Raw genomic sequence first — 62,250 nt, forward strand, 5'->3', positions numbered from 1 at the left:
TTCCTGATCGCACGGGAAGTGCCCTACATTTGGCTACAGCAGAAGACATGTAGGATCTGTTCACAGTTAAAGTTGAGTGCATGGCTGTCAGAACAAGAACGCTGGACCAAAGTTATTAGCAGTGTTCTTTACTTCCCTGCCCACCAAATTTTCAGTGGATGGAACACGGTGCTCTAGCCAGAACGGGCAGCTCTGAATTGGTTCTGTTCAGCGTTTCAGCTCAGCGTTTCAGCTCAGTGATTCAGCTCAGTGATTCAGCTCGGTGAGTTGCTCTTGCTCCAAGAATGGCTGTGTCTGTCTGTGTTCTGATGTCCATCATCCCATCCTCGTCGCCAGTGTTAAGTTGTGGGTGGACACAGCAGACGACACAGTGATTTCCAAACAGCTCTTGTTTATTCTCAGGCTGGAACAGAAGTGAGCTGAAGGGCTCAGCAACCTGCTTATATAGAACTCAGCTACAAAGCAACAGTAACAACTTTCAGTAGTTACCCAATCCCTGAACGTCAGTTTACAATCCTTCATTTGCATATGCAGACCTGAGTGAAAACTGCAGCAGAATGAACTATATACACACACCCCTAGTGGCCTAGGGTGAGAACTTCAATACATAACAGTAAGCAAGCCTGTTTATTGCTGCTTTGGCATCCTTGTGGTCTTTGGGGTACTAGGAAGCCAGCACAACTCTGCACTAGGTCCCTTCCACAAGGTATGTTTAAAGCACTATGGCACCACTCTAAAACAGCCATGCTTATGACTTCCCCCATAGAATTCTGGGAGCTGTAGCTTGTTAAGGGTGCTGTGAGGTCTTGGGAGACCTCTAGGGAATTGTCACTTCATGAAGGTAATCAGAGTCTCCTAACAACTGTCTGCACCCTTAACATGCCACAGCTCCCAGAATTCTTATATGGAAGCCATGGCATCATAGTGCTCTAAATGTATGGTGCGAATGTGGCCCTAGTCTCAACTGAAAACGAAGGTGGAGGCATGAGAGAGATGTGTTGCAGGGAGGAGAAATGTCTCTATTTCCCTTCCAAAGCAGTTCTGCAGTACTGTACAATGTAGAGTGTGTCAGGCAACAGGCTAGATTTCTACCCCTCGGAAATGAGCGAAGGTAAGCAGATTTCCATTACCACTTGTGGATCCATATATAGAATGCAGGTAGAAACTACAACTCTTTGTTATTCTATGGCTCTAAAATAAGGAAGCTAAACTGTGTGTGTGTGTGTGTGTGTGTGTGTAGCAAAGAATTTCACACAACTGTAATTCTATTTAGATTGCTGTCAGTGACAGACAGAATTTACTTACAGATATTTGTGTGCTTTCCAGTGACTCATTCATGCAAAAAAAGATAGCCCTTGAAGCAGTGCCCTTGCAATCATCCACCTTGCCCTTTGTAGCTGTGGAGCGAATGCTAAATTAAAATCGGCCGCACTAGCAGAGGTGGGCTTTTTTATATAAAGCCAGAATAATTATTTAGGCATATGTTTACAGCTGCAAGGTTATATACTTCTGAGGACTTTTAAAAGTGGAAAATGCAAACCCATGGCTAATAAGTTTTCTGCATGTTTCGCTGGAGAGAATGGCCATGTTCCCCGCTGCGTCCACCATCTTAGCGCCATGTCTTCCTCTAGGTCTGCTTTCATAAGAAGCAATAAAAGCTCTAGGTGCAGAAGCAACAACAGTGTCCCTCTGGTATGGTTTGAAGGGACCTGAGGCCATCACCTTACTGAAGCTAAGCAGTAGCTGGTCAGTTCCTGGATGGGTGACATGTAAAGCATCTTAGGTTCCATGGTAGAAGAAAAGTGGGATATAAATGTAAGAAAATGAGTAAATGAAAATTAATTGCCTAATAGTTTATTCTGTATTAGTTGTAGTTGAATGGAGATGGCTCATCCTAATTCTTTATATTGCCTAGATATTATGTGATGTGTTGACATGTGTGTTTCCTGTTGTAAACCACCCTGTGGCCTTTTGATAAAGGGTAGTATATAAATTTAAATAAGAATAACAACAACTCTTTATAATCCCATACAGGTTGGCAACCTAATGACAACAGACTGTATCTGATCTACCTAAGCTTTTCCTGCAGACAAGTTATCCAGATTTTTTTTTCTTGGAACGATGTTCACATGAGGCTGCACAACCACATAGGGAAGCCTTGGAAGGCTAGATACGACCCACAGTATGATGGCATTTAAAGGAAAATAGGCTACTGCTAAGAATAAAGTGGGGGAAATAGCTGTTAGACAACACCAGTGAAATTAAGAAAACTTCAATGGAGGCCTTCAAACTCAGATTTAATAAGCTGAGCTTCAAGGGTAACAAATGCAAATAGGACTTAAGAAATGCCTTGCAAGAATTCACAGATCTGCTTGCATAATAGGGAGGAGAACTTTAATTTCTGAAGTGTGAAGCACCTTGAAGCAATCAGAAGCGGAGAGAAAAATTACGCTGGGGAAAAAAAAGAAATTGTCATTTGGTATTTTGATCCTGTGTGCTCCTCGCAGCGATAGGTAGCAGCACAGCATCCGGCACGGGGAAGGATTCTGCTCTCAGCATCAAACTCTTGAGCAGCGATGCATCCAGAGATATCACAATAACGAGTCGCGTTGATGAGGCACTTGAAAGGTCTCCAAACATTGTCCCATTTTTCATTTAGTCACCCTTTAGCCTCCAATAAAGACTGCTCTGAAAGAGACATGTCTGTAAGTATGGGCAAATTATTCACTTCCACTCAAGCAGCCAAAAGATAAGAGCGGCAAAGAAGATCAGTACCGCACCGGCTCTCTAAATGCAATAACTAGTAAACCTACCAAGAAAATGAATGAGATAAGGACTGTGATGCAGTTTGCCATTCCTGTAGCACTTTTAGTATGCAAACTGTCATAATCGATAATTTTAAAAATAAGATAGGTGGGGGGCGGGTTGCTGACAACCTTTTATGTTTGCTGACATGGTAGAACTAAGGCAAACTAAGCAGTAGATTTGTTTCTAAATTGAGAGCTCTCAGAGCTCAAGTCTGCCTTGAAGCAGTGTTCTCTTTTTCAGAACCCTTTCCTGAAATTGCGACTGCATCAGGACTTAGGGTGGCTACACGGCGGCAAAGCAAATGCACTCTGCAAATGCTCTAGGGTACTGCCTTGCATTCTTTACTAATCACAGTTGCATCCTGCTCCTCTAAAGGAGTTCAGGGTTGAGTAAATGGGCCCTCACATTTTACCCACCCAACACCACCACCACAACAAAAAAGGCTTGGAGAATTGTGATTGTCCCAAGGCTGAGTTTCATGATGGAAGAAGATTTCAATCCAAGACTCCACAGTCCAACTCTGTTCAATGTGTCTGCACCTCTAGAGTCTTCCCATGGCTGAGTCTTGACATTGAAAGCACATGCTGATGCTGATGTTAAGTGTTGCGTGTCAAGGTCCCCAAGCCACCCCTCAAATAGCACACACTTCACACAGAAATTTAAGTTTAAGGTTTGGGGCATAATTTTGGCCACAACTTTATTAAAATACAAAATGTGAGTGGTTGCTTAGGCATTGGTTCCGACTATCTGTCCCCTCCCGGGGACAGACTGACATCTGCCCGCCTTGCAGAAGTCAGTAAAGGGAAAACACTTTGGGGAGAGGATGAGGGTCGGGGGTCTAGCCCTCGCCTCTCCCCTAATGTTCCCAGGGGCTCTTGCGTGGCCCTAGCCCCTGACCAGGGGGTACAGAAAAAGCATGGTGAGCCCCTGGATTCCTTTAATGGAATTCCCCGTGCAGCAGCAACATTGGAGGGGCAGGCACAGCCAGTCCTTACTCCTCCACCAACCAATTTAATAACAAATGCCTAACCGCAACCTTACAAGTTGTGACTAATTGCTACGCAGTAGGCGAAAACCAAGTGGCACCAGCCAATTAGCCAAATGGAAAAATTCCTACCAGGCCCCTGCCCCAAAAGCAGACGACCCCATGACAGGCATAGCAAGGTCAATGCACAAGCCTAAGTTATAGGGAGGGAGGGCGGGTGATCCAATGCACGCAGCGAAGAGGGGCTCACACTGCATGCACGTTGAATATATAGCCTCTGGGCTGTCCATCAAACATTGCAACATAAAAATCTCCCCAACATCCCGCAGAACCCATTCACATGCCTTGGCCATCCATCCAATCCCACCCAGCAACAGAGGGGGGTCTTGTTAGCCCCTACCACAACACATGCTCTCCATGAAGGAGAACTCGCTCTGCTGGACTCTGACTAAAATTGGGCTTGGCATACACATGAAGCAGAATGATGTGGAGAAGTTATGGGGAGGTAGAGTAGGCTGCACCTTCTACATACATTTTTACAAAAACACCTTGAAAGTGGAAATCTACCACAACAGGGAGCATGCTGGGCTAGAACTTTGTCTCTGATCACAGTTTTAGGGGGTTTAAATTGCAATGAGGTTTTTTTATCAAGCAAAGCATTCTAAAATGCATCATCTTCCCTCTCAAGTTGTCATCTCTACCCCCTCTTTCAACTGCATGTGTGGGCCAGGTATTTAGCTTGACCAAAATGCTTGAAGATACCAAAGGAAGTGTTGTCCTGGGCTCCTCGATCCTGAGCACAGTCACCAACTTCTGAAAGGAAGAGGAAGAGGAAGAGGAAGAGGAAGAGGAAGAAGAAGAAGAAGAAGAAGAAGAAGAAGAAGAAGAAGAAGAAGAAGAAGAGTTTGGATTTGATATCCCGCTTTATCACTACCTGAAGGAGTCTCAAAGCAGCTAACATTCTCCTTTCCCTTCCTCCCCCACAACAAACACTCTGTGGGGTGAGTGGAGCTGAGATACTTCAGAGCAGTGTGACTAGCCCAAGGTCACCCAGCAGCTGCATGCGGAGGAGCAGAGACACGAACCCGGTTCACCAGATTATGAGTCTACCACTCTTAACCACTACACCACACTGGCTTCAGGCTGTGAGAAACTCTTAAGAGGGATGATGAAAGGAGCTTCACAAACCCCAGAGCTTCAGTCTGAAACTGATCTACAGAAAAGGCAACCTTTCTGGGACCAAAGATTTTTTAAATGCAGGTGGTGGATCATGTGACCACACAGTCAAAGATTCTCTGTTTGTATAAAGCAGGTGTGGGGCACTTTTGGCCCTCCAGATGTTGCTGGAATACAACTCCCATCATCCTCAGCAAGCATAGCCAATGACCAGTGATATCAACCCCAGATATTAAGCAACCTTGTCAGGAAGAAGAGGCACAGTTTAGATTTCTCCCTGGCATGGTAGGGAGCCTTTTAATGCAGGAGAGAATTCAACATGTGTACTCTCACCTGTAGTCTGAAGCAGTATCATCCCCCAAAACGTTTCCATGTGACTTCTTTTAATGTGTAGGTCAGCTCTTATTTTTTTATTGTGACTCAGTAAGAAGCATGGCTCCATTGTGTCACCTATGCTCAACCCAGTTGAATCCACAGATGGGGTCTAATGCTCAGAAAAATGCCAAATGCTCAGAAAAAAGCAGCGTTCTTGCACAGATTTACAATATGGGACCCAAGCCATGATGCAAAATTACATAGCAAAGTTTTGTTTAATATGGGTTGAGCAACCTCAGCTTACGCAATTTATGTCATAGACTGAAATACACAGTCAAACCATAAACTTTTCAACTCAAAACTCACTAAGTTTGTTAAATTTTAATCACTTCATGATGATCTCAAGAGGTAGACATAAAGGTCGCCTTGGAAGGGGTAGATCAAGTAATAGAGTTTTCATACTTGGGGCTAAGCTACGTACAGTGGTACCTCTGGTTACAAACGTAATTCGTTCCGGAGGTCCGTTCTTAACCTGAAACCGTTCTTAACCTGAGCTAATGGGGCCTCCTGCTGCCACCACGCCACTGGTGCATAATATCTGTTCCCATCTTGAGGTAAAGTTCTTAACCTGAGGTACTACTTCTGGGTTAGCAGAGCCTGAAACCCGAAGTGTTTGTAACCTGAGGTGTTTGTAACCTGAGGTACCACTGTACTATTCAAATATGGCCATATGAAGTATATCATATATTTGCAAAAAAAAAAATTGGTACAGATTTACTACTGTTTGCATCTACCTGTTGCATCTGTACTAACTTGAATCTGAACATTTTATTTAAAAAAAAATCATAGCAGGCCTGGAATTTGAGAACAGAAAGTTCTTCTACATTAGGTGGAAGTGAATAATTCCTAACAGGACAGCACAATTTTGCCTACCAGAATATTTGTACACCCTGCTATGATACCTTGCACCTATCTGGCAAAGCCCAAGGAAGAAACTAGTTGCAACGCATCCCAATGAAGACTATTGGGCTTAAGTTTGTTGCTCCTAACTCCTATTCCGTGGCTTTTGCAATGGAACTAAAAATTGCGAATAACATTTTTGCCAGCGTGCGCTGGTCCTCTTCTTTGTTCCATTTCTCCCACCTTCTCCAAAGTGGAGGGAGGATGGCTTTCTCCATCCTCTCTTTCATACATCCCGACACCATTGCTCAGGTTGCTTTCAGAATCCGAAAATCCAAGAAATATATTCACAGATGTTCCCTTGTTTATTTGTTGACTCTGTGTAATTTGTTTGCCCTAATTTGTTTTTGTCTGTCAAGGGACTTCCCTTTTTAATTTCCCTTTCTCTGTTTACCACTCTTTGTGGAGCAGCGGTCTGTTAAGCTGTGAGAGGCACATGCCAAATTAAAAAAAAAAAAGGCATTGCAGATTGTTTTAAGCATAGGCTGCCCCTTTGGGCCTGCAGGCCTTGCTTGAAGCCTGCACCTGCTCCTCCTCCAGAGACCCAGGGCTCCTGATCTTTATCCCCTGCCTTTAAGCTGCCTGATTCCTATTATCCAAAGTCAAACAGCGTTCTCTACATTCACGCCTCCAGCACTTGGCATGAAATTAATAAGCCTGGCTGATATATTTCCCTGGAAGCCTGCCACTCTTTAACAGTGGTGTTAGATTAAAAATTTTGGCATGGTTAATGAACAGGGAAAAGCCGAAGCCAAAAGTTTCATGCAGCAATGCAAAGATTGGGGGGGGGGGGTGTTATGAAAAGAATACCAACTTTGTTCACATTTTCTGAATGCCATCCTAATTACAGAGCTAGACAACACATACAAGAGAATAGACAGAGCTGGAAGAAAGGGCATGTTCTTATCCTGCCCTCGCATTTAGATTTTTATCGCCAGTCTTTTCAATTGTGCACTATTCTGCTAGATTATCTCAAAAAGCAATAATAGCTGTTTGTGCTTATAATAAAGTGGGGAAGGGGGCTGTCTTGCTATTAACTGCAGTTACTGAAAGACTCACACCAGAAAGCTGAGATTCACATTTGAACGTCAAGCAGGAACCTCACAAATGTTGGGAGTATTAAGACATCAGAGCTTCTGAACCAAAGGCAGGAGTCGGGCTTGGGGGTGATGAGAAGCAGGCAGGAATAAATGTATTTAAACTGGAGACTGAGGAAAGTGACTATCAAAGGAATACATTTAGGGCTGGAGACCAGATTTGGATACCAATTGTCATAGGATGCAAGGTATTTTGAGTCCCTTTTATTCAGCATTTAATTTGAGGTGTACCTGTGCTGTATTTAGGGACAGCGAATTAACTGTGCACCATCTTCTTAAGGTCAGCCTAGGCTCCAGATACTCACCTCCCTCTTTACCATTAGTCTAAGCCCAAGAGAAAATTTTCTGCAGGTCTGTATTTCAGAGCTATGCTAGAGAGCCATATATAATCTTGTCAATAAATCAGTTAAGTTACCAACCCCTATACGAGCTTGGATCCAATAATCTGAAAGATCTGACCCTGTTGATGTCACCTCAGACACCTTTTGCTGGAGTCGTTTGGTTGCCTGTCAAGTACAAATGATGTTCATACTTGTGCAACTTATTCCTCTGTTAAGCAGGACAGCTCCTGCTTTTTCTCAAAGCTCCTTCTCTAGGCTCAATTCTTCATTCAAATTTTCCATTCAATTCTAATGCCCCTCCTCCACCACCCCATTTCCCTCCTTATCCTGTTCTTATTCCTCATATATCAAATAGGCATCTCTTCTCCCTCTGTTTTAGATTGTGTCACTAAAACCAGTGTGGTGTAGTGGTTAAGAGTGGTAGACTCATAATCTGGTGAACCGGGTTCGTGTCTCTGCTCCTCCACATGCAGCTGCTGGGTGACCTTGGGCTAGTCACACTTCTTTGAAGTCTCTCAGCCCCACTCACCTCACAGAGTGTTTGTTGTTGGGGGAGGAAGGGAAAGGAGAATGTTAGCCGCTTCGAGACTCCTTCAGGTAGTGATAAAGTGGGATATCAAATCCAAACTCTTCTTCTTCGTCTTCTTCTTCTTGATATTGCACAGCACTCACCACTACCACCAGTACTGTGCCTGGATAGAACTTGCACACCCAACCATTTCTTAGTTTATTCAATATGCTTCCAAGGCATGCCAGGAACTACTGGTGCAAATACTGTATTTAATCCTGGTCTATGACCCTGATTTGGTACATATCTATACAATGGCATACACATTTTTACACTGCCACATACCTCTGGTTTCCCCCAGTCTCACTCACTAACATACCCCACTCAAAATACATACCCAAAAAATCCAGGAAATTTATCTCACTCTGAAGGTTCCGCTGATCACTAAGAACTGCCAGCACACCCTAAGGCAATTGGCAAAGCCTTGAACCATTATCATCAGTAGGATATCTGCCATACCAGACAACTGGACCAGTTCTGTGACCCTCCTCCTATAACAATCATCTCAGTAAAGCTGCGGAGTGCTTTGGCTTATGGGTAGTAAGAAACAAGGACATTCTTTTAAAGGGGTTGATTGCTTTTGAGATCATGAATAAAGTCGTGGTTCTTAGTGCCACAAAAAATAAAAGCAAAAGCATCCCATGGCCCAGGAGTCTGTCCCTCCACTAGCAGAGAATGAGTTTGGTGTCACAGATTACGGGGAAGGCTGGGCGCATGAATTCCAAAGAGTGTCAGAAACCCTGCTTCACCAGATGAACCCCACACCCTGGAGGGGAGCCTCTGGAGCCAGTGATGCCTTCATCTGACTGTATCTATGAAGAAGTAGGCCTGGCTTCTCCTCTTGAGAACCCTCAACAGTACAGGAGGACACACTTCAGGTGCCACACCACGCACAGTGACAGTAGGAGTCTCTCCACCTCAACTGAGGCAGGACTCTGAGGAGTAGGGCCTGGGCTCCTTTAAGCCCCAACTGGTTCCTCAGATGTAACCTTGAAACACCAGTCTGATGTGAGGCCTCCATAACCTCTCATTTGACTCCAGACCACTTATTAGGAGGTTGCACCTCTTGAGAGCCTTGTATCCAATTTCAACATGTACCTGTATTTGGTTCCACAGTGAGCTGACCATGGTCCTGATCTCCTGCAAACTAGTTCTAGGCTTCAGCTGAGCTTTGACCTCCCACTAGGCCCCAGACTGGAACAGTCAATATGGGTGGGGTGCAAATAATAATAAATTATTTTATTATTATTATTATTATTATTATTATTATTATTATTATTATTATTATTATCAATAATCATTCCTGCATAACTGAATCTCTATAATTAGTCTACATGAAACTGTTAGTGGAATGTGGTTGCATGATGCAGGCAGAAATAACTGGGCAGGTTCCGTTCGGAGCTTCAGTTATTTGCCTGAACATTTAAGTTTTCCTGGTCCAGTCCCATAATGAAAACCTCATAGGTGGAGTCAGGTCTGCCTATATGGGAAAGTATTATCAACCAGCAAGACTTTTCCCTTTTCCCTCGAAAGATACCCCAAAGTTAAAACTAAAGGTTCTTAGCTTTTGGCACTCAATTGATAATTTTTAATCAAAATGCAAAAGTAAAGATAAATTTAAAAACATATCCTAGATTTCCTATATAATGGAGTTTTTTGTTTTCATCCAGATAAGAAATCCTTAACTTACTTAAACAGGAATCTGGGGAAATTGTGTATCTGGGCAAACAAGCACAACACTACTCTTCTAAGAAATAATTTATCTAATGGCTATTGACACATAGAACAAGTAAGACCTGCAACAAAATGTTGTAGTGTGAAGTGCTCCTGTTCAAGGTTCAAGCCAACCAACTACCCAGCCATGCTTTCTTCCAAGATACTGCATTCCATTCCACCCATGGTTTTCTGCCCACCTTTCCAACAATCAATCAGCATTCAGTCTTCATAGATGTTCAGTCTTCTTTGAATTCTTTTGGGAGCCCCCTCTTTTTTCCTAATTTTTTGTATTTCTGAAACCTTTGGGTTCACCCAGCCCTTCCAATATTTTCATCCTGCGCACCATAATTCCATTTGTGTTGCATAAGGATCCACACTCACCCATGATCATCTGAAATAGAGAGAACTAGTGAGAAGTGCCTGGAAATGTTACCGTGTGGAATACTCCTGTTCAGGGCTGCTGCCAGCCAGCTATTGTCTCTTCCACTCCCCTGTTTCTCCAGTTCTTTCTCCCCACAACAGACAATCAAAATTCAATGGCCACTGAGCATGCTGTCTTCATTGGGCTGCTTTTACACACACACACACACACACACACACACACACACACACACCCCTTAAGGTTTTTTACATAAGGATTTTTTGTTTTGTACTTTTGCAAACTGCAGGATAACCCGAAATTTGTCAGTACCATCCTGCTTGTGCACAAACGGGGCCAGTTGGACAATATAAGGACTCGCCTTCAGGAAATGAGTTTGCTATTAGTATTTCAAATGTTAGGAATTTAAAGCCCATTCTTCCCTGAAGGCCATATTTGTATTAAAGAGAAAACAGACATCCTAATTCATTCCACCAAATAAAACTGTAACAAATGACTCAGGGGAACTAGCAACATCCCATCTACTTTTTTGGGGGGGGGGCGGGTGCCACCCAGGTTCACGCCACCTGCGGCTTTGCTATCTTTTATTGTTGCCTTTGAGGAGGCAGGCTCATTCTGGGCTCAATTGCTGAGTGTTGACCTTTTGGTAACAAAATGATTAATCTTCTCGGAGCCTAAGAGTATAATTCAACATCTATCTTCAGTTCCAAAGGAGAAAATAAAATAAAATAAAAATCTATTTGCACACAGACAGAGAGACACACACGAAACACCTGATTCAAACACCCTCTCACCTTCTCACTTTCCCTTTGCTGGAACACTAAAGGGATAGGCACACAGAGAGATGGAAGGCATTGTGTTCTATCCCTTGGGCCTTCCTGACACCCTGCCAGGATTCCAATTGGCTTCGGCTCCCAGGGCAGACGCTTGGCTGTATCTCTCAACAGGAACCGTGAAGCTGAGTGGTGTCTGCCTATCACTGAGAGAAGGAAGGGCACAGATCACACTGTGCTGCAAACAAAAAACAAACCTGCTTAGGACTGGGTGCCAAATGCTCAGCTCTTCACGAGCTCAACGTGACCATTTCCAAGTAATTTAACATCATCCGTGTTCCCTGACTTTGAAGCCACCGGTGGTGAGATTTCTCTGATGCTTTCATTTTTAGACTACTTCTACGAGCATTTCTTAGATAAAGGGAAAGAAGTTTCAAATTCCCAATGTGGGAGTAGCTGCGGTGATGAAAACAACCACAGAGTTTTGCGGCACCCTAAAGGCGAACCAATTTCTTATGGCATAAGCATCATCTCTAGAAAGCGGAAGTCAATTCATGTGGCTTCGGTATATCAAATCAATTCACCAAATCCTGCTTCCCCTGGTAGCTTTCAAGATAAATGCAAATAAGCACTAAGTTGAAGTTGATTTAACCAGTGGCTGGCTCTGTGGCGTCTGTTCTGTAAACACCTTGGAATCTGTAATGTCTCGTTGTTTGCTGGTGTATGAGTTGTGGTGATAAGAACTAGCTCTGCTCACCTGTGGCACAAACTCACTTAACAGCCTTAGTCAAACCATTCTCCCTCTGATTTTGTCCACTCTCTGCCACACAATCTGCAATACAGAGGATAATAGCACAGTGGTGTTGTAATCCTTACAAATAAATATGTAATGTAAGCAGGGTGTTTGGAACACAACATGCAAATGCTAGGTATTATTCTTATTATTTATTATGACCTTTTAATGCCATATTTGTGGGAGAAGGGTGGCTTGCATCACACATATGTTGAAATCTTCACTTTATTCCCATATGAGTTACTACTGAAACAGTCATGTTCTAGCTCAGAACAGGGAAGAATAAACAAGAAAAGGGTGTGAAACGCTAAATGTGAATTTAATGTGGCAATCCCCCTTTGCAAACACACGCATGACAATCCTCTACAAAGAATGCTGCAGAGAGATCATCACCTCAAATAGAATTGTTTTTAATAAGAGTTCTAAACAGAAGCCTACCAGAATCTCGTCTCTCTCAGGCGACTGCAGCCAGGAAAGCCACATTTTTCAGAGCCCTGCCCAGCAGAAAACACCCTACCTTCCGGTCCTCCTGATTTTCTGGAAGCATTTGAGAAGTGAATTGCTGCATGGGGGAGAACAGGATGAATATGTTTTCTGGTTGTATTTTGCTGGCAGTGATTGGTGCATAACTTCATAAAACTTCATAAGCAATAAATACATCATACAATAGACCACACACAAATCTCAAAAAGTGAGTGAGCTGGTGATTGAGGGTCTGCTGATGCATGAGCAAACAATGTTGTCTTCAGTTGTCAGCAGAAGCACATCACAGAAGGTGCTTGCTAGAGCTCAGAGGAGAGACTGTTTGATAAAATAGGTGTCACCAAAAATAAAGCTCTTTCCCTGGTTGCCCCTTAGCAACCGTCTAATAATAATTGTCATATGCTCTTCCAATATGAGTCTCAGGGCACTTAAAAAATTTTTTGAGTGAGGCTCAGTTTCATACCAGCAAATTAAGGCTGCACTTCCACACACAAAATGTACTGTTTGCAGTAAGGAAAGTGAGGGACATATAGGAAGTTGCCTTATACTGAGTCAGACCATTGGTCCATCTACGACAGTAATTGTTCACACTGACTGGCAAAGGTTCTCCAGGTGTTCAGGCACTGTCTGCCTCCCAGCCCTACCTGGAAACACCATAGTTTGAGCTTGGGAAAATTGATACTCTACCACTGAGCTACAGCCCTTCCCCCAAAATGCATTGGGAAAATGTTCCTGCAAGAATGGGATAGCAACTGCTTTTCATGACATAGCATAATCTTCCCGCAAAGAAATCAAAACATATGCTCAATTGACAGCCAATAATGTATAGCCTGCCCACAAACTGCACAATCAAATAAGAATGAATGGTCATTAAATCTGGAAGCAACAACAAAAAGCTTTGTTTGGAACATTTGCCCCACTGCTCTTAGGAAAAATAATTTGGGTGATGGCGTGTGGAGATCCCTGAAGGAAGCAAAGGTGGTTGGCAGATTTTAGCTCATAATCATATGTTAAATGCATTTGCCTTCTGTCAGCTGTTATTGCTTGATGCCGAGGCAGAGGCTCCTTGCCCTCCGTGGGCCAAATCTTTCTAGTGTTGCTGTTGCTAGCTGAAATGGATGAGCCTTCTAGCGATACCAGTGGCACAGAGGGCAGGAGGAAAAGGCATTTTGGTGCAAGTCCACTTTGTGTTCCTAGCCCCAAGCACTGCCTCCAGCCACTTGCACTCGCTTAAGAGGATCATTTGTCACTGATGTTTGCTCCGAGCATCAGCACAAGGCGATGGTGTTGGAAAATAAACAAAGTTAATGGCCAGGCATGGAGCCAGCAGAGATTATGGGTAGTATTAATTCTTCACTTGCTCGTAGCTTTTTCAAAAGTCTGACCTTAATTGCAGACATCCTTCTTATCAACAGCAATCCTGAATCCACATAGACTATCGTAATCCTGTTGAGCTCAACAGGATCTCTTTGGGAATTGTAAGTTCACGCATAATATTAGGAACCCAGGCAGAAGCTGTAACTGGTCACTGTAGCCTTTGCTCACGATACTATCAGCCAGACTTTCCACTTTTTTTTACATCTTACCAAACAACACACACATTTAAACTTATCTTAAATCATGTTTGCTTTGGGGTTCTTGTAGCAGGGTGTTGTTTCATGGAGGCTTCTTGAAATGCATATGAAGGGCCAGTCCTATCATTTGCCACAGCTCAGCAACTGCCTCAGACAGCAGATGAAGCTCCTCTCCAGAGCCCAACAACCAAGCATCTCTGTTGGGTGACACAGCAGTGTCTGCCACCAAGCCTGTCCTGAACCTCCTAAGCTAGTCTCCTTCCCTCAGGTATGAGTGGAGGATGCTAACCCATTGTCAGAGTTGAAACAAAGTTCAAATGCCAGCCCTGTTTACGGGATGCAGGGGCACCATTTTGTCCTTCCCCTCAGACAGCAAATATCTTGGGCCAGCCATGCTCAGATGTAAAGAAGAGAAGCCCTGCACAACCTGAGCATATAATCTGCCTTCCACTTAGTGGGAATGGATGCGTCTGTCTACACCTGCTCCATTTGGCATGGATCCATTTCCATTCCATCCTAGTTCTGCATTGGTTGCATTTTTTTAAATTTGCGTTGAAGTTCAAAGTTAAGTGTGTATTTTACCACAAAACACATATTTGAAAACATATTTTATCACAATGAATGCATTTCTAAAAGCATTTTTATTTTGGGGTGTTCTTTTCAGCTGAAAACTGCACTGCAAAATTCAGAGAACTGCAACTCTGAAAGACAATTATGTTCCAAGCCTTACAATCAGTCCAAGAGGTACACATCAGGAAAGTTTGCACTGGCCTCACAGAAACTTAGTTCCTCAAGCATCACTAGCCTTGAGATCACACCTTGGGCCATCTTGTTTACTGACACAAGCAGAACTCTCCAGGGTCCCAGGGTGAGGTCATTCAAATTATGAGAGTTATGAGCTAGAACCCTTTCCCTTGTTCACTGCTACACCAAATTCAGTCCACCAGCTAGTTAGGGTGGCCTGCTTGTGGTTTGAGAAACCTCCCTTTTTTTGGCAGGATTCATGAGCTGGTGAAGCAACGGCACATGACAGGTGGGCTGTGCTCAGCTTGTTGGGTCACAAGCTGTACATTCCCAAGTTAGGGGTAAAACTATGTTGTGATGGTTGGCAAGGTAATGGCAGCTTTGCAGAATATTATCTAAATTTGATTTTGAAGCAGCTACCATCTCTCCCCCACTATGTCCCAGGGTGGTGCTAGGCCTAGTTTATGGAAGGATGCTAAAGGGGGGGGGAGAGACTGCCAACACAGTTACTGCTACTGTCTCTTCTTACAACCTTGGAGGTGGGGGGAGAAGCTGTACTGTTTCTTGCACTGCTAACAGCGAGGCCCATCCCCTATGATACTATTGGGGAATTTGGGTTTGCATTGAGCTCAGCTGTCCCTGAGTAAAGGTAAAGGTAAAGGACCCCTGACCGTTAGGTCCAGTCATGAACGACTCTGGGATTGCGGTGCTCATCTCGCTTTCCCTGGCTGAGGGAGCCGGTGTACAGCTTCCAGGTCCATGTGGCCAGCATTACTAAGCCGCTTCTGGCAAACCAGAGCAGCGCACGGGAAACGCCGTTTACCTTCCCGCCGGAGTGGTACCTATTTATCTACTCGCAATTCGTGCTTTTGAACTGCTAGGTTGGCAGGAGCCGGGACTGAGCAACGGGAGCTCACCCCGTCACGGGGATTTGAACACCAACCTTCTGATCGCAAGCCTAGGTTCTGTGGTTTAACCCACAGTGCCACCCGCGTCATCTTAAAAAGAAACGAGTGTAACAGGCCACTAGAAGGAAATAGATACATATATATATATATGATTAGTGTAAAATGCTTTATAGCCATTTGTATTCCTGAGAAGACTCAAGCCCTGAACTTGGACACCATGTAGCAATTGTTTCTATGCCCAGCTTTCTGCTTTAGCCCAGTGAATAGTACGAAGCCACGCACTACAGTATTGATAAGTTAAGCCAACAAATGTATGAAGAAAATGCATGAAGTACCACACAGAACTGAAAATCAATCCCCTTTCTGCATCAGTGTCAAATTTTTACTTCCTGACATGATAAGAGTTCAGTGGGAGAGATGCCAGCTGATTAAAATACAGAGATAAGCGACCACTGGAATGTCATTCAGCTAAACCGGGGGTCAGCAAACCTGCGGCTCCGGAGCCGCATGCGGCTCTCTGACAGGTCTCCCGTGGCTCCGGCATGCCCCCTTTCAATGCCCTTTCAATAATAATTAAATGGTTATCGGCAAAAAAAAGGGGCCAAAAAAACCATGAATAATCCGCATCAACATTGAACAGCTGGGCGGTCTTTCTCAGCCCTCTCGGGGTTCCCGAGACAGACCCAAGATTGATGTCCACCTTGACCACTCCCAGAGAGAGGGAAGCGACTTCTTCACACCAATAAGCGTGTGGGGAGGGCTGAGCTTTTACCACCTCGGCGTGCCGATTGGCAGGACAGATCGCCCGCCTTGGCGCATAGGCTCGGAGCCGGGGCCTTACCGCCAAGGTAGCCACTGAGGATGAAGGCGGGAGGCGGGCACGGAGAGCGATGCTTCATCCGGGCCAATGAGCCGCCGGATGCCTGTTCCTGTTTGAGGGGAACATGCCAATGAGGGTGGCGTTAGGGCGGGGAGAAGAAGGAGCTGGGCTTTGCGAGTTATCGAGAGAGAGAGAGAGAGAGAGAGAGAGAGAGAGAAGAGTCGGATAATAAAGGCGGCGGGATGTGGCGGCGGGCGATTGGAGCGGCCCCTGTTCTGAGCGGCCCTGTCGGGCGGAATCCTTTCAAAGCGGCCGCGCGGAGGGCGGAGGCAGGCGGGCCAGGCGTCGCCGTGACGGGAGGGCGGTGATGGTCGCCGACAGGATGAAGTAGAGCTGCTTTGGGGCGGCGGCGGCGAAAACGTCCGGGCTGCTTCTGAAACCTCGCCAAACCGGTGCTTCGCCAGCTGTCGCTGCGGGCAGTGTACATGCTCAAGACGGCCCCAAGGGCGTCTCGGGGGCCCGGAGCCCCGAGGTCGGCGCGCTGCAGTGCCTGGCGTGATTTCCTCCCCCCCAAACCTGTTTTTTTGCTTTTTGGCTTTTTGCCTTGCTCTCCCCCCCCCCTCTTTTTCTTCCTCCCCTCCTTTTTTAATCCAAGGGGAGAAATCCCATTTTTAAAACAAACAAACAAACAAACGAAAAACAAACAAACACCCCCCACAGCTGCTGCAGCCACTCTATTTGAATTTTTATTATTACCCTTTTCTCCCTCTATCCCCCCTTTTTCTTTTCTCTTCCCCTTTTGTTTTTGTTTTCAAAAATAGGAAAAGAAGAAAAGATTTTCCCCCTTTATTTTTATTTTTTAAACTACTACATATTTTTAATAGATATTCTCCCCACCCCACCCCACCCCCAATTTATATTTTCCACCCCACTTTTCCATTTCCACCCCCCCTTTTTCTTTCTTTATTAGTTCGCTTGCCAACCTATCTTAGAGGGGGAAGCCCTCTCTCCCACCCACCACCCCCCAAAAAAAACAACTTTGAGCTGAACCCCAAAAAACGGGGGTAGATCACTGCTGAAAGTAGATCACAGTTTCTTGGGAGTTGGCCACCCCTGGTATAAGACATGTAACTAGAATAAAAAAAATTAAAAACCAAGCAAATAATTGTAATAACTACTGTAATAAAGCACTGCTATAATTATATATAATTTCCCTAAAATTTTGGTTTCATTCGCCTTTCCGTGCTGAAATGTCACAACCTGAACCGACCATGACTTGGGTACGCCCCTGAGTCAATGCAAAAAAGTAATAACTTATTCTTGTTGTTTTTACTAATTATACTTTGCATGGCTCCTATACGTTATTTATTATATTGCATTAAGGTAAGAAACAATATATCAGCGTTATATTTTGTTTTAAATGTCGCAATGGTTTTGCGGCTCCCAGTTGTTGTTTTTCCCTTTGGAAACGGGTCCAAGTGGCTCTTTGTGTCTTAAAGGTTGCAGACCCCTGAGCTAAACCAAATCTTCTACTGCCCTCCTGTGGTTTTTTTTCAGAGTAGCATAGAGCAGTTTCTGGCAATGAAATTCTGCATCCAGGTAATGCTATGAATTAACAGCTGTACTAATGAGGGTTGTTTTTTTTGGGGGGGGGTTAATCCTAATGTTCACTGTCTCTAGAATTCCTGAGCCAGTCCACATGGAAAAAGCAGTGGACAATACAGTGTGGTGGTTATCCCTAAATCATTGAACGCCATTTTGGGAAAACATGGCATAAAGTAAAAAAAGGGGGAAATCTAAATGGTCAAAATAACATCTCAAAGCATTTATAACTTGCACTATTTTGCCAGAAGCAAGGTTGGGGAACCTGTGGCCCCCCAAATGTTCTAGGACTACAGATGCTATTATCCCTGACCATCAACCATGCTGGCTGGTGCTGATGTAAGCTGGAGTTCAGCAACATCTGGAAGGACAAAGGTTCTTCATCCCTGGTCTAAAAGAACATTCAAAGTTTGCCTTATGCTGAGATGCACATCTTTTGATCATCTGGGTCACTGGCCCACAACTGGTGGCTCATGATCCACAAGTGGGCGACAGCAGTTCACCAACCAAACAATGCATACAAAACTTTGTGTATTTAAGGGGATAGGTTCACAAAATGCACATACAACATAGAAGAGTTTGGATTTGATATCCCGCTTTTCACTACCCGAAGGAGTCTCAAAGCGGCTAACATTCTCCTTTCCCTTCCTCCCCCACAACAAACACTCTGTGAGGTGAGTGGGGCTGAGAGACTTCAGAGAAGTGTGACTAGCCCAAGGTCACCCAGCAGCTGCATGTGGAGGAGTGGAGACGCGAACCCGGTGTCGCGGGCCCTTCGCCCTGTACAGCCCACCCCGGACGTTTTACGGTCTATGAGTGCTGCACCAACGACAAACAGTCCCCAGCTGCAGCTCTTCAGACTACTGGCTGGATCCTGCTTACTTCATTCACCACAGACGAGGATATTGTGAACTAAAAAGATGTTTATTGCGTACAAAGCTTGTGGTTGCTGATAAATAAAAGGTTGTTCAATAAGCTTATAACAGTTGTCCTATACCGGCCTAATACCTCTAATAGTAAACTAAATATCAATAACAACGCGTTTCACAATCTCTTTATCCTCTCTGCTAACATCCACCTAAGACTCTAAACTCCCAGCTCTATCTCTTGACTCACACTGCTCAACTCCAACTCTAACTCCCCGCACTTAACTGCTCCTGCCCTACTTCAACTGCCTTACTGTCCACTGGGAGGGGTGTTTTATACTCAGGCTAAGCCCGCCCCTGAGGGTTCTAACTGTCAGAGAAGTTAACCCCTACCTGGCCTTGGGCTAGTTCTCCACATACCTCCCTCCTTTTTAGGTTTGTATCAGAGGAGTTACTCGCCAAAGTATCCCTCTGATACAAACAACAGTTTAACACATCAATATAAACATTTTATAACTCTTACCTATTTTCTAACTATAGCATAAACAGTTACATCTCCAGTAAAAGTACATATAGTTGTGAACATTATATACAATAGTTCATGCAGCATTAGGCCTTTATTGCAAGAAAAACCGTAACTGTCCATTTTAACCTTTGTCTTTGGGTCTTAGTGATAAGGCGTCTGCGATGATGTTTAGGATCCTTTCACGCTCCTTATCGTCCTTATCCGTCGCAAGAAGTATCTTTCTCTGGGCACCAGTCTTTTCTCTGCCATACGTGATGGGATGTAAGCTGTCTTTCTCGGCCAGATGAAACAGTCCCATGCCGATCCCTGCACTCGAGGCGTCTGTAACGATTGTGGATCCCAAGCTGGGTAGAGTCCTTGTTTCTCAGGGCCAAAAGCTCTCTTAGTTCAACCTCCCTCCTTCAGGATCTCTGTTAAATGTTTAAGCTCGCAGACTTGTACACACATCTCCAGGTCATCATAAGCTGCATAAACACTGGTTGTCTGGCTTTTAAATGCACTGAGAACTATTTGCAGAAGTTTGTGGATATCCTCTGTTTTATTCAGCTTGCTGAAGCTTTCTAGGCAAGCGTGATCTCTTAATGAAAGTAGGCTAACAAGCTCTGATTGCTTATTGCTCATAGCAATCTCCTTGTTGTCAGTTCATCTTTGGTCTGTAGTGATTTATTAGTTCCCACTTCGAGCAATTTTAAGATTACTTTTGTATGCCTTTGACGTGGTAGCCCTGTTAATGCTGTGTAACTACATTCATTTTGGGCATTTATTTGTTGCATGAGCAGCAGGGTACCCATCCTCCCCCACACAATCTCTAGTGTAGGAAACACTTTCACTTTCATAGAAAGTCGATAGGCCCCCATGCCAGCTATAACTTCCAGTACGTCTTTCTTTCTATCTTTCCAACTGATGAATGGTTTATCGTAACTATGACTAGTTTTCTAACTGATCTCACAGATAGGTCACTGGTCATATTGCAGGTAGACACTCCTTTACCAATATCACAGGCTTTTTCAACAACGTGACTACTGTAGTCTAGATTGGGTTCATGGTTTAGTGACTGGGTTGGGTTTATCATATTCACCTGCATGACCCGCCTCCCTTCACCATGCTGAATTATATTGTTTATATCATTCATTTTTGAATTGATCTTACAAGGACCTTCCCATGTCAGTTGTAACTGGTAAGTATGGCACGTTCGACAAAATAACTTTATTTGCTTGCCCATCCCAGGCCAAAAGAAATTTTGGGACACCCTTTGTTTGGTTCTGGTGATTCCCAAGTGACCTCCAAAGATACTGCCATGTGCATGTTGTATTATCTTGGTTCTAAATTCAGTAGGTACTATCAGTTGCCTGTGGATTTCATTACCCCCTCGATTAGGCTTTAAAAGAATCTCTCTGTATAGCAACCCATTGTTGACTATAAACCACTCCGGGCTTTCAGGGGTTAATACTGTATTCACGGCTGTGGCTTGAAATATTCTGTAAATCTGTATCTAGTTTCTGCTTGGCTGCAAAACTAGCTGCTTGACTATTTGTAACTGGCATTATACTTGTATCTTGTGTCAGTTCAGCAATTGTATCAGGCCTTTCCTCCTGAGGTAACTGTCGCAGTTTTTGTGCCCTAGTTATTACAAATGCACTCTGTACATGGTCAAGTAAATCCCACCCGATTAACATTGGAGCTGGGATTTCTGGTGAAACTGCTACTTGCCATTTCCAGACCATTGTTTTATGTCAGATTAACTAATGCGACTGGCAAGATTTCTGGCTGTTTTGATATTCCTTTTAAACCGATTGTTTGCCTTTAATAAAGTCTTCTGGCTTTAATAAATCAGGATGTACGATACTAATCTGAGACCCTGTGTCTTTTAAGCCTTTATATTGTTTACCATTCACCCAAATTTCTTCTCCTGTTTTGTATAATAACATGTCATCTTGTTGAATTATATAGCACCTCACAACTTGGGCCACTGGTAACTCATCAGCCTCTGACTGGGCCTCGGTTGTCGTGGCAACCATGTTGGCAGTTGGCTCTGTCTCCACAGTTTGGACACAATATGTCTGCTTCTGAGGGATAGTATTTGCACTCCTAGTTCTGATTTCAGTTCTACAGTCCAGTTGTCTATGGCCTTTTTTCCCACATTGCCAACAGATTAATTCAGGCCTTTTACCCTCACTATATTTATTTACTTTTCCCTCAGTCCCCCCCGTTGTCATAGGCGTGTTATGGGGAACATTTGCATTGGCGGGAAAAATTTTCTTGGCAGTTTCTGTGGTAAACTTTGTGGGCTGTTGCATTCTCTTAAACTTATTTGTTTCCCACTGTTTGTCCTTATATTTTGGGGCATCATAAGCGTGTTCTCGGATTTCATTTATTTCATCTGCCAGATTAGCAGCTTCCAGGATGGTTTTAGGGCGTCTTTCTTTAATTAAATACTTCAGATGACTATTAATCGTGTCATAAAATTGTTCTAATGCGATCACCTCTTTTATTTTCGCCACAGAATCAGCACCCTCCTGTTCTAGCCACTTGTTTAAATAATTTGTAGTTTTAGCTCCTAGTTGAGCAAATGTTTCCTCACGCACCTTTTTTATTGTTCTAAACTTTTGTCTCAGTTGCTCTGCAGTAATTCCGAATCTAACATAAACCAACTGTTTAAATGCTTCAAAATCTTTAGATTGATCAGATGGCATTTGAGAATAAATCTCTGTTAATGTTCCACTAATACGCGCTCTCAGTATTTGCATTTTCTCCTCATCTTTTACTTCAAAATCTTCGCAAGCCCTCTCAAAAGAAATGATAAATGCTTCAGGGTCGTCTTTATCTCTGAAGTCAGGGAATCTTTTTAAATCCACCCTGCTAGGATTTTGTGTGGAACTATTGTTGTTGTTTCTATTATCTACAGCTGATAATTCAAGTCTTTTCATTTCTAATAAATATTCTCTTTCCTCCTTTCTCTTTCTCTCTCAATAGCTAAGGTCATTTCTTTCTCTTTCAGTTCTCTCTCTTTTGCTTCAGCTTGTAACTTTAATTCTCTCTCTTTTGCCTCAGCTTGTAACTTTAAGGTCATTTCTTTCTCTTTCAGTGCCATTGCCTCTCTTTCTCTCTCTCTCAATATTTAATTCTCTCTCTTTTGCCTCAGCTTGTAACCTTAATTCTCTCTCTTTCAGTGCCATTGCCTCCCTTTCTCTTTCAATATCTAGCTTTGCTAGTTCGATTTTCAAATTAAATTCCTTCTCAAGTTTCCATTTTTCAAATTCCTCTGAGGCTTTAAAACTCGTCCCCTCAGCAGGATTTTTGTTAACTGTTTCAGTACTGGTTTCCTCAATCTGGGAAACCCCATTTTCTTCTTCAGAGCTTTCTACTTGTGAGTCCCTAAGAGCTGTTTTAGTCTTTCTAGGTGGCATTTTCTATTTATTTGGTGGTATTATTTCTGTACTTAAATCAAGGATGTTTCAGTTAAACTATTTCTTCAGGCTCAGTTTCCACAGTTTAGGTCCAAAGTCACGCCTAAAGTTGCCTCAGTGCACTTTGTCCAGCGTACTTTTCCGACCTCTCACTATAAACCTTTCTGCCTGAAATAGTTTCAAACGCAAAGTATCTTTGTAACTCTCTCACAATCTCTCAGTCTTAGGCGCTATCACACCACACCCTAGGGCCAGGTAATTCCTCTCTGAATTCCCCTTCTCCCTTTCCAGGTGTATGCAATCCCCTTCCTGACTAGATTGTAGAGTCTCACAGAAGTTTGCTTAAATCCTCTTTAAGCCTCACACTTCACACAATGCGTCACCCTTAAATCTTTCTTGTACCTTGGCACTGCTTGCCAACACTTTAGATCTTTGATCTCAATGTGACCACCACTTTATGACAATCTTTCGTCCCGCCGCTGCCACCACTTCAATGTCGCGGGCCCTTCGCCCTGTACAGCCCACCCCGGACGTTTTACGGTCTATGAGTGCTGCACCAACGACAAACAGTCCCCAGCTGCAGCTCTTCAGACTACTGGCTGGATCCTGCTTACTTCATTCACCACAGACGAGGATATTGTGAACTAAAAAGATGTTTATTGCGTACAAAGCTTGTGGTTGCTGATAAATAAAGGTTGTTCAATAAGCTTATAACAGTTGTCCTATACCGGCCTAATACCTCTAATAGTAAACTAAATATCAATAACAACGCGTTTCACAATCTCTTTATCCTCTCTGCTAACATCCACCTAAGACTCTAAACTCCCAGCTCTATCTCTTGACTCACACTGCTCAACTCCAACTCTAACTCCCGCACTTAACTGCTCCTGCCCATACTTCAACTGCCTTACTGTCCACTGGGAGGGGTGTTTTATACTCAGGCTAAGCCCGCCCCTGAGGGTTCTAACTGTCAGAGAAGTTAACCCCTACCTGGCCTTGGGCTAGTTCTCCACACCCGGTTCCCCAGATAACGAGTCTACCGCTCTTAACCACTACACCACACTGGCTCTACACCACACTGCATTCAGTCAGGGGGAAATTCTTGCCAAAAAATGTATATTAGTCAAACTACATACAAAGATGTGCTTATTAGGAGAAATTTGCACAAAATGCTAATGAATTTTCATGACACCCTCGACATTTTCGCAGCAATTTGAGAACTGAATTTCAGATTGGAAAAATGGGAAACTTAGTGACAGATTTGCCCACCCCTACTGTGGAATAGGGACCCAGGTGGCGCTGTGGGTTAAACCACAGAGTCTAGGGCTTGCTGATCAGAAGGTCGGCGGTTCGAATCCCTGCCACGGGGTGAGCTCCCGTTGCTTGGTCCCAGCTCCTGCCCACCTAGCAGTTCGAAAGCACATCAAAGTGCAAGTAGATAAATAGGGACCGCTCCAGCGGGAAGGTAAACGGCGTTTCCGTGCGCTGCTCTGGTTCGCCAGAAGCGGCTTTGTCATGCTGGCCACATGACCCGGAAGCTGTCTACGGACAAACGCCGGCTCCCTTGGCCTATAGAGCGAGATGAGCACCGCAACCCCAGAGTCGGACACGACTGGACCTGATGGTCAGGGGTCCCTTTACCTTTTACCTTACTGTGGAATAATTTTAATTGTTTTAAAAATAGAGCTAAAGTTCCTACAGAATACTACAGAGTAACACCACAAACGATGGATTCCTTTCTGCATATTTAGGTCAAACTTGCCATGAAGAACACAAAACCACCATATAACAACTTCAGCTTAAAGACTGCCTGCTTGACAGTTTATCTCCCCCAGTGCAGCAGTCTTCATCATTATCCACTTTTAAGCTCTGCAACAGCTGTAACTATGTGGTTGCTTTATAGCTACAGATTTTCTAAACTCTGTATGTGATCGTGCAATTTTAAGCTTAAAGTAATGGAGACTTCGGGGCCATTGCAGTGCTTTCAAGCTACTTGAGGACACTGGTGTACTTCTAAACTCAATGGGTCTAAGTCTTTGGACACTGAAACTGGCATTTTCCCACTCTGAGTAAGGTCTTTATGTCCTCATTCAATATTTGCACTGCCCGCAATCCAGATCCATGTGCTAGTTCACATGTCAGATGGGAAACAGTTGGTGAAAGATACACAAATGTCATTAAGGAGCCATGGTATTCCACCCCACGTCTCAGCTTTCTGTAAAAGACACCTACATTTCTGGCTTGCTCTCCATTAAGTATAGAAACCAGCAGTGGAAGAAACCTTTCTTCATTTTTTAAAAAAGATATATCCCTAAATGTTCTGAGGCATAGATCACTGAGGGCTGCAATTGATTAATGGTCTGTGAACTGCCTAAAGAATTCAGTTATATGAAGAGGAACGTAATATAAATGCAATGTGATAAATAAATAAACGAAAAGAATAGTAGGGCGACCATCCATCAAACTAAGAAGTGGCAGTTTCCCTGCCTGATTTTGACTGTAAGGATTCAAAGCATCTTGGCTGTGAGTCCTGGAAGACCTGCTTCCTGCCTTGCAGGCCTTTTCCCACCTGGCCTGGGAGGAGAGGGCCCTGACTGACTCCAGCTACAAAAGCTGAGGCTGCTGAACAGACACTTGGACTAAGATATAGTTGGGGGTGGGGTTGTTGGTGGGTTTCCTTTCTCTTTATCTTAGATCTTATTATGATTTATGTGGAAATTATTTAATTTGGTTGTCTACTTTTAGATCTTTTATTTATTATTTGTGACTACTTTTGTTATAACAAAAAAAAAAAATCCTTCCAGTAGCACCTTAGAGACCAACTAAGTTTGTTCTTGGTATGAGCTTTCGTGTGCATGCACACTTTTGACCATGGCAGACCGACATGGCTACCTACCTGTACTTCTGTTATTGTAATTTTGCCATGTTGTAAGCCACCTTGAGCATGGTTTTAATTATGGAAAGGCAGCATACAATAAAATGATGTATATAAGGAATCTTTTCCATTATTGGGGCTCTGAGGCTTTTAGGGATACAGTGGAACCTTGATTCCCAAATGAAATCCATTCCAGAAGCCCTTTCAGCTTCCGAAACATTCGAAAATGTTCCCATTGGTTGCAAGAGCTTCTTGCACTCAGCAGAAGCCGCGTTGCACATTTGGGTTCCAAAAAATGTTCGAAAATGGAAGCATTTACTTCTGGGTTTTTGGCGTTCAGGAACCGAAACATACAAGAATGGAGATGTTCAGGAACCGAGGTTCCACTGTATCTGGAAGTACAGGGGAGACTTGAAACATGTCCCTTCAAATTGAGGGCACTGAGCTGGTTACATAAAATTGTTTCAGGGTATTATGTAGCCTATCTATTTTAGTCATTGGGGCCCCTTAATGTTGCAAGGCCGTGCAAAAGGTTGAGAGGATTTGAAACCCTTTCCATACAGTCCAGAGTTATGGGACAACCCACGCTAAACCATGTTTAATGGTAGCACCCCAAAATAGCACTTTTGTGGGAATCAAAAATCATCCTAATGAGAGCAGGACTTACAGTGATGTGGGTGAATCTGCAACTTTTTAGTTTGATGTAGAACAGTTCTATTATTCATCTATAATGAAATTGCAAAATGGTGATAGGTTATGGAACTACAGGTACTTAATTGGATCCTGCTGATTAGGCTCACAGAAACTAAACTAGCTTCTAGTTAAACATCCTCATTAAAGCAGCATGGTCATTAGCAATATAAAGATTATCTGTAGTGCCCAACTAAGCACTGGAGTTTGTGTGTGAGAAACTATTAAAAGTCCCAGGTGCTCCTACTTCTTCGTTCAACAAAGCTCCTCTAGCTTGCCTATATGTTTTATGGTTCTCCTGGCTTCATGTAGATGTTAAATAGCATTGGAGATATCATAGTGCCCCCCTGTCCATAGCACAAGGGCCAGGGGGGTGAGAAGCACTCATCCAATATTATCTTCTGAGAGCTTCCGTAGACCATCTCCCATAGTCAATCTAGGAAGATATCATGGCTGATATCAAAATTAATAAGAGATCTACTAAGGGCAACAGAGTCCCCTTCCCTCTCCCAGCTGAGGTCACCCACCATCAGGGCAATCAAGGCAGATTCAGTCCCAAACCCAGATGTGAGCCTGAATTAGAATGGATTGCCCAAAAATGTATGCCAGGTAAGATGGCACAAATTGGGAGGAGGGCATACAAAGGGAGTTCGGGTTGAAATGGGTATTCAACTGGTAATTATCCTGTGATTTGTTTATAAATTATTTGACTGTAACAGCAAGCAATCTTGCAGTGCAAATGAATATGTGAGAAACATTTTAATGGCCCTTCCAGCACTATATCTAGCCAGGTATTCTGTCCCCCAGTAATGGCCAAAAGCAGCTACTCTAGGAGATGCCTATAAAACTGAAAGGGCACCAAGAGAGCAATGTAATTTCAAGTGTATAAAGGATTCTAGAACTCAGATCATGAAAAATAAACTCATATATATAATATATATATTAATATATATATATACACACACACACACACACACACACAACACACACACACACACCACTTACCTTTCTGGAATAGTCAACATTTCAGCCATAACAAAGTCAGAGGATTCTACACACCTATGTTATCGCTCAGCACGGACACTAAGGTCCTCCTCCAATGGTCTTCTGCTGGTTCCCTCATTGTGAGAAGCAAAGTTACAGGGAACCAGGCAGAGGACATTCTCTGTAGTGATGTCCTCCCTGTGGAAGACCCTCCCTGCAGTTGTCAAGGAGATAAAGAACTACACAACTTTTAGAAGACATCTGAAGGCAGCCCTGTATCGGTAGGTTTTTAATGCTTGATGTTTTACTATGCTGTAAGCCAGCAGAGTGGCTGGGGAAACCCAGCCAATGGGTGGGGGAGGAGGAGAGGAGGAGGAGAGAGGAGAAGAGAAGAAGAAGAAAAGAAGAAGGAAGAAAAAGAAGAAGAAGAAGAAGAAGAAGAAGAAGAAACTCTCTCCATCCAGGTAAGCAAGAAGAGGACACATTCTAGCTCAGCAAAAACATTTGAGGAAGGCCTGCAGAACAAATGGTGAAGGATGACTTGAGAAGAATGTGTGTTACCTGAGGTGAGGCATGATTTGGGGTGTGTTACATTCAGCCCCCAGACCTGAGGTTCCACCACCTATGATCTATATACTGGAACACACAGTTAAGAGATATGGGGTAGCAAGCAATGGTATTTCTTAATATCTAAGGCAAGAAGAACAAAGATGGACTCACATTATATTGATATCTGTTCATTGTCATTTACATTTAAACATCAACTACATATAGCATGAAACCAAATATACAGATTTCCACATGTATATATTTACACACACACATTGATCAACATAGTGCACGTTTAAAGGTATATTACACTCAAGTGCACAAGTTTAAATATGGCTTTATAAACTAGTAGTAATAACAGTACTAAAAGAATGGATACCCCATGTAACTTCCGAAATTAAAAATAACAAATAGCATCGTTTTCGTCTTCTAACAGTGTGTTACTTATTTCTGTAAAACAATGCACAGGGAACAGTTGGGCATTAACTCATTGTTCCACACCAGCTACATACATTTCATTCTTTCCCCAATATTTTTGGATACCCTGGTTAGAAAGTCTTTTGGAATCAGTGTTTTTAAAAATTAAAATCTGCATATTGTTCTGAACAAAATATTGGAGTCATAATAAATTTGAAAGAGTGCACAGACAAGTACACTGACCTGTAAAAGTAAAAATAATAAAATGCCGCAAACCAATGAATCCTGCATCTTTTTAATGAGTGTAAAAACAATAGCAACTGAACAGCAACAGCAGTCCAAATCTGCTAATTACCACAAGTCTTGACTTACCAGTGAACATACAAAACAGATAACTGGTACTACTCCATCAGGGATTCACTCATTTGTAATACAGTGGTACCTTGGTTTAAGAACCTTAGTTTATGACAACTTGGATTAAGAACGCTGCAAACCTGGAATAGGTGTTTTGGTTTGTGAACTTTGCCTTGGAATAAGAACATGTTCCGCTTCCTGTTGAGTGTGTTCCCATTGTAAATTGAGTCCCCACTGCTATGGGAAAGCACGCCTTGGTTTAAGAACTTTGGTTTTAAGAACGGACTTCCGGAACGGATTAAGTTCGTAAACCAAGGTACCACTGTATACATATGCTGGACCAGATATAGGATGCAGTTTGTGTAGCACTGTTCAAGATGTCTGGAGACAGAATGTACATATGCAGTACATGTTAATTTCCCACTCTCGTCTTAATTCATGCACCTATGCAATTCCATTGCATAGCCTGCATGAACTTTCCCTTAACCATACGTATTATGCAACAACAATGGCAACACCAGTTTCAAGTTCAGATGATACAACGATCATTTGCAAACTGAGAAAGGAAACTACATGGTAACAAACTCCGGTCCTTCCGTTGCAACTAAGCTTCCTTCATTTGTAGTGTTTTCCATGCCGCTAAAAACTTGTGTTCAGGCAACCCTAAACAAACATTGATTTCATTATGTATACTTGTCCTCAAATGCAGTTGATCTTAATCTTATTATAATTTTATGATGGCTACTTGCTTTTAAGGTCTGTTGAACTTATTGGTGTTTTCTTATATTTTATACAATCAAGGGATATTAAGAGGTCTATAAATTGTTAAATAAATGTGCCGCCATTTGCTAAAATATATATTTAACTATGTCCAGGGGCCAATGTACACTCTCTCTTTGGCAGGGATGGCTAAGCTGTAGCACTCCAGGTGTTGCTGGCTACAACTTCCATCAGTCCCAACCCACATAGCCAATGGTCAGGGAGAATGAGACTCATAGTCCAGAAATATCTGAAAGGTTAGTCATCCATGCTTTAGACCAGAGTGAGGAAGCTCTGGCTCCTGAGCCAAATCTGGCTTGTCAAGACATCCCCATTTGGCCCATCAGTTTGTATCAGGCAAGTCACATCCACCTATAGCCAACAGCAACCACCCATAGACCACATCACATGTGGCCTTTTTCTCTTCTGAGCTTGAAGAACGGGGATAATTATTAATTTACACCCCCCTCCCTTGCCAAAACGACTTCTGCAGGTAGCACCATATAAGCTGAGCAGTAAGTATCACACGAAACACATTGCATTTCATATCTCCTGCTCAGTACACAATCACAGCACTCATCTTCTAGATGCCAAAATCAAAGAACAGCAAGAGAGGCATATAGTATCACTGACAAAATATCAGCAACAAAAAACACAAAGGGAAACCCTCCAGCACAAACCTTCAAACTGTCAAGCCAGAGGTCTGCGCACATTTCCACCACCAAGGCAAAAACAAAACAAACAAAACCATTTACAAGCCTTCTTCCTCCTATCCCAGTCTGTCAACTTTTTTCATCAAAGCCTGGCACCATAAATTTGTCTCTTCTGAAGGTTATGATCAGGGGCATAGCAGAATAGCTGCGCCACACACACACACACACAACAAATTCAGATTTTTAGGGAAATAAAAGAAAGCATGGCACAGTTATATACTATTTCAATGTATCAAAGCTGAAACATTGACTCATCTGAAAGATCTAGCCAGGCCAGCAACTGGTACTCCACCCAGGCTGAACGTGGACCATGTATTGTGGCCTGCCAATTAGTTGACAACCCCATGCTATGTAGTCCCAGGTATTCCTTAAAGGTCCGTGTTCACTTTGGTGAATCATATGTTATGCCTGTATGATCTACTGATTCATTCACCAGTAGAAGATTAGTATTCACCTATAATAGCCCATCAATGACAGCCACCTCCTAAATGCTGCACATCTTTCCCTTTTCTCTGTGGAGTACAAACAAATCTACAAACTGATTGTCACCTATAGATACAAGTAAGGTATACATTGAGGCCTCCTGCTTGCATGCCTGGTCTTGCTTTTGCCTGGTACAGCATGTTCCCCCACAATCTGCTACATCTAAGGAAATGAGGGCATGTGAAATACACGCTGTTGCTCAATCACATTAGTTAACTTTGGGTAAACACCTTCTGCTGAAATTGGCAATATGCTCTTGCTTAGGTCCAAATACATATCTGCTTCTTGAGCTCGTTTCCTATTTCTGGCAGAGGGAAGGATGAGGAATTGAATGTTAAGGTGGTCTTATGCCCACTTGATACAGGTGTCAAGAGTGCAATGCTCAAATTGGCAGGCTTGGTGGCCCATGAAGAGAGAAGGAGCCACTTGACAACCACAATGTTCATCTGTGCTAACAAAAAAAGCAGAAAAATAAAAGAGGAAGAAGTCATCGGGTGCAATGTACAATTTGACAGACCTAGCTGTCAAATTTCCTGATGCATTTGAATACTCACATTTTTCAAAGAAAACTGTGCATCTATATAGCAAGCTAATTGATATTTTGCCAAGTAGTCTCTCCAGGTTTGGCTTACCAGATTATTGGATTGCACCCATTACTGCTCTCAGAGAAACAGCTTTTTAAAAAAAAAAACTGGCTATTTGTAAAAGTGTGGAATACATTTTCCCTTGAGAAGAACAGGGATATCTGAAACCTTATCTTGCATGTAGCCCATTTCTGTTGGTACAGCCTTTCTTTGGCAGCATCTAACCAAAAAGTAATTTCAAATTGTTTTGTTTGTTTTTGTTGTTTTAAAAAAAACAAAAACAATCAATCTCCTAGCACCACAATTACAATATGATCTGGCTCTTTAATTTCAATACTTTTTATAGGGTCACAGTCATTGCCAGACATCTTTTGCAAAGGGAGTAACTATATTTCTTCAACAGAAGCAGATCTTCAGCTAATATCTTAGAAATCAATATACTTGGATGGTATCCAAAAGGTTTGTGTGTTCATGCATAGTTTCCTTATCCAGTTTAAACTTAAGCAACTCAATTGGCCTCACCAAGGGGGGAACACAGGCTACTTAGCTTCTTCCAAATAACCTGAGTTGTTCCTAAGAAAGAAAAGGCATACAATGTGATAAATACATTCACACATTTCGGGGGGGGAGGGACAGAAAACGCTGCAGCTAAAAAATATCATGGGTTCCAGACATAACACCATGTCCTTTGTAGCTTCCTTGCAAGGTTTCCAAAGGCTGCTTCTTTGGATAGACAGAAAGAAGGAGAAACTGTTTAAAAGGTTCAAGTAATTTTTCCCCAGGCAGACAAACAAAGCCATCTTAGGGTTGTACCCACAGTATTGCTCAGGTGATGGTAAGGCTTTCATCAGCAGAATGGAGAGAGAAGCAATTCAACTCCTTTTAAACACCCTCATGCACTCATCCAAAACTGTGCTAGAAGCTCCACCAACCCTATGAAGGAGATATATTACTATCATCATTATCATCATCATCATTATTCCAATTAATTTGTTAATCACCTTCTAACCAGCATCTCAAGGCGATTTACACAAGAGATCCTCAAAACCAGTTAAAAACAAAGACAACAGGTACATTAAACAAGACTAAAACCCAAACAATGGATACTTGTGGTAAAGACCCATTTATCCAGCTTTGAAACCCTGTTGGGACAAAAATGTCATCAACTGTTTCCAGAAAGTGCAGGTAGTAACTTGACAGGAATGCTATTCCACATAACAAGGGCAGACACACAAAAAGCCTTGCTTTGAGTTACTGCAGAGCAGGCTTCTGCGATCTTGGAGCTTGCTAAAGAAACTCTCCAGCAGACCACAATGATCTACTGGAAGTTTCTGCTCATGAGGCCAACTGAAGCAGCTGCCGGGTGGTGGAATCCTGCCTGGCGCGTCCCCATGGGTGTCCTTGCCCACTTGCCACCAGGGTTGCATGGTGGTGGTTTCTGGTGAGATCTCGCAAAGTTCTGCAAGATCTGGTCGAAGCCACCCTGGCAGGTGTGTGACCAGAGTAAGCAGAGGAATGGGGGGGGGTTGCCCCTGTCTATTTGGTGTATAATAGATAAAGCAGTTTTCCAACTAACCTGGACCTGAGCTGTATAGGGACTTATATGTTAGCACCAACACTCGAATACATTTACGCAATATTAGGAGGGTGTGCAGTGGGAAGCAGAATGACCCAAAATTGCTTCCCTTTCCATTCCACTGATGGGAGTCTTACCATCAACTGAGAAACACTGGACACAACCCAAATACAGGTCCAATTATTTTCAAACACATTTGCACCAGTGCAGTGATTTCTCATTCAAGCCATTAAAGAGAAGAATGTACAATCTTTGTATGACCCTATATTCAAAAGAGGAGACAATCATCTTGAATATTCTTTCTAAGGGCATGCCCAAAGTGCTATGATTTTGGAAAGTATGTGGGTTTCAATATACATGAGATGTTTTTGTTGCAGGGATGAAACCACTGTTATTCCTGTGAAGCACTTCTGTGGTTCCCAGCGGTCTGCTGTGGAAAGCAACAGTGGGGTGGGGACCTAAAAGCACTCCCTAATTAAAGATTACTTACAGAACTTGGTTTTATGGATGCTGGTGCATTTTATTGTTGCTGCAAGTTGTTGCTTTGCTTTTTAATTGTTAACATATCTAGCCATCTATATTTATCCAAGTATAGGTTTCAATAATTTTACATTATCTCTATGTCATAGTGTTAAGTTGTTTCGAGTGTGTTTTGACACAGAAAAGCAACCAATATATTAATAAATATGAACAAACAGAGCAAATGGAATTTAGAAGCAGAGTGATCACATGCACCGTCTAGAAAATCCTGCCCCATCCACATTCAGACACTTCCAAGCACCTTCACAAGCCACTAAAAACTTGGCACGGACAACTCCATCCCCAGCTGTTCCAGAAGGGGCTCAAAGCACCTTTCAGTACCATCAACCATCATGGTATTCTTCTGCTTATCTGGGGATTTATTAAGTGGTTTTCAGCACCAGCCACCATGGTACATTTGGGGAGTGATTTGTACTGATGAGGATTTTAAGTTGTACTGTTTATATATGATTGGAAGCCACTCTGGGAGCAGTTAAAATGAAGAAGAGAGCAGGATATGGGAATAAATAAATACAAATAAAGACATTCAACCCTGTGTTTAGTTGGGTGTCTGGTCCTTTGGAAATCACAGAAGTTCAGAGGAAGCCGAAGGCCAACAAGATTTCCCTAGCTCATAGACTTAAGGCCTCAGTTGGCATCCATCACCAAATATCACATTACAGACAAGGCACAATGAATTTTTGCCGCTGCTACCAACTTCTCTCTTTTCAGGCATATTTGGAACCAGCAAAAGTAAAGCAGAGGCCTTGTTAACCTCCCATAAAACATTCCATAGTGTTTTTGTTTCTCTTTGTAGAAAGGTATCAGCTAAGTGTTGGAACATTAAAGAGACAGCCTACAACATTTTTTTTAATGGATAATGAGAGTAGCTACTGTTCTAATAAACTACATTTCAAAGAAGGAGGCCACATAGCAACTAAGAAAATTCCAGGAACCAGAAAATGAGAAGATGTATTATAAGTAAACTAAAAGCACATATTCGTTAGGAGACCAGGCACGCTGGCTCAGTATATCCCAGTTTATCTCTGAAGGTTTCATATCTTGCTTCCTGTTGCAAGGACACTTGTGTCCTGGGTGAGCAGCTCACTCTGAAGATGGATATAATTACATCTGGATATGCATTTGGAGCTGAATGGTATAGCTCAAGTTATCTGGCTCAATGGGAACCCCAAAGCACCCTGAAAATGATAAAATTAATCCCTAAAGTAGCTCTATCTGTGTAGGATTGCATTCTCTTTGGGTAGGGAGAAAAGGAGAGAAACCATTTTCTTTCCATCTCAATTAGTTTGCTTATACACTGACAATTGTTTAACATCAAGACCCAAACACTGATGGAGCCACAAGAAGTGGGAGATGGTTAATAGCGGGCAAAGGAGTGGCTTCAAATACATCTTGCTGACAGACAGACTGCTCCAAGCGCAGGGCTCAACTGGAGTCAGAGCTCTGGAAATTCTTTTAAGGTTGAATAGGGGAGTATAAATACTTATATATAAAATCCCAGAAGCTGGTGCCCCAAGGGCCTTTCCTTTCGGAATCCTGTCCTGTAATAAAATCAGTTGCCTTTGCAAACATCTGCAGCACACCACCATGTTCTGGATATTAGATGTTTGTGGCATGCTCCACCTAAGAGCTGCTAAAAGCTCCTTGGGAAGATTATAAGTACTAGCAGAAAGCCTGTGTTGTGTGTGTGAGGAAGACTTGTATACTGGGGACATCAGTGAAAGCTGCAGCACACTGTAGGATCCTAGCTAGTGAGAAACAGACCTCTCACTTTCAGAGATGGAGAGGAGAGAAAACCAAGTATTCATTTATAGTAGAGAAAGGTTGTTTTTTTTAAGTGTATAGGGTGGTATTGGGTAAAGACTAAACCTCTTCTTTTGACCTCCAACATTTCAAGTCCTCAAAATCATTCTGCCTCTGTGTGCATAGCTCACCTCTCCATCTGCATAACCTGAACTTGGCTTCTGCTTCTCAGTCACAAAGTGTGATGAAATGTTGGCAGTGGGCTTTATCCATAAGGCTGAAGAGCAAAATTGGTGCACTGACTTTTTTAAAAATAACAATAATAAATATAATTGCCAGCTGATGTGTCAGATAGGAAACAATTGGTGGGATTTTGAATGCAAAAACAACCACCCCTCATTCTTTTTGTCACTGTTGCTGTTTCTCTGTGAAACTGGACCAGATGGACCTTCCCCATATGGATCGCAAGGAAATGCAGTCACTTGGCACACCCAAACTTATGAGGACACAGAGGGGTAGGATGGCGATAATGTTTAATCCTCACTGTTGTTTACTCCATTCAACCATTTCCATGATCTATGTGGAGATGACAAAATGAATTCCTAATGACCCCCTCTTTCCTCCCTCCACCGAAGCCTGTTTCTGAGAATAAATCAGCTCAAACATCGCCTTTCTCAATACTTCCTTTTGGCTATGGATGTTTTTCTGCATATCTTCTGGAATTTCTTCTTTAAAAGGGCGGGGGGAGAATCTGTCCCCACACTTTACCTTCCTTGTCACTATACACCACCTTGTTAAACAGAATTAAAAATGGTTTCTCTAGATCCAGTGGAAAGTTTCTAAAAAATAAAAATAAAATGTTGAAAGGTCCACATGAATGACCTAAAGCAACATTGTCTCACCTCCCAACCAATTTGTGGTCTCTTTAGAACCTGGGCCAATTGGCAGGATTCCCAGGAGGATGGTGGCATTTTTCTGATCAAAGATAGAGAACGTTTTGTAGACACATCACTTCATTGTTCATGATCTGTGTAGTCATCCTGTCCACATCAGAATCGAAGAGGGAATGTCCCTGTAATCGTTGTCAGTGTTCGCGAAAAGTATTCTCGTTTACCTCATCGTCAATGTTTTCTGTCCTTGAGTAAAACTGAAGTCCTGCAATGGTTGAGTCTTACTGCTTCGCTGCTTTCTTCTGACTCATACAGAGTGTTGTCATCATCATGGTGCCATTCTGGCCAAAATTTCCTCCTTATCTCTCACAGTACATAGCAAGGTTAATCATTCTCCTAAGAAAATACAGGGAGAAGGAATAGCATTATATGATTACCCACTGCAAAGCCTCTAACGTATTATTAGTATTTTATCATCATCATCGAGAAAATACATTCATTTGTATTTTCACTACCCCGAAATAAAACTGGTTTAACACTAGGTGTCTGAATCAGCGGGATGGGCCGTATGGGAGGGAGTTCCACAGAGTTGAACCTCACACTGAAGGGAAGACTTCTCGTTCAGATCATGCATCTGGTCCTAGGAACCACTATTAGTGGTCCTCCATTATTATCAGTGAGCAAAATGGATGTACAGCCTTAAGGCGGCCCTAAAGTTATTCCCAGGCCTAAGTCATTCATGTGCACTAGTACATAACTTTGAATCTGCCTGGTACAGATGGAAAGCCAATGCAGATTTTTTTTTTTTCCTACTTGTGTCTAGCCCTGGCATTCTGCATTACCTGAAGTCCCAGACCACACCAAGGGCAACCCCCATACAGTATGTTGCAGTATCAAGTCTTGAGGTTACCATAGCATGTACAAGAGTGGTCAGGTTGCTGTTATATTTTATACCTCCTCCTCCTCCTCCTCCTCCTCCTTCTTCTTTTCTTCTTCTTCTCTCTTCTTTCTTCTCTTCTTCTTCTTCTTCTTATATTTTTTATTTATTTTACTTCATGTTGTTGTGTTTTCCCTAACAGGACTCAAGGCAGCTTACAGTTAAAATAAGGACCACTATATGCTTAAGGCTCTCCCTATGATAACTTGCTGATTTCTTTTGGAAAGGTATTTTCATATACAACCATTTGCTTCACAATCTTTGGCTACATCTCAAAGTACCATCCTATTTGTCATACTTTAAAACACAGTTTTATTGACTTGTTCACTGTTATATGTAACAGCAGACATTATCTAGAAGAGAAAAATGATATATGTCCTGAGGACAACGTGGGACAAAATGAAGCCTAACAAATTGCAGTGGATGAATGCTTTCCCCTATAACCTGTTTTTTAGAACTGTAATAGACATAGGTGATGTGCAACCTGTACCACCAGGTGGCAGGGTTGTCTGAGATAAACTCGCCATTCTTCGGGATTCCATAGGAAAATATTCTGTAGAACAATATTACTTTCACATACATAAACTTTTAACATATCTTCTGGCAGTTCCCTCACTGTGAGAAGTGAGGTTACAGGGAACCAGGCAGAGGGCCTTCTCGGTTGTGGCACCCACCCTGTGGAATGCCCTCCCATCAGATGACAAAGAAATAAACAACTATCTGACTTTTAGAAGACACCTGAAGGCAGCCCTGTTTAGGGAAGTTTTAATGACTGATGTTTTAATGTATTTTTAATCTTTTGTTGGAAGCCGCCCAGAGTGGCTAGGGAAACCCAGTCAGATGGGCGGGGTATAAATTATTGTTATTGTTATTGCTTTGGGACAGTTCAGCTGCAGATGCTCTTGGGCAAAACTGATTATCTTGGCCCATTCTAGTCTGGGTTCAGATCCAGTTGGGTACCAAAAGCAGCCTCTCACCCTGAGAGATGAGAAATTGAGAAGGGCAGGGAGACCCTGTTGATTCTCCTTGATCTTTCGGCCGTTGATCACCATAACCTCCTGGAACACTTCAGAGAGTTGGGGTACCATTTTACAGTGGCTTCTTTTCTACTTCTGGGGTCAGTTCCAGATAGCAATATTAGGTAATTGGGAGACTAATTTTCCGGGTACGAAAGGGTACAATTTGTCCACAATGTTTAATATCTATATGAAGCCACTGGGCGCAGTCATGGGGAGATCTAGAGCAAGGTGTCACCAGCACACTGAGGATACCCAGGTCTATTTCTCTGTAGCATCTGAATCAGGAGAGGTTGCGCATGGCTAAACTTGTGCCTGCCTGGATGCAGTCATGGACTGGATGAGAGCTAATGAACTGCAACATAAATCAAGATGCTAGTATCGAACAACAGAGGTTCAGCTGGCCTCGATCAGAAGTCAGGCATTTAATAACTCTTCCACAGGAGATTTGGCAGGCATTCTTGCTTTTTACTTTCAGACATCACTTGAAGACCATTTTATGCCCACAGGCCTATGCAGTTGTTTACTCAAGGAAATTTTATCCTGACATTTACTGATTGCTCTCTATTGTCTTTATACTTTGTTTGCTTTTTATGTTGCCATTCATCATCCAGATGTTTTGTGAGAGGGTGATATATATTAGTTTGACATTTAAAACTCTGATCTTAGACCATAGGTTTTCCCTGAAGTCAGAATTCCCATGCACACTTAACCCCTTAAGTGAAGAACTATGCCACCTGGCTCCACCTCCCTGATGGTGCTCACCATCCCAGTTCTACCTTCTGACTTCCCTGTCTTGGCCAAAAATCTGAAGGGAGAGCTAACTGCACTCACATAGCTTGGATAGCTCAGTTGGTTAGAGCATGTTGCTAACGCCAAGGTTGCAAGTTTGATCCTCATATGGGACAGTTGCAAATTCCTGCATTGCACAAATAGGCCTTGGATCAGATTGCAAACAGATCCTTTCCATTCACTATCAAATAATACCTTCAAATCTATAATGCAATTAAAGTAGCCCCTACCTTTAATTAGTCTCTCTGGCCTAGTTCCTGGCAGTGTCCACATTGCCTGTGCTAGATGTCCAAAGACTGTAGCATCTAAAGTGGAAAGTTTGGGCCCCATGATGTACTTCTTGTCACCTACAAAACAAAGCCAAAAGCATTTATATTTTATTTATTAGCCTGTGGGTATTTATTTATTTCCCCCCTCCCAACTCACATACTCAATGTTGCCTGGTGACATCCTGCTATTATCTTCAAAGCATTAAGCTCAGCAGTCGAGCTTTTAAATCACAAATCCCCAGGCACAAATTTCAATGATTGTAGAATGGCATTGCCATGTCACTGCAGGGGTATTTCAGCCAATTAATGCATCGAAAGGAAGAGTGTGTTAGAGTTCATATATGAGCCTGCATTTGAGGACTACTGCAATACAACCAAGGAGTTTTGTGTGTTAGCAATGACAGACAATTTCCCCCAAAGAATCACATAATCCCACAGTGCTCATTTAGCACAGAGGTGGGGAGCTTCAGTGTGGTGTAGTGGTTAAGAGTGGTAGACTTCCGCTTGCGACGCCATTATGGGTGGTCGTGGGTCGCTTCGGCTGCGAAGCACCCAGTTCATCCCGGGGGTCAGGAGCCCTGCAACCGCATAGCAGGGCTCCGGTTGGGGTGCGGGAAGAGCGTCCCGTGCCCTGGGCTCCCGGCTGTGCCCGTTGTGGCTCCGAACCCTTCCCCCGCACCCCTGTAAAGGGGGAGTGGGGGTGAAGGGACTACGGAGCCGGGCCATAGGGGAGAAGCCCCAACCGGGATGAAATTGCGGCGGCAAAGCCTGTGATGAGCGTCTAAGTTCTACCTGTCATTAAGGAGCTGATAAGAACCCGGAGGCTGTGAGTAATTGATTGACTCTTTGTATTCCTGGAATGCTCTGGGGGAAGAAGAAAGGCAGCCCGCCTCCCTCCCTTCGGCTGCTGAAAGAAATTAACTCTTTAAGTGACTGCTGCCACAACAATCATTAGAAAGTATTTGGAATTTGAAAACTGAGTCTGTTGAGACCTCCCTTTGGGGGTTAACTGGGGGAAAATATCTCCGTTTGAAGTTTTGGTCTTTATACTCCTGCCTCGGAGAAATGGCGGCGACTTGGAGTGTCGTAGGAAAAATTTGAAACAAAGGAAGGAAGAGACAGGAACTGAAATCTGACACTCACCCTCTCTCTCAAAATGCTGGACTTCGCGCTCACACTGGTATCGAACTCATATTTAAAGGATGAGGAAAAGCTCACTATTTTACAGATGGAATTGCTTGATCGGAAACTACAAGTCTTGAGTGGAATCATTATAAAAAAGATCTACTTTCCACAGAGGAGGCTTTTCAAAAGTTCTATACAATGGAATCATGCCTTGGCAAAGAGCTGGGAGAGGCGTTTGAAAGATGGTCTGAGATGGCTGGGCAAAACCGGGAAAAGCAACGGGAAATGGGAAAACTTACAACATCCAGACCCCGAGGTGGCAGCTCGGGGGCGAGGGACATGGAATTAGAAATTTTACAAGAAGAAGAAGCAAAAGAAACGGAGGAGCCCAGAACGCAGATGAGGAACGCCTTGAGGCTCGATGCGGGGTTTGCTGTGGATGCAGCCTGGACCTGTGGACACTTGGAGCAAGACAATGGAGATTTGGCGCTGGAGAAAGACAGGAAAAGACAATGGACAGAGGAGGAGTGGGTTGAAGAACTAAATGTATAATCTAAATGGTCTGCCATGGTATCCGAAGTCGGAGTGTGAAGTCGGTTAATGATAAGTTATTTTAAATAAGTAAGGAGATATTGAATTTTAAGTCAAAAGCAGCATGATAAAGGACAGAAGAAATAAGTTTAGCTATAAGAATATTTGGTTAAGATTTAAGGTATAATGCAAAGTTGGAGATAAGTATGTTTTCTTTTTTAAGTAAAGTTAAATTGTTTTTATAGAGAAAAGTTGTTAAGGAAATAGTATATTGAATTAAAACCGAAGGTGAAAAGGCGGGGGAAGTCAAACGTCAAGATTCAGAACTAGAAATTTTTTTTTGTAAGGTTACAAGTAAGAAGAAGAATCCTGACTTTATGTGTATTTGTAGTTGTTTTTCTATTTGTAGGTGTGGGGTTGGGTTTGTGTTATATTATGAAAATGTTAATAAATTCTGTTTAAAAAAAAAAAGAGTGGTAGACTCATAATCTGGGGGACCGGGTTCGTGTCTCCACTCCTCCACATGCAGCTGCTGGGTGACCTTGGGCTAACACTTCTCTGAAGTCTCTCAGCCCCACTCACCTCACAGAGTGTTTGTTGTGGGGGAGGAAGGGAAAGGAGAATGTTAGCCGCTTTGAGACTCCTTCGGGTAGTGAAAAGTGGGATATCAAATCCAAACTCTTCTTCTACTTCTACTACTACTACTACTACTACTACACTAGCAGCCTACTACACAAAGGCAAGAGTCTCACCCATTGCTCTCTCTACTCCTTGCCTCTGGCCCCAGGAGTGTAGGGCTGCTCACCAGTGCCCGGGGCAGATGCAGAGTGTGCTTGTTCAGCCCTCACCTTGGACACCCCCAGGCAGGCACCCCCTGCCCCTACCACCAATGGGGAAGAGCTTGGGTGCCGGATGGGACGCATGGAGGGTGATCTTCACCCTTCGTGCTCTTCAGCCCCCACCACCGGCAGGGCACAACAGGAATCTCTGCAGGGGTGCACCTGGTTTACACCCCCCAATTGTGCGCCCGGGGCACCAGCCCCCTGCCCCCCACTACACCACTGCCTCCCCCCCCCCCACACACACTACACCACTGCCTGGCCTTGCATGCCATGGGCATCTGGCCTCCAAAAGGTTGCCCACAGAGAATTGTGATGTTGGGGCTGACAAAGGTTCCACACCCCTGAATCAGGGTCATCATTGCAGAGGCAAATGGGGATGCTCATTCACAAGGGAACTCTATGTGTGCATTATTGTAGAGTGGAAATGTGTACGGTAATTTTAGGTGATCCATAGTGCCAGTATATTTAATTATTGTAGAGAATTTGAATGAATCATGGCGCATTCCCGAAAACATGTCTGAATCCTAGAATGCTGAGCCAAGTCTTCAGTGACATCAGCTCTGCAGGTTTCCTTTCAACACAAAATTACTCTCACGCAGAATCAGAGTTGAATAGCCAAGACTGTGCATAATGAGAAATTAATCTCTAAAATCAACACAACTAAATAAAATGTAAGTTGGCATATGAAAGCATCTCACAGTGGCTGAATTTCTGAAGCATGTGCAATTTGGATTGTGGGGGAGATTAATTTAACACATTCATGAGGCATATACCTAAACTATGTGTCAGGAAACTGTCCCCAGCTCAGCGCAGGGTGGTGGAAGGGCTCTCGGGATCTTACAGAGAGCCCCGGCCCCACCTGACCAGCAGCACGTCCTCTTCCAGCGGAGGAAACAGCGAGGTCTCCAGCGGGGAGGGGCAGGCAGTTTCGGGTCTTGAGAGCAGAGGCTCTGGGGATGTTGGAGAGACCCTGTACTCCCCTCGCTCAGCAGGCGAGGAGGGAGACACGCCATTTCCGGCATCCCAAGTGCGCAGAGGGGTGAAATGCAAGGAGGGGAGGATACCGAAACTATGTTGGGGTCACAGCCGGAAGGGGCCACTCCGGATTCTCTGAGTGACTGATACAGACATGAACTTGTAGCTCTGCACTGTAAATAGCATGCACAATAAACCCCATAAAAGACGGCATGGAATCTTGCCTGGTTACTCGCGAGCAACCACCCCACGGACCTTACACTATGCATGAGATGAAAGTGGTAAAATGTAATCTGTTGGAGTAGCCTATCAAAACAAGTGATTATGCATTTTTAATATAATGTAATGAAAGGCACTGTACATTACCCAGAAGACCCGCCAGAGAGCGCATGTCTTTCTCCATCAGCCTGTAGATCTCTTCCTCAGAGAAGCGGCCGATGCCGTGGCCGTACATTTCCCGCCTCACTATTCCTTTCGTTATATGGCAGAGAATCCACTTCAGCAGGTCACTAAAAGGACCAGTAAAGGAAAGCATCTTCTGAGTCTCATGGAGATTGTCCACCCACTGGCAATATGCTAAAGTCCTAGAATGTGGTGAGGGGGGAAAAAACGTTTATAGCTGTGAGGAACACAAACACGCTTCTCTCGACCAACCCGAAACGGAAGATAATAAACATGTATAATAGGAAGAACAGGCTTTATTGAGGCAGTAGATTCCCCAAACTTCTTTTGTGCTATACTGAAGCAGAGAAAAGCTGGGGGCACCATTTCACCACCTAGCTAGATCTACTATGAAGAGAAGGATGACAGTATAATTATCACTGGGTATTTACTTCTTTCACACTCTTATTTTTAAAAATAGTAGTAATAATCACACACACCACACACACTTCTACCTCATTAATACTGTATTTAAAACATTTTTACACCTTCATTTCCACAAAATGCCCATAATTATCTTGAAAGAATCAAGTTTTTCTGAAGCTCAGGTATGAGCAATTGGCTAGCACCCCCACAGGCTTTTCTATACATGGTGTGGGTTACTCTTTTGAGGCCTCTGGAGCTATTTGCCAGACACATCTTATGCAATGTACCTTCCCTCTGCAGTGGCATATTCTGATCTGGAAATACCATTTTGTGGGTTGGTGTATGAGCGGCCCTACCTCCCAGCAGGAAGTTGAACCAGGTGGCATTTTGGTCCCTTCTAACCCTTCGGCTTACGTGATGGTGATGTCAGTACAGTGGGAGCTCGGGTTGTGAATGCGATCTGTGTGGGAGGCGCATTCACAACCCGCAGCATTCACAACCCGCGCGCTACGTCTGCGCTCGCACGTGACGCAATTCAGTGCTTCTGCACATGCACAAGTGCCGAAACCCAGAAGTAACCTGTTCCTTTATTTCCGGGTTCAGCGCGGTGTGCAACCTGAAATTGCACAACCTGAAGCGGCTGTAACCCGAGGTATGACTGTAATTACAAAGTAGTGACTGCAGACATTTTTGAAACAAAGGACTGCCTTGTGGATTAATAATAATGTTCTATAGCAATGCTTGTTTGAGTGTGAAAGCCACGTTTAATGGGATTGTTAATTACCTCTCTCAGAGACACTTGAATATTCCCCTTTCAAGAGGACTGCGTGCAGCTGGAACCAGAGATGCACTTGTCAACACAGTATATTAACAGAGACTTCCAAAAGCTAAACATGCAAGGAAGCTACCAAGACAGGCTTTGCGCTTGCGTGTCCCATACCCACCCACCCAGCCAGCCCCACCCCTCACCTCTTTCTCAGGACTATTCGGGAAGCGGAGCAAATCACAACTTTAACAGAGCAAGAGATCAACAATGCTCTCAAAGATAGGCGCAGTAGTTTTTCAGCAAGGTTCAGAATGAAATATTTATAAACCCAGAAATACTTTCTAAGTGGTGTCAATTCAGGTCGTTTACCCTACGGAGCCTGTCTACCGGCTCTCTTCCTTTGCCTCCTCATGCTGGCTTTTGAACAAAGTCGAGCTTCACCATTACCCTAATGCAGCTTTTACCAACCAAATGCCCTCCAGATATTTTGGACCACAAGCCCCACCAGTATAGGAGCACAGCAAGCTGCCTTAAACTAAGCCAGAGCATTTAGCTCAGTACTGTCTTACAACGGCCATCAGTAGTTGCCCACAATTTCAGACAGTTGTTTCTCCCAGCCCTACCTGGAGACGCTGGGGACAAAACCTGGGAGCTTCTGCATGCAAAGACCACACTGACTTGGACTGAAGGGAGTTGTCATCCAAAACATCTGGAAGGCACCAGATTGGTGAAGGTTTCTCTAAAATGACAGAGGGTGGCCTCAGGTGACCCCACTGGGGGGGGGGAAGCTTTCCAGTTAGATCACACAAACAAACTTGGTCCCCTACCCTGAAAATATGCCAAGTGTGCCAGCAAGGTGCTTTTAGCACACAGTTCTCACTTCAACCAGCTGGCTTTGGAAGTTCCAAGTGCCTATAAAGCTCACAGAAAACAGTCAGAACTGCCCGGGGCTCCCCAGTAACCTTGACAGAAATCATTCAACACCATGCAGAAACTGATCAAGGAGAAGAAACTGCCAAGGAGATAAAGAATTACACAACTTTTAGAAGACATCTGAAGGCAGCCCTGTATTGGGAGGTTTTTAATTTGAAGTTTTATTCTGTTTTTAGTGTTCTGTTGGGAGCCACCCAGAGTGGCTGGTGAAGCCCAGCCAAATGGGTCGGGTGTAAATATATTATTATTATTATATTATTATTATTATTATTATTATTATTTAATGCTTTATGCTTTTATTATGTTTTTAGATATGCTGCAAGCTGCCCAGAGTGGCTGCAGAAACCCAGCCAGATGGGCTGTTGTTGTTGTTGTTGCTGCTGCTGCTGCTGCTGTTGTGTTGTTGTCCATATTCTTTTTTTAAAAAAAAAAAACAGATACGCACAGAATGAGCAAAACAAATGCCATTTTAGGTCTTATATACAAAGGTCTTGTATGAGTACCCATCTGCAACCTGTGCAAGAGAGCCATGCCCGGGGCATCTTTTTCGGAGCCCCAGATAGCAGCCCTGAAATCACTGCTAGTGCTTCTCAGCTCCCACACCACGTGTTCAGACTGTCACTACTTGGGAGGGGGGGATTCAGTCACCTAGGGGCAGATTAAGGTTGCACAGTGACAGTTGATTAGGAGGTTGTTGGTGCAACAACAACCTTCCTCCCAAAACTAGACTTTTTTGAAATGAGGAACGCGATAGGATGATGCAGGCATGGGATAACACTTGCTTTGATGCGACATCATCTAACCTGCCTGCGAGCAAGATAGATTGAATGCATGGAATCATAGAATCATAGAGTTGGAAGAGACCACAAGGGCCATCCAGTCCAACCCCCTGCACATTCAATAGCCAATGTTGTCTAATCTCCCTGAATGCAAATCTGAAATGTTCAGCATACATTAATGTTCCCCCCCATGCCTTCTATAGATTAAGATGCACTGTTCAATGATGAATGTTTATTATATTTATTTCTCTACCCCTCCCTGATCGTTTGGGTTCTATTTGTTTAGTGTTTAGTTTTGGATATACTTTTTATAATATCACAAGCTATTCTGCAGTCAATGTGTATGTATACATGCTGAAATATGAAAAACCTTCCAAAAATATGTGTTTGCTTGTTTTAAGTGTGGGATGACACAACATCATCTAACTTCCCCACAACCCAAACTGTATGCATGCTCATTCAACAGCCAACACAGTCTAATCTCCCTGCAAAGAAATCAGGGTGAATGTGCGTTGGGAAGCACTTTGGGTTGCCAGAGCTCAGCTGCAGAAGCTGAGTTGGGGGGGGTGGAAAGGAGGAGGAGGAGGTGGTGGAGGAGGAAAGAAGAGAGAGTCACGCCAGCACAGCAAAAGTCTTTTGTGGATCCAACCCTTAATTATTTATCAAGCTAAACTACTTGCTGAAATGGAACAAGAGAGAGACGACATCAATAGCAGTACTTTAAAGGAAATAACAAAACAGTGGTTGAAGAGGAATGTAATGAAAGGGAGGAACCCTCCCAGCTTCATCTCCTCTGTCCTGCACCTTTATTGCTGAGAAGGAAAAACCAAGGAGTATAATTTTAATCATTTCAATCCCCCAGCATCTCCAGACAGGTCTGGGAATGTCCCCTGTCTGAAACCCTGGATAGCTGTTGCCAGTCGGTGTAGACAAAATTGAGCCACATGGACCAATGATCTGATTCAGTATAAGGCTGCTTCCAATATTTCTAGTAACGGATAGCAATGGGTGCCTATTTTAGAGGGAGCTCTTGGACCTTTCTTTCTCAACAGGCAACATTCCGTCAGGAATTCTTCCTGTTCAAATAATGAGTATATGGGGCAAGCATGCATTGATGATGATGAGACAGTGGCCACGATGAAGGAGTCAAAGCACCTTGGACTGCAATCCATAGGTGGCCTCCCATCCAGGCAGCTTACAGGGCCAGAACCCATTTGACTTCAGAAATGCACTGTTTGCCTTCAACACATGCTCCTTGCATCTCCAAGCACATTGCCATTGTATGGTGTCAACTGCTTTGAAATGGCCCAAAACCATACAGAATCTTTGGGGAAATTTATTGAAACTTAGGCGGCTCTGTGGGCTTATCTAGATGGTACAATTCTTAACTAAATGCACTGAAGAGGCTATAAAGGAAGTGGACAAGTTGAATAACATGAATCGAATGTAAAATATAATATGGGGTGGCATAGGTTAATTCAGAAAATGGCTTAAAACAGGCCGCTACGTGAAGAATCCTGCCTTTGATTAGGGAGGTGAAGCAGCTGGCTTTCACTGACTTATTATGGAAGCAAACATTGAATTCCTAAGAACATGAAATCTCTCTATGGCATTCTAACTGTGCTTTTTCCATTATCAAATCCTCCAAGTCACTGTTGTTCTCCCTGGGGTGCATGAGAGGCATTTGTTGACTTGATGAGGGGTAATAGAGAATAAGCCTGGGTGCAAGGAAATGGAAGTAGATGCGACTGTGCATTTTCAGCCACCTTTATTGTCTGCATTTCAATTTTGCATAATCCCTTCATTTTGTTCCTTCCTACTTGTTGCCTTATAGCTGATTGATTAGACTGAAAGACCTAGGAGGCCAGAAAACCACTTTGGGCAACTGCTGTAGCCCTTGGGAAAGGGCAGGCTTGCCATCAAAATTAAAGAGAGATAAACAGAGGCTACAGCCCTATATTTCTATGCAAACATAGATATTGCCGGGCCTCCTCAAAGTTGATGAGCATTGCCATTCAAATGGTGTGTGCACACCACATCTTGTGATCGATTATGTGGGGCGGGACTTACCTGCCCCCCCCAAAAAATATTTTATTCAGGTTGGCACCTTGATCTGCAAAGTTTATGCATCTGTGCCCTCTTGTCTTTTGGGGTGAATGGAATCTTTTCAGGTGGTGTGAGTAAGCAGAAAAACAATGCTAATATAACTAGAAGACAGAAAAGAGAATTGGGTCTAAGAAGTGTGCTACCACGTCTGAAATCATTAGAGATCATCTAATATCCATGGCAACTTACCAGTAAAAATGCTCCTCCACCATTTTTGTAACAGCTCTAGAAACAGCTCTTTCATGCGGGCCAAGATGTTTGTTTAAATTGACTCCAAGCTTCTCTTCCAGAAAATCAATAATGAATTCTGTGCCGGACACTTTTTTGCAATTGTATTCAATCCACGGCATTTTCCCTTGAGGGGAAAGTTTTCCATCGAAGTAGTTCTAAGAAAAGAAGTACCAAAACAAAAACAGGGGGAGAAATCAAAATCACATTAAAAATAATAATAATAACAAACAACACAAATCAGTAATTCAGGCTCTATTGCTAAGTCAACAACAAACCAACAGGTCACAACCAAGCATTACGTCTGCTCCTGAATGAATGGTGAGGTGTTTTATCTACCTCTTATGCTTTCATTCTCTGCCCGCAGGAAAATTTGCTGCAGGGGGACTCCCAAGTGTATTGCAATGCAGTTGAGGAACAGAGGAGGATAACAAGAGCAGACTGTGATGGGTGACTGGGCAGGAGAAATCACAGATGCCTCATTTCTAGAGTCAGAAACATGCTTTAAAGGTAAATTTGGCACCTCTCTATTCCAACGTGCAATGCGCTCACTAAACCTGTGTAGGTATGTGTGCCCATCTCCTGAACCAGCTTACATTTTTGGACATTTCTAGACCAAAAGTAGGTAATAGACAAAATTGTAAAAAAGTGAGATAGCCCTCAGCTGGATTTTTCAGACTCTGTGGGTATATGTGAGACTCTACCACCAACTTTAATCCCTTGGCAAGTCCAAAAGACAGATGGCTAGACTGAGGGTGGGAGGATGCAATTGCAACCCAGATCTAGCCCTTATTCTCTCAAGTGTTCCATATGGGCAACCAATTCTTTCTGCATGTCAAACACCTGCCCTGCCTTCCCATTCCTATTTGAATATGGCTCACTACAAGAAGGTGGCAGAGTGTTAAAGGCAGGTGAAACAGCAAAGGGAAAACAAGAAAGGCAACATACAGAGGCCATCAAGTAGTTAATAATGGTGATGACATGATAGATAGATAGATAGATAGATAGATAGATAGATAGATAGATAGATAGACAGACAGACAGATGATAGGCAAGCATAACACCAGTGATGGGTAGAAAAAATGTTTGGTGGGAATTTTCCAAGATGGATTTTTTTTTTCAAATTATGTTTTTTAAAACAAAAAACCCTCTGCTGCTACATTTTTATGTAAATCATTCTCTACTTTTAGAAATTCATTGCTTCACAAATTTAATTAGTAACATAATGAACCAACATAATGCTAGTCAAATCGAGCAATTGGAATGGAGACAAAACCAGTCAAATCTAAAATCAAAGCTGAAATTAACTTCTTCTCATGGGTCTATTCATGATCACAGTTCTTCAGGCCTGATATGTTTTGGTGGCCTTCGTTTCTCCCATCCCCTTAATATCTAAACAACATAAGCGAAGAGTGTGCAACCGAGTCATTATATTTATATCTCACCTTCCCTTCCGGCAACACTACATGTTTCTCCTCTCCCTCTCACTATCACATATTTACAAGTACTCAAAAAAAACAACCACCTTTACATAGGAATCATTTTTAACCAATTAACATTTAAACCATATGAAGTGTTTTATGGATCCCCTAATCAAATATAACAATTCTGCTTTTAGTTACATGGGAAACAAAGTCAAATAAACCTGCTAAAAGATATCAAATCTGTGGAGGGTAGCAGAATAAATAAATAAATTTGGGGGGGGGGAATCCAGTTCAAAATGGGCTGTAAAATTCACATGGCTAATAATAGCAGTCGTTTGTTACAACCCTTTGCCAACAAAGAAAAACAATATGGTTCCTATGTTGTCACATGTAACAGTGAGAATGACGCAAGCCTGGCACATGTGCATGGCACCATTGAGCAGGCAGGTCATGCAAGAGAGGGAACCTCTTCTGCACATGTATGGACCTCACCGAGTTAAGACAACAGTCAGCTCCCAATCTACTGAAAGTGCAACAATAACAAAAGCTTCTGCCTGAATCTGTTGCTTGACAAAAATAGCGAGGGATGTGAAAAGACAAACTTCAGTATAATCAGGATACACCCAAGAAATAATTGCTTTTTAACAGCAGTTGCTTTCCATTCCACGTAGAATTGCAAATGCCAGGTACAAAATGTATTAACACCACCAGGCAGGTGTTCAAGAGGTCCCTAAGCAAATGTGAACAACTCCCTCTTTCCAGTGTACAGAGGCAAGTGTCAGTGCTTACGTAGCCAAAATCGCATCACCCGCTTACAAGACGGAAGTAGCAGCAGGCTCAGGGGAAACACACCCCTTCCAGGTTTTCAGAAGGGGGGGGGACCCTAAAGAATGGGGATACAGACACCCTGGAAAGAGCATTCTCAATGACCATGAAATGCTGGGTGACTTTGACAGAGGCAGAAGGGAATATCTGGGGGCAGCATGGCTCATGGGCACCACAAGATTAAACAGGAGCACTCCACACAGCAAAATTATGTGGCAGATCCCACTGTGATTCTGTATGTTTTAAAGCAAACTTAGGGGTAGTAGTTCAGTGGTAGAGCATACGCTGTGCATGTAAAATGTCCCAAGTTCAGTTGCCAGCTGTGGCTGGGAAGAATCTCCTGGCTGAAAATCTGGAAAGCCACTGCCTGTCAGTGGCAACAGTATTGGGCTAGACGAACTAATGGTCTGACTAGTTCCTATGTTCATCTGCTTCCTAAAAGGGGATATTCTGCTCTTCTGACCTGGTTCGCCTGCGCTGTTCCACTTGTCTTCATGAAAATTCAGTCCAGATGCATACTGCTCTCTTGGACTTTGAGTTGTTCATTGGATGTGGTAAGGATTGTGTAAGATAGCTATGCAGCTTTACACTCATATGACTGTTACTTTCTTAGCAAGGGGTAGCGGAGTCTTCATCTCTGTGAATTTTGTAGGCAGCAAGAACCGTGAAGAGTCAGAAAAACACAAAAGAGAGAGAGAGTGTGTGAGTGTGTGTGTGTCTGTGTGTCTAAATGGTAGAGATAGACTGAAATTCGGTGTTAATATGGTTTTTTAAAATCAGAATTGTTATTTTTATGGACACACCTAATATACTTACCTATCTATTAAAATTAACATGTTCAATCAAGTAAATGTCACCTTAATCAGAAGGCAACCCTAAGAATAATTGATTAAAGGAGGCAATCACATGGTACAGAACTCTGGCATGACTGTACTATCATTTATATACAAGGATCATTTTTTAAAGCAGTCCCACCCACAAACCTGTCTACTAAACACATGTCAAAGCTTACATGTAAAGAGTTATGTGTTCCCATGTTTAAGCTTTCTACCAAGAGTGCAATATGGGAGTTTTCCAACAAGCTGCCTAAAAACTTGCATCATGATGTGGTACTGTTGTGCAATGACTGTACCACGGGACTCTTTTCTCATTAGAACAGACCAATACACCTATCCTCTAGGTGAGGCATATGGTCCTAAAATAGGTGGCATCATGCGCCTGTAAGTAGCCAAAGTAACATAACATGCACAAGTTTACCTGGTAGGGCAAATCAGCCATCCTTAAGTAAGTCTCCATTTTCAAACAGAAAGGAGATAAACTCGGAATACCATTGTTTGGCCTTGAAAACTGATGCAGTATAATAGCATCTTTTGAATCAACCTCTTGCTCTTTCCTATAAGCAAAACAAGCGAGTAAGTTTTACAAAACAGAATCCATCATGCGTCATACAGCATCAATATGTCAAACTTGCAAAGCGCAATGCAACTGCTGAGGCAAACTTTCCATATGCCATTCAATAGGCTGCCACCATTTTGTATTCGTTAAGCTTTAAGTCACTAAGAAGCACTTTGGACTGCAAGGGCAAAATAAGCCAACAAGTCAAGATGATTCAATATTCAAAATATCTAAAACCTTCCACAGTTAAATTCATATACACACAAATGACCATATTCATAGTTATGATGAAGGCATTATATGTAGGGCTGCCATCTTGTCCAGAAACTGCCTTGATAGCAAACATAAGCCTTGATTTATTATTAGTTCATATCTAATGCTGCTGAGTGTTACTTTAAAGACAACAGGACATTATGCTATACGAAGATTAGCATGGTACTTGTAACATGTTAAAGGAGAAGATAACATGTAGCCATGGACCCAAAGTACTTGTCAAAAGCCTTTGAAGTTAGAATGTTGAGAAGTCCATTTTTTTCTTTTGAAGCAAGCTTCTAGTCCTCATGGTGAGATAAATACTCTTTCCCTCCACCCCGCCTTCATTATTTCAAATAAACTCAGTCAAATCAATCCAAGGATCAACTTAATTTTTTCTATGCCTGTGAGGAACCATTTCAAAATAAATATAACCAGGCTTGTGTATATTCTGAAATCCCAATGTCAGCAAGCAGGACATTTAGTATTGACCAAGGAAGTTAACATCCTGAGAAGATCAGTTTACTTCTATTTTAAAATCAAGGTTCAATCCACTAAGATTGCTGAAACAGATTTGGTTAAAAGTCCCAGAACCCTGGGGTGCAAATATTTACAAAGGTACTTCTTGCATAAGGATGGCATACATGGTTCTTCCTCAATCAATTTTACTCTCACAAAACCCTATGAAACAGCCTAGCAGCTGAGAGATAGTGACTGACCCAGCATCTTCTAGTAAACTTTATAGCTGAGTAAGGATTCGAACCTGGGTTTCCCTGGTCCTAGTCTGACAATCTCAGCACTACACCATTCTGGCTATTCAATATGATCTGTTGCCTCCACCTTTGCCTTCATCCCCTATCCTAGTCCTAGGAGCATCAGGAATAGCAGGCTTCCTAGAGTGATTGCCTTAGGGTGGCGCCACCTTAGAATAACCACTCTAGGAAACAGGCGTGCAATGCACATGTCCACCCACTCGTGCAGCCCTCAGGCTTAATGGTGCATAAGGTCCACTGCCTGAAAGCAGTGTCCAGCAAAGAAGTTCTGTCAACACAAGGATTTCCATTTGTGCAATTAATCTTCCCCTCCTTCTCATTGCGCTGTGTGCCCACACAAATCTGCTCCATAGGGTTGGGGGAGGAACCAGAGCAAAAAGGAGGAACACGGGAAGAGGAAGTTCCATTCAGCAAATGGAAATCCTTGTGCTAATGGAACTATTTTCTTCAATGCTGCCCCAAGTTTGCCACATGGCAGGGCTACTTAAGACACTGGCAGAGGGCAGGAGAAGTAGTGGCCAAGATAATGTGGCCCCAGTGCCTTGCACAGCTCTTTGCCTGTCCTACAAGTGAATATAAGTTATGCAGGTATATGCAAGTGTACTTAGTAAGTAAAATGCATACAGACAAAGTTCCTGTATGCGGCTATTTTGAATTTTAAAATAAATAAAACACATGGAGCCCTGAATATAAAGTACAACACCCACCCACTTTGGTTGGGCATCTTCCACATGCATTAAAATGATACAAAAAGCTTGTTAATTCCATAGAAACTAAAACTTGCAGATTAACAAATCCTTTGTTTTCATAGATTATTTCCCTCAATGGTGCTAATCAGATTTCCACATTCTATAATTTCATTGATCTTAATGAGATGGGATACACATAAAACTTGTGGATAAATAAAAGCTGGGTAACCCTATAGGAATTCTGGTTATAGGGGGCTTCGGTTGCTATGAGGCACCCTGCATGAAGAGATTGACAGAATTAAACTCTTACTATGAGCCTTTGTCCACACAACTCAAAATGTGCTAGTCCTATGACAGCAACAGTATTTATTATTGTGCTTCTCCTAATCTCTTACAGGATTTCATATACTTTACCGAAGTCAACCTGACAGTATCTCTGTGAAGAAACTTCACAGTTAAGGTGAAGTACAAATACAACAATATTTTTATGATATGCATACTGTTTGGATGAAAATTGTCCACTGCGTCAATTGGGGCAGGATGAGGTGAGGGGAAAGAACCTGGCCTCCTGCTCCTGTCCAGAGAGCCAGGAAAAACACAAAGTGCTTGGGTGCAGCAGACAGTCTGCTAAGAAATGGTTAGGCCATAACAGTTTCAAAATATTGTGTGCTTTTGTTACATACTTGCAAGGCTTCAGTTAACAAAAGAATCTTGCTTTTATATGGGTCAGGAGAATTGAAAAGGGTCAAATTGTCATATGTTCTTAAGCAGACAATCTATTCAAAGATCATTTGTCCTCACATTTATAGGCTAATGGGGATTCAGAAGTGCAGAGAGAACTCTGATGATTGTCCAGAGGATTCTGGCAGGAGTGGAGGAAGGGAACAGAAGTAGGGAAAGGAGAGACGGCCTTGTATGGAGTCAATCATGAGAGAACAGTTGGTCAGAGAGTGAAGAGACTAGAAAGAGGCAGAAGGTTAGCAGATTCACTGAAGGCAGACACAGAGGGAAGGCAGCATGAGGGCATTCCAGTTTCAGTTCTCCAGAATAATTACAGGTCAAAGTGACAGCAGCTGACACTCAGCTGCAGGAATACTTCAGGAGGTAACTGACATCATTGTGCATGAGCCCTGGCTGTTGAGTAGCTGACCAGAAGGAAGACTTGAGATGAGAGCTGCAGCAAATCTATCGGAGCGGCAGCCATAGTTGCAAGAGGTGGAGTCCAGTGTGAGTAACAGCTAAGAGGCTATTTACAATACTGTATGTATTTTCAGTGAGACCCTGACCACAGAGAAGACTTGCAACTGAAGCCCATGAGTTAACCAGGGAAGGAGAAAGGGAGAAATGGCTATTGGTTTTGCACAGTGATGAGAACAAGGGAATATTAAGCAACAACAGTGGCTTCACCGTGAACTCTGGCCCCAGAGGTTGGCCTGCAAATATATTTACCACTAGATGCATGACACACACTGTTCACCACCATGTGTGTCTAACCTAAGTATCTCCCACCCAGCACTTTTAGAAAATTCCATTCCAACAGGTTGAGCTCTTAATGCAATGTCCAGATATCAATATTTCCCATAGACACAGTCCAGTCTAGCTTCAGCTGCAGAAAGTATCGTTGTACTAAAGCCAGGGAACAGACATTGGCCTTAAAGCTGTGCTGTTCATTGCAGTAAATATACAGTAGTTACAAAGAATACAGAGTTGGTTAGAGTGAAACAAGAATGCCCTGTGGCTCTTTTTTCTTCCAATTCACCCTTCTCCTGATTGATACCTGTGTCTTATCTGTAGCAAGCTCAACATCCTCTGAGATGGGGGGGGGGTGTCTGCACTGGACTCTGAAGCACTGTTTCCCTCATCCTTGGAATAAGGAAGAAATCTCACTCCACTTGCCTTCCTCAGTGCTTTTGAGCTTCCACCAGCTCCTGCTACAAAAAGAATTGTTAGTGTCTTTAACCACAGTTGGTTAGAGACAATGGTGCTGATAACTCCAAGGTTGCAGGTTCGATCCCCATTCAGCACAGCTGCATATTCCTGCACTGCAGGGGGTTGGCCTAGATCAGGGATGTCCAACTTCCGAGAGACTGTGATCTACTCCACTAAAAAAACAACACTGGCAGTGATCTACACATTGTATTTACCAGAGGAGTTGAACTTTTTTTAGGGAGCCAAAGTTATCTCTCCCCTTGCTTAGTAACCAGAATAAACCTAAAAGGCACAATCCCTTATCAGGTGCTTTTCACTTGTGCGTAGAGTGACACTCTGCTCATCTCTACTGCAACAGATAGGTGATGTTGGCCTTGCTTGGTGTCAAAGACCTAAGTGAGTGCATAAATGACTACAGTGCTCCGTTTCCTGATTGCAACCACAGCGAAATCTCTAATGATTTTCTGGAGCACTGAACCAGTGTTACAAGAGTCTTCTCTCTGATGACTCAGGCAAGTACAAACAGCAATTCAGGATAAATCCTCCTAATTCATTTTACAAACTTACTCAAAATTGTAGCATAAAGGCATGCATTTCCATCTTTAATTGTTCTTGTTTCTCTCGTGGCAATTTGCAACAGTTCTCAGATGTCACAGATATCAGTCTGTTTACTCCTGCTTCCGCAAGGATGGCTCCTTTGTCTACCAGAATAAATCTGTCACAATAATCTGGGTGTTGCCTCCACCACCACCACTCCATACTTATCATCTAGATCTATAGGACAAATTGTTTGCCAGGTGCTGTCCCAAGACAGCCAGGACTCGCAGCCACAGTTATTTAATATAGTTTAAGAATAATAAAAGACCAACTACGGCACCAGTTGTTGACTTCAGGTTCCGGCCTACGACAATCGCAGCTGCATAATTTATCTAAACATTGCTGGTCTCTCATTTTAAGCTGCTTGTGGCATTTACAGCAAGCTACACTACAGTGAAAGAAGACCGTTGCAAATAGATGGAGATGGTATGATTTTGAAGTAGTAGGCACATCTATATTGACTTTTATGTCTACAAACCCTCGTGTCTGAAGGAAAGGGGCTTCGCAGATCTGGGACGGCTTTGGAGGTTTGGGGTACAATTCAGCAACTGTGGGAGGATGTAAACATATCTCAGATGAGAAACACTAACTGATTCTCCATTTGCAAAAGAGAGAGGGGTGTATGGAGGATGTGGTGACTTATTTACAGGGGTGTAGCAAGGGGTGTAGGGGGCGGGCCTCCCCAAGTTCCATAATGGAGGGGGTGACAAATTATCAAGGAACAATTACTGCCCTACTAGAGCAGTTCATAAAAAAACTTTTTTAAATGCCTGCTCCAAAGGTCTTATCTTACTATACTAGGGACTATATAGCTATATAGAAATTTCATGCATATTGGTTAATATCTTGACCCTCCTCCACCAAAATAGCTGTTTACTTGGCTGTTTTCCTATGTCCTGAAGGCTGAAATTTCAGTTCAGTGGAGCACTTACTGTTCCCAATCCTAACCCTGTGGAACGCCATCTAATTAGACTTTAATTTGATTTTGAGTTTTTAGGAGGTAATTTAATTATTGTTTGATTTTATACCAATGTTATGTATCTGATGTTAGCCACCCTGAGCCCAACTTCGGCCCGGGAGGGCGGGATAAATAAAAGTTTTTATTATTATTACTTGTTATTATTCCTTTGTAAGAAAATATGAAATAACGTAAAACCATTTTTGCAGGGGGGGAGGAATCAATGGTGGGTGACAAGAAATTTTCCTCACCGGGTACCACCTGACCTTCCTACACCTCTGCTTATTTATAGCAGGAAGTTTTTTGGGTCTGAGTTCATCCCATTACCACCTCCTAATACCTTTCCCAAAGAAGTAGCATTCCCAGAAAGTTAGAGGCTGACCAGATATTTAGTGGAACTGCTATGTTTGGGTACAACTTGAAGACTTAGAGCATGGTATTGAGTATGTTATACTGAACAGAAAATCTTTTATGCTGTTATGAAACTACGATTAAACTATTGATTTACTGAAACTGTTATGCTCTAAATAAATAAAGACTAGCTTTTGTTGCTATAAGTCAGTCGTCGTCGATTATTGGGTCCAGCGGGATAAACTGCTCATGAGGAGGGGAAACCCAGGGAAAAGACAAAACTGTCCTGCAGGGTGTTAGTTTGTGTCTTGGGGTTTCACTCAGGAGGGGCTAGAGGGCTGAAACATTGTGTATGCCACAGAGCTGCTAAAAGGGTTTAGCTAACTGCTGCAGAGGGATCTGGAGAGAGAGACCCTGGACTGTAGGCAAAAAGGTGTTTAACCCCTGAAGCCCAGGGCAAGGAATATAAACGGCCGCAGCAGCTGGACCGGGACTCTCCCGTTACTAAGATATTCCCATATATAAATACTAGGGAATTAACTTCATTGACGGACCTCCAAGGGACAGGTGGGGTGGATGGAAGTCTGACCAGGAACACCTGACTAAAAAATAAAACAATCACTTAGTAACACGGGAGGGGAGTTGTGAAAGGGAGGTTCGTTGCAATTAATTGGAACTGCAGGCCACAGCCCCTCAGGTTTCCTTGTCTTGCCCTTGGGCCTCTCCCCAGTCCTACTTCATATCTCTCCTGAGTGTCTTTTCCTGGCTGAAATGTTTTGCTGAACTCTCATAATGCCCCTTGGTTGCCTGGTGGGTGATAGAGAGGGGTTTGGAAACTAGCCTAGTGTATCAATGTGAAATTTACATTTGCTCCTTCAATCGCTTTTGCCTCTGGCGCCTCTGACAACACACTGATCATTTAGAGTTTTAAAATGTGAACACTAGTGGAGGGCAGGGAATGGACATGTGGGCCATGGAAAAAATCCCACAGTAAGCAGTTTTGTAAGGGTGACGTATTATGACTCAAAATGATAACAGAAGCAGAAATAACAGAAGGCGCATCCCAACTGAATGGAGTTGCTATCCAATACATGAAAATGAGTTAACAGAAGTTTCCGCTCTGATTCTCCCCCTCTCCCTGTTATCTGCACCCATTTCTATCATATTTGGTGCTTATTTCATATGCTTAGCAGCATAAACACACCTATAGTAGGATAGAGAGGGCCATATAAAACAATGGCACAACCCACCAGGAAGCCCCCAATGCAAGCCCTATTTGTCAGGAGGCTGCCCATAGGGACTACTATTTTGTATGCCCAACCAGTATTATTTGGCTGTGTGTCAAGTACTCCATAATAACCACATTGCAAGAAACCCAAAACAAACCACACCCCGTGAAGTAATCCCATCAACTGCTAGCATTTAAGAGCTGTTATTTTTTATTATTATTATTATTATTATTATTATTATTTTTCCATCTCCCCTAACCTTAAAACATAGTTGGCATGGCCTGATCAGCGTGAAGCATATTATAAAACTCACCTTTTTTGGGGGGGGGCATGAAAACCTGTCTTCAAATCGCACCTGGAAGCCCCCCACCCTTCAGCTGCAGGCTGCATTTACTCAGTCCATAAATGCACTCTACATATGCTCAGAGGCCCATGACAAGCGTTTCACGGGAGCACTGGCATTGAAAACAGGTTCCGGGGTTGATGGACCTTGGGCTCAGACTAAGGCCTGCAGTTGTGATGGTCCACATTGAAACAAAGGAGGTGCAGCTTCTCTTTCTGCCGGTATCCTGGTCCCCATTTGATCGATGCATGATGGCTGATCACAACCCGTCCCTTCCCCCACCCTGCAAGGAATCCTCCCCACCCCACCCTAGGAAAACAACCCCCTCCCTAGGGGTGCCCTTGCTGCGCGCTATTTTGCACCTCCTAGCTCTCCATCTCTCCCCCAAAGACAACCCCCCCCCGAGGTGTCCCCCTCTCACCTGATGGCCAGGAGTTCGTGGAGCAGGTAGGCGGCGGCGGCGAGCAAGGCTCCCCCGGTCAGATAGAGGGTTTTCTTCCACCACGAATCGGACCCCAGCCCGGCCATGACCCCGCCGTAATCCTGCAGAGGGAAAGCGATGATCTCCCCATAAAAGGAGAAGCGCTCGTCGGAGCCCGCGCACCAGAGGCTCTGGTTCCGGCTGAGATCCACCACGCACGACCTGGACGAGGCGAAGCCAATCCCCCAGGGCATGCTGCGCGGCGAGGGCGGCGCTGGATCCCGGTTCCCCCAACGAGCACGGGCGCAGCCAGGGCAGGCGTCTGCATCGGGGGGGAGAAGCAGGCGGCGAGCCGGAGGCTTAGTTAGAGGCGGAGGAGGAGGAGGAGGAGGAAAAGGAAAGCGAGAGCAGGGTGAGCAGCAGCAGCAGCAGCCGCGCCGGGTCTCCTTGGCGAGCTCTGCAACATCATCGTCGTCCTCCTGCAGCTGCTCCTCGCCTTTGTGCCTTTGCATGCAGGAGGGGTGATGTCATGGCTCTCCTGCCTTGGGAAAAAAACAAAAATAAATAAATAAGCCTTAGGATCAATTCATCTACACTGGAAACTCACCCACCCCCGCCCGTGATCCAGGCGCACCCACCCAAGCCTGCCTCCCACTGTGGCGTCGGCTGGAGGGAGGACGAGGAAGGTCGCGGCGGCAAAAGTGCAGGTCTGCCGAGAGCTCTGGGACAAACAGGGCGGGGATCGATGCGGGATTGATGGCTGCTTTGGGGGAGAAAGCGCGCCCCGGTCTGCTTCATTGGTTCATCATAATGGTGCTGTCGTTCCTTCCCTGCAGCTTTCACAACATTAGACCGGACCGTGTCACGTGGGTGGCGTTCAGGTGTGTGTGCGGGGGGGGGGGGGGAACACAGCATCCTAACAAATAAAAGCATGCTTTCTCTTGGTAAACAAAACCCCTGCTTTTTAGAAGATGCAGGTTTTTTATTTATTCGGCTTCTTTTAATTATTAGTTTTCCTTCCATGTTTCGCCATGAGGATGGACAGTGCGATCCTATGCATGTTTACTTAGAAGCAAGTCTCACTCTAGATTCAATAGGGCTGGCTCTCAGATAAGCGTCCAGACAATGGATTTGCCGCCTAGCTCCTCTTGGCCCTCAAAACCATGGTTGCTTCATTCATCACCATACCCCTGACCCAGAAGTCAGTAACCAGTTTGGGCAGAGGACCGTTGTTGCTTTTTACAGAGAATAATGGGGTGGGTCTCTGATGGACCCCATTGCCACTTACTCAAATGGCATTGATGCAAAGGCCTACTGGCATGGACTGTTCTTCCAAACCCCTCTTGGGAGAGGAGGGTGACAGCAGAGCTTCTAGTTGCTGAATCCTATCACAGGGACCAGCTAATTTTCCCACCCATGTTACCCAAGATGCCTCTGGAGATGGGAAAAAACTGTTCACAATGCAGCTGATATTCTTCCTCCCAATTTAGGGTGCCAAGTGTGAGGTTATCCTTACAAGCCTAAGAACAGTCTAGAGCAGATAATAATAATAAATAATAATAATAATAATAATAATAATAATAATAATAATAATAATAACAATAATAATATTTATACCCTGCCCATCTGGCTGGGTTTCCCCCGCCACTCTGGGCGGCTTCCAACAGAATGTTAAAATACAATAATCTATTAAACATTAAAAGCTTCCCTAAACAGGTGCTGCTTTCAGATGTCTCCTAAAAGGGTGGTAGTTGGTTTTCTCTTTGACATCTGGTGGAGGGTTTTCTCTTTGACATCTGGTAGAGCAGATCTAAGTTTGGACAAACTGCGAGAGGCAGTGAAGGATAGGCGTGCCTGGCGTGCTCTGGTCCATGGGGTCACGAAGAGTCGGACACGACTGACGACAACAACGAGCAGATCTAAACGCCAAGGCCATTTTAGCAACTTCCATTTGTCTTCCCATTATTGTTTTCATTACTGTCCTTTGAAATCTAGAATCATAGAATCATAGAGTTGGAAGAGACACAGGGCCATCCAGTCCAACCCCCCTGCCAAGCAGGAAACACCATCAAAGCATTCCTGACAGATGGCTGTCAAGCCTTTGCTTAAAGACCTCCAAAGAAGGAGACTCCACCACACTCCTTGACAGCAAATTCCACTGCCGAACAGCTCTTACTGTCAGGAAGTTCTTCCTAATGTTTAGGTGGAATCTTCTTTCTTGTAGTTTGAATCCATTGCCCAGTGTCCGCTTCTCTGGAGCAGCAGAAAACAACCTTTCACCCTCCTCTATATGACATCCTTTATATATTTGAACATGGCTATCAGATCACCCCTTACCTTCTCTTCTCCAGGCCTAAACATATCCAGCCTCCCTAAGCTGTTCCTCATAAGGCATTGTTTCCAGGCCTTTGACCATTTTGGTTGCCTCTTCTGGACACGTTCCAGCTTCTCCAGTATCCTTCTTGAACTGTGGTTGCCCAGAACTGGACACAGTATTCCAGGTGAGGGTCTGACCAGAGCAGAATATAGTGGTACTATTTACTTCCCTTGATCTAGATGCTATACTCCTATTGATGCAGCCCAGAATTGCATTGGCTTTTTTAGCTGCTGCATCTACTTCTTCCTGTATTTATAAAATAATTTTTTCTTTTGTTAGGACATTTTCTTTCTTTCTGCAGAGTCTACTGACCGAGGACAACTTGTCCTTTTTTCTATTATAGAGTGCATCTTCTTTTCCCAATTAGCTTCCTGCCTACTGCTTTAAAGATGACTCTCCATCATACATATTTAAGAATCCACCAGTAGAGTAATCTTGATGTCAATAATTGGAAAGGGAAGCCTTGTGGTTATGGGAATGTTGTTGCGCAACCAGGCAAACCAAACATTAACAAATCAATGCCCATTTCAAAAATGTGCATTTACTTGTATCTAACAGGACATGAATGATTACTTCACAAGTG

At 43.3% G+C, this 62,250-nt stretch overlaps 1 protein-coding gene across 3 annotated transcripts; it reads right to left on the bottom strand.

Moving 5' to 3' along the window:
- Window positions 1-36,242: 36,242 nt before the first annotated feature.
- FAXC (failed axon connections homolog, metaxin like GST domain containing) lies at window positions 36,243-60,153 on the bottom strand. 3 transcript variants are annotated; one of them, XR_004426210.1, is made up of 7 exons: window positions 59,929-60,153; window positions 59,291-59,832; window positions 51,611-51,746; window positions 48,066-48,262; window positions 42,847-43,069; window positions 38,974-39,090; window positions 36,243-36,394 (listed from the first exon to the last, which is right to left on the bottom strand). XR_004426210.1 is itself a non-coding variant. In XM_033143481.1 (7 exons), the coding sequence occupies exons 2-7, from the start codon at window positions 59,800-59,802 to the stop codon at window positions 36,387-36,389; spliced, it is 1,188 nt and encodes a 395-aa protein (XP_032999372.1). In that variant the 5' UTR covers window positions 59,803-59,828; window positions 59,929-60,150; the 3' UTR covers window positions 36,243-36,386. The 3 variants fall into 3 exon arrangements, 2 of the variants coding, with proteins under 2 accessions (XP_032999372.1, XP_032999371.1); XM_033143481.1 differs by having other exon boundaries at window positions 42,852-43,069; window positions 59,291-59,828; window positions 59,929-60,150; XM_033143480.1 differs by having other exon boundaries at window positions 42,852-43,069; window positions 59,929-60,150.
- Between the last annotated feature and the right edge of the window lie 2,097 nt (window positions 60,154-62,250).

Source organism: Lacerta agilis, chromosome 3 (genome assembly GCF_009819535.1).
Source record: "Lacerta agilis isolate rLacAgi1 chromosome 3, rLacAgi1.pri, whole genome shotgun sequence".
In the NCBI taxonomy this organism is placed as follows: domain Eukaryota; kingdom Metazoa; phylum Chordata; class Lepidosauria; order Squamata; family Lacertidae; genus Lacerta; species Lacerta agilis.

Bases quoted from the DNA above. Each gene is read 5' to 3' on its own strand.
- FAXC (XM_033143481.1), bottom strand. From the start codon at position 59,802: ATGCAAAGGCACAAAGGCGAGGAGCAGCTGCAGGAGGACGACGATGAT. The intron at 43,070-48,065 runs GTAAGTTGCCAT...ACCACATTCTAG, and splicing joins GTGGAGGAGCATTTTTACTG to GACTTTAGCATATTGCCAGT. The intron at 39,091-42,851 runs GTAATGTACAGT...TTTGTTTTGTAG, and splicing joins CTCTCTGGCGGGTCTTCTGG to GTGACAAGAAGTACATCATG.